At 45.6% G+C, this 71793-nt stretch overlaps 4 protein-coding genes across 5 annotated transcripts; all 4 read left to right on the top strand.

Annotated features, from left to right (window-relative positions):
- Positions 1-1135: 1135 nt before the first annotated feature.
- LOC127235671 (amiloride-sensitive amine oxidase [copper-containing]) lies at positions 1136-4684 on the top strand. The gene is made up of 4 exons (XM_051203021.1): positions 1136-2705; positions 3473-3758; positions 4056-4188; positions 4408-4684. The coding sequence occupies exons 1-4, from the start codon at positions 1136-1138 to the stop codon at positions 4672-4674; spliced, it is 2256 nt and encodes a 751-aa protein (XP_051058978.1). The 3' UTR covers positions 4675-4684.
- Positions 4685-21742: 17058 nt separating this feature from the next.
- LOC127235673 (amiloride-sensitive amine oxidase [copper-containing]) lies at positions 21743-25555 on the top strand. 2 transcript variants are annotated; one of them, XM_051203025.1, is made up of 5 exons: positions 21743-23331; positions 24106-24385; positions 24677-24809; positions 25064-25202; positions 25286-25555. In XM_051203025.1, the coding sequence occupies exons 1-4, from the start codon at positions 21762-21764 to the stop codon at positions 25190-25192; spliced, it is 2112 nt and encodes a 703-aa protein (XP_051058982.1). In that variant the 5' UTR covers positions 21743-21761; the 3' UTR covers positions 25193-25202; positions 25286-25555. The 2 variants fall into 2 exon arrangements, with proteins under 2 accessions (XP_051058982.1, XP_051058980.1); XM_051203023.1 differs by having other exon boundaries at positions 25064-25555.
- A 15121-nt stretch (positions 25556-40676) lies between these two features.
- Positions 40677-46688, top strand: LOC127235627 (ataxin-2-like protein). The gene is given in 4 exon segments (XM_051202974.1): positions 40677-40743; positions 44015-44954; positions 44956-45408; positions 45410-46688. Coding segments are annotated over 4 exon segments (2739 nt in total).
- An 8336-nt stretch (positions 46689-55024) lies between these two features.
- Aoc1 (amine oxidase copper containing 1) lies at positions 55025-56862 on the top strand. The gene is given in 11 exon segments (XM_051202973.1): positions 55025-55082; positions 55085-55180; positions 55183-55266; positions 55269-55320; positions 55322-55342; positions 55344-55445; positions 55447-55550; positions 55553-55787; positions 56309-56373; positions 56376-56468; positions 56471-56862. Coding segments are annotated over 11 exon segments (1302 nt in total).
- The last annotated feature ends 14931 nt before the right edge of the window (positions 56863-71793 follow it).

Here is a 71793-nt window from a genome sequence, read left to right as displayed (position 1 = left end):
GGGCCTGAGAAAGTGAGCAGGGCTGTCCCTGTGCTCCCCACATAGTCTGCAGTGTTTCGCAGTGTACTGTGGTCCAGGCTACATCATCAGGGGTCAGTTTAAAGAAGAAGATTAGCTAGCTTCCCAGGTATTCCTGGAAGACCACATTTGTTCCAAACTCTTTACTCAACATGTGATTTGCTTTTGTGGACAAGTCTAGAGTGGGACACGATGCTGTTTTCATTTCCATTTCACAGTGGAGGCCATGGAGAATTTAAGTAATGTGTCCTTATGATGTTATTTACCACCCAAGGGCCTACACTTTGAACATCTACACTTTATTTCAAACAGTGGCCCCTAAAATGGATTTTATTGTTTTTATTGTTGGGGAGATGAGTCAGATGATAGGAGTTGCCCTGCAAGTGCAAGAACCTGAGTTTGATCCCCATAACACACATGAAATTCCAGGAAAGATGGCACAAGCTTGTGATTCCAATGCCGGGGAGGTAGAAACACAAGATTCCTGCAGTTGCCAGAGGACAGCCTAGTGAAATCAGCAATTTCCATGTCAAAGTCAGGGAATTTGCCTTACCAAAACAAGTGGAGAATGAAAGGAAAAGACTCAAAGTTGATTTTCCCCCTACATATGCCTGAATACATAGCATACCCACACACACACACACTCACCCTTAAACAGATACAAACACACGTACCCACATGAATGATTTCATAAAATGTAGTTGTTTTGCAATGAGTATGACTCTCTGCTACACCAAGATACAAACCTTGGTGATGGTGGAGATTCAATTCTCCAGCTGTTGTGACTCATGTCCCTGTCTGGGGAAAATGTTCTTCTTTTGAAATAAACTGCCAGAATGGATCAAATATGGGAATGTGCGTAGACAGTAAAGCCCACACGACTATAAGAGGTAAACAAAAGAGAGAAGAAACCAGTGTATGCATGCACAGAGGACTGGACAGCATTAGGAGCCGTGAGTGGGGACCCAGAGACCACATCTCTGCCTACAGTTTGATTGACAGGAGAAAGCTAGTAGGTAGGGAAGTGTCAGGGCTGAGGGACAAGGTGCTGTGAGGGGCTCAGTAGATTAAGGGTAATACTCAAGTTCTCCCCTCCCTATTGCTGTGTTCCAGAACCATGAGACTAGCAAAAGTGAGCCTGGCCTTCACCTGGGGAGCTATCATGTTGGTGCTTCAGACGGCAGGCACAGAACCTGCTATGAGGCCTCCTCATGACAAAGCTAAGGTGTTTGCAGATCTGAGCACCCAGGAGATAAAGGCTGTGCACAGCTTCCTGATGAACAGGAAGGAGCTGGGGCTCCAGCCATCCAAGAATGTGACTTTGGCCAAGAACTCTGTGTTTCTCATTGAGATGCTACTGCCCAAAAAGAAGCATGTGTTGAAATTTCTGGATAAAGGAAGAAAAAGACCTATCCGGGAAGCCAGGGCCATCATTTTCTTTGGTGCCCAGGAGCATCCCAATGTCACCGAGTTTGCTGTAGGGCCCCTGCCATCGCCATACTACATTCGAGAACTGTCCCCCAGGCCAGGGCACCATCTGTCTTGGTCATCCAGACCCATCTCCACGGCAGAGTATGACCTCCTCCATCGCACCCTGAAGAGAGCCCTCGCACCTCTGCATCAGTTTTTCCTTCATACCACTGGCTTCTCATTCCTGGACTGTGATGCCCGGTGCTTGACTTTTACCGATGTGGCCCCTCGAGGTGTGGAGTCTGGTCAGCGTAGAAGCTGGATAATCATACAGCGCTTCGTGGAAGGCTACTTCCTGCACCCCATGGGTCTGGAGATCCTTGTGGATCACCGAAGCACAGATGTCCAGGACTGGAAAGTGGAGCAGGTCTGGTATAATGGCAAGTTCTACAACAGCCCAGAGGAACTGGCTCAGAAATACACAGATGGAGAAGTGGACACGGTGGTCCTTGAGGACCCACCGCCTGATGGCACAGAGCAGTCCCCACTCTTCTCTTCTTATATGCCCCGAGGGGAATTCCCCACGCCCATCACTGTGGCTGGCCCCCACGTTGTACAGCCCAGTGGCTCCCGATACAAGTTGGAGGGCAACACTGTGCTCTATGGAGGCTGGAGCTTCTCTTATCGGCTAAGATCCTCTTCTGGGCTGCAGATCTTTAATGTGCTCTTTGGAGGTGAGCGTATCGCCTATGAGATCAGTGTGCAAGAGGCCGTGGCACTGTATGGTGGACACACACCAGCAGGCATGCAAACTAAATATATTGATGTTGGCTGGGGTCTGGGCAGTGTCACCCATGAGTTGGCCCCTGGCATTGACTGTCCAGAGACTGCTACTTTCCTGGACGCCTACCACTATTATGACAGTGATGGCCCTGTCCATTATCCACGTGCTCTCTGCCTTTTTGAGATGCCCACAGGAGTCCCCCTTAGGCGCCACTTTAACTCTAACTTTAAAGGTGGCTTCAACTTCTATGCGGGTTTGAAGGGGTATGTGCTGGTTCTTCGGACAACATCAACAGTCTACAATTATGATTATATCTGGGATTTTATCTTCTACCCTAATGGTGTAATGGAAAGCAAGATGCATGCCACTGGATATGTCCATGCAACCTTCTATACCCCTGAGGGACTGCGCCATGGCACTCGCCTACAAACCCACCTGCTTGGCAACATCCACACTCACCTAGTGCATTACCGTGTTGACCTGGATGTGACAGGTAGGACTCAGTACCAGACCCTCTCAGTCACTCGGCTGCTTCTTATGGATAGATTCACTGCACAAGGGGTGGGTTGAGACTCTGAGTCACATCAGGGTTTTTATTTCTGTCTGCTTCCTAGCAATATAAAGCAGCATGTGACCCTGACAAATGGAGGCAGTGAACAGTGCCCTAGGGTGACCTGTATGTGTGGTGAGCTGAGTGGGTTGGTATACATGGAGTGAGGAAGACGTATGTATCAGGGTGGGTAACAGATTCTGAATCCTAGTACTTTGAAATGGGGCCCAGTGCCATCTGGGGCTGCTCAGTGTGTTTCATGGATAAATGGTGGCTCCACGTCTAATGTCAGATTTGAGCGCAGGGCAAGGCCACAGAGACCAGTTGAATGGCTTCCACATATTTGCCCCCCCCCCTTGACTTCTGACCGATTGTACACTGACAGTCCTGTACAAATATGGCTGCCTCTGGGCCAAGGTTTAGAGCACAGAAGCCAGACAGAAGGAATAGCTCTCCAGTGATCTGCAAGGTATCATGTGCATGCACCACGTGCCATGACTGGCCTGTGAACTGTCTCTAACTCCTCTGGCTTAATTTCCTTTGTCACTGCCATCACCTTGGTGCCCTACCACTATGCCAGTGCTTGTCCTTGGCTCTGCATCTTCTTTACTGCTGTTCTGGATGTGGTCTGGGATGCACATTTTATGAACAGTGAGGTTTCTCTTCCAGTATTTGAGTGTCACCCCCCCATTGCCTCTCATGCTCCCCAGGCACAAAGAACAGCTTCCAGACACTGAAGACAAAGCTGGAAAACATCACCAACCCCTGGAGCCCAAGTCACTACCTGGTCCAGCCCACACTCCAGCAGACTCAGTACTCCCGGGAGCGCCAGGCTGCATTCCGCTTTGGACAGACTCTGCCCAAGTACCTTCTCTTTAGCAGCCCCCAAAAGAACCGTTGGGGCCACAGGCGCAGCTACCGCCTGCAGATCCACTCTATGACTGAACAGGTGCTGCCACCAGGCTGGCAGGAAGAGCAGGCTGTCACTTGGGCCAGGTGAGGAGACCCAAGGAGGGCCAGGAGTTCTCTTCAATGATTGTGTGTGCCTGATGGTGCTTCTGTCCTCCAGACTCTGAGTCTGTGCATGCTTGTGGGTATGCGTTCTCAGGCACTTGGGGAAGGTGGGTGGGGTGGTGCTCCCAGGAATCCTGGCCCTTGCATGCTGATGGACATTCTTGAAGTCTCCCATTCTGTAAAAGCAACAATTTCCCCATCTTTGACCCTGAAGATGTCCCTGGAAGGGCGGAACGGCAGCCTTAATGGCCAGAGCCACTTGACGTGTCTTTTCTGCAGGTACCCCCTAGCTGTGACAAAGTATCGGGAGTCTGAGCGTTGCAGCAGCAGCATCTATAACCAGAATGACCCCTGGGATCCCCCCGTGGTCTTCGAGGAGTTCCTCCAGAACAATGAGAACATTGAACAGGAGGTACTGACCCCAACCCCATCCCTGCCCATCTCAGGTCTTGTGGTCCTAGAAGTGTGGTTTTTCTAGTACGTGGTAAGTTAGACCCATCCACCTCTCTAATGGGACAGAGACTCAGAAACTTATAGAGACATCTTTCAAGACACAAGCCAAACTGCCCTCCGACGGCTGGTACTCAGCCCTGCCCTGCCCTGCCCACTGAAACCTTTCTCTCTCCCACAGGATTTGGTGGCCTGGGTGACAGTAGGATTCCTGCACATCCCCCACTCAGAGGATGTCCCCAACACAGCCACACCTGGGAATTCTGTGGGCTTCTTTATCTGGCCCTTCAACTTCTTCCCAGAGGACCCATCCCTGGCATCTAGAGACACTGTGATAGTGAGGTCACAGGGCAAAGGCCCCAACTATGTCCAGCACTGGATTCCTGACAACACAGCCTGCTTGATGTCTCCTCCTTTCAGCTACAATGGGACCTACAAGCCTGTGTGAAGTGTCTTACCCCAGAGCCCCACAGGGACAGAAATAACCCTTCCATCTCTCCCCTGTGTGCTGCTTTATAGCAGCAGGGGGAGGGCTAGCCAAGGCTCTAGTCAAAATTGCACCTGCGAAAGACTTCCATGACCCCAGCAGTTTCATACTGTCTAGATACCTGGACTTGAGGACCCAACTGGGAAACCAGAAAAGGCTGAGCAGAGCAGGATTATCCCATTCTTGCTTCACAGCCTCTCCTCATAGGACCTCTGATGATGAACTAGGGTCAAAACTCCATCATCAAAGTTTACTTTAAAGAGATATGCTCAATATTCGATTTTTAATCTCTACATCTTTCAGGACATTGTGGTGATTTGAATAAAGATAGCCACCATAGGCCCATGGGGAATACACTATTAGGAAGTATGTCTGTGTCGGAGTAGGTGTGTCATTAGGAGGTGGGCTTTGAGGTCTCAGAAACTCAAGCCAACTTTCTTCCTGCTGTCTGCCTTCACTAGCACCTGTACATTGTGATGTTTCCTGTCATGACAATAATGGACTAAACCTCTGAAACTGTAAGCCAGCTCTAATTAAAGGCTTTCCTGTGAGTGGCCATGTGAGTAGCAGCAGGTGGCAACTGAAATCAGCCCACCCTGAGGCAAATTCCTGATGGGTGAATCTCAGAGAGGCAAGGCCCCAAGACCACAGACCACAGAATGCCTTTACTTCTGCTATGCCTTTACATGGTTGCTGCTGCCCTCTTTCTCTCGTGTCTGGCATGGCATGAATGGGTGTGGGGAGATCCCCCACTGCCTGTAATGTAGAGTAATCTCAAGGAAGCATACCATTCTACTGGGCATTTTTACCTGTGGATTACTATGAAGATGATTTCTTCTTTTGCTGTACTGTCTAATTGATAATAATAATGTTAGTTTAAATAGAGTTTTGATGATAAAGAATATAAACAAGGGAGTGTCACTCAGCTAGAACACATGAGTTTCTATTGAGGAGCTAAGTACTCTATGGCTTAGGTTAATGATTAAGAAAAACAATTGAGCCCCAGTAGCCCAGCTAGCTTAAATTCTTTTAACCTTAATGTTGGGAGGTGTGTTCACAGGTTTCGGAGTGCACCATAGCAGAAATAAAGCTTTGAAAATACATTAAAGTTAGACTAAGATATTGTTGTTAAATAGCTTTGAGATGAAAAACCCAAGAAGACAATTTGAAATTTTAGAAAGGCACATATTTGAATGAGGAACTCATTAGGGTCAGGGAACAGGAACAAAACAGCCCAATTATCATTACCTGATGTGCCTTTCTTGCTAGGATTGGTTGATGACCAAAGGTGATGATTAATACCTTATACCCATTTCTCCCCTCAATCTCCTGATATAAGAAATCATTGATTAGTGAATATGCACCCTAAAGACTTAAAGTGCAGTTGACTGGCTTTTTTATGTATAAAATTTTGGGTTTGTGGTTTCTTTAAGGTTCCTTATAAGATTACCTTCCAAGATAAATAATAAAATCATTGATTCTTTCTTTGTAAATACAATATTCAACCTCACAACAAAAGAGATGGCTGAGAAAAAAAAATACTTTCTGCTGCTCCTGTTCTATTAATGTGTAACAAGTTACTTAGATGTAAATGTATGTGGGTTACTGGGGTGACTTTGTTTTAAGTCATGTAAGGGAGATAAAAAAACATGTTTCTACCTGCAATTATTCACTTGAAAAATAAAATGTAAGCACATTGTAATTCCTGTGTTGCCTGAAAGATTTTGTTGGGGTATATAAGCATACCGTAGAAGAATTGAGAATAAAGAAGGAAACCATTAAGGAAGGAAACCCCCTCAGATAGAAATGTATAGTAAATACAGACTCTGTCGATTTCCCTTTGAGCCCTGTTCTGCTGGAGGCTGGTCCCCCAGGCAGTGATACTTTCCATTATAAGAGTTGCTGTGTTTTCGAGAAAATCAACAAGATAGACAAACCTTTATCCAAACTAACAAAAAATCAGAGAGAACATGCAAATTAACAAAATCAGAAACGAAAAGGGGAACATAACAACGGACACAGAGGAAATCCAGACAATTTTCAGGTCATACTTTGAAAACCTGTATTCTACAAAATTTGAAAATTCAAAGGAAATGAACAAATTTCTGGATAACTATCACTTACCAAAATTAAATCAAGAACAGACAAACAACTTAAATAGACCTATAACCCCTAATGAAATAGAAGCAGTCATCAAAAGCCTTCCAACGAAACAAAAAGCCCAAGGCCAGATGGCTTCAGTGCAGAATTCTGCCAGAAATTCAAGGAAGAACTAATACCAATACTCCTCAAATTGTTCTACACAATAGAAACAGAAGGTTCATTACCAAACTCTTTCTACGAAGACACAATCACTTTGGTACCCAAGCCTCACAAAGACACACTAAGAAAGAAAACTACAGACCAATATCCCCGATGAACATCGATGCAAAAATACTCAATAAAATACTGGCAAACTGAATCCAAGAATACATCAGAGAAATCATCTACCATGACCAAGTAGGCTTCATCCCTGGGTTGCAGGGATGGTTTAACATACAAAAATCTATCAACATGATCCACCATATAAACAAACTGAAAAAGAAAAATCATATGATCATCTCCCTAGATGCTGAAAAATCCTTCGACAAAATTCAAAACCCTTTCACGATAAAGGTCTTGGAGAGATTAGGGATAACAGGAACATACCTAAATATAATAAGAGCAATATACAGCAAACCAACAGCCAACATCAAACTGAATGGAGAGAAGCTTAAGGTGATTCCTCTAAAATCAGGAACAAGACAAGGCTGCCCTCTCTCTCCATATGTCTTCAATATTGTACTTGAAGTACTAGCTAAAGCAATAAGACAACAAAAGGAGATCAAGGGGATACAAATTGGAAAGGAAGAAGTCAAACTGTCTCTATTTGCAGGTGATATGATAGTTTACATAAGTGACCCAATAAACTCTACCAACTCCTAAAGCTGGTAAACACCTTCAACAAACTAGCAGGATACAAGATAAACTCAAAAAAAAAAAAATCAGTAGCCCTGCTTTATTCAGACAACAAAGAGACTGAGAAAGAACAAAATAAACATAAAGTATCTTGGTGTAACGCTTACCAAACAAGTAAAAGACCTATATAATAAGAATTTTGTGGCTCTAAAGAAAGAAATTAAAGAAGATACCAGAAAATGGAAAGATCTCTCATGCTCTTGGATAGGTAGGATAAACATAGTAAAAATGGCAATCTTGTCAAAAGCAATCTACAGATTCAATGCAATCCCCATTAAAATCCCATCACAATTCTTCACTGACCTTGAAAGGATAATAATCTACCTTATATGGAAAAAAAGACCCAGGATAGCCAAAACAACCCTGTACAATAAAAGAACGTCAGGAAGCATCACCATCCCTGACTTTAAGCTCTATTACAGAGCTATAGTTCTGAAAACAGCCTGTATTGGCACAAAAATAGACAGGTAGGCCAATGGAATCGAATAAAAAAAAAATCTTGATATAAACCCACACACCTATGAACACCTGATTTTCAACAAAACAGCTAAAAGAAAACAATGGGGGGAGGAAAGCATCTTCAACAAATGATGCTGGCACAATTGGATGATGGTGTGTAGAAGACTGCAGATAGACCCATGTCTGTTGCCATGCACAAAACTCAATTTGATCCAAATGGATCAAAGACCTCAACATAAATCCAGCCACACTGAACCTCTTAGAAGAGAAAATAGGAGGTACCCTTGAACAAATTGGTATAGGAGACCACTTCCTGAACATAACTCCAGTAGCACAGACACTGAGGTCAACAATTAATAAATGGGACCTCCTCAAACTGAGAAGCTTCTGTAAGGCTAAGGACACGGTGGACAAGACCAAACGGCAGCCCACAGACTGGGAAAAGATTTTCACCAATCCTACATCTGACAAAAGGCTGATCTCCAAAATATACAAAGACCCCAAGAAACTAGTCAACAAAACACCAAATAACCCTATTAAAAAATGGGGTACAGAACTGAAGAAAGAATTCTCAATAGAGGAAATCAAAAAGGCTGAAAGACACTTAAGAAAGTGCTCAACATCCTTAGCTATCAGGAAAATGCAAATCAAAACAACTCTGAGATACCATCTTACTCCTGCCAGAATGGCTAAATTTAGAAACACCAATGACAACTTATGCTGGAGCGGATGTGGAGAAAGGGAACACTCCTCCCCTGCTGGTGGGAGTACAAACTCATACAGCCATTTTGGAAATTAGAATGGTGGTTCCTCAGGAAAATGGAAATCAGTCTACCACAGGACCTGGCAATCCCCCTCTTAGGCATATACCCAAATGATCCACATCCATGCAACAAAGACATGTGTTCAACTATGTTCATAGCAGCATTATTTGTAATAGCAAGAATCTGGAAGCAACCTAGATGCCCCTCAACTGAAGAATGGATAAAGAAGATGTGGCACATCTACACAATGGAATACTACTCTGCAGAAAAAAAAAATAATGGAATCTTGAAATTCGCAGGCAAGTGGATGGCACTTGAAGAAACCATCCTGAATAGGTAACCCAGTCACAAAAAGAGGAACATGGTATGTACTCACTCATATGGATTTTAGACCTAGAGCAAAGGATCACCAGCCTATAATTCACACCACCAGAGGAACTAGGATACAAGGTATATTCCAAGAGATTCATATAAAGCTCCTCACAGAAGGGGGAAGGGACAAGTCCCCCAGAGCACATGGGAAGTGGGGGGACAGTAAATGGAGAGAGAAGTAGGAGAAAATGAGGGGGAGGAAAGGAAAACACGTGTGACTAGGAAGGTTGAGCCCAATTAGGAATAGAAGACAGGAAAGAGAGAGAGAGAGAGAGAGAGAGAGAGAGAGAGAGAGAGAGAGAGAGAGACCATAAAAGAGGGAGCCATTATTGGTTTGAAGAGAAAACTGAACCTAAAGAAAGGTCTAGAGACCTACAAGATTGCCACCAACTAACAATTTGAGCAGTCGTGGAAAGGCCCTTCCCAGATAGTGAGATCAACAACTAACTTATCCACCATCATCGAGCCCTCATCTAGTACCTGTTGGAAACAGAAGCAAACACCCATAACTAAACACTGAGTCAAACTAGAATCCAGATGCAGAGGGAGAAGACAAGACCAGGTTGAGAAACACATAGAGACAGCTGACCTGAACCAGGACCCCGCCCCCCAGACTGATAGCTGGGAATCCAGCATGGGACTGACTCAGACTCCCCCCCCCCCCCCGAACATAGGTCTCAGCTAGAAAGGCTGAGCAGTCTAAGGGACCTCAGATAGTGGAACCAGGATATATTCCTGGTGCACAAAAGGACCTTGGGGACACATACCCCATGGAGGGATGCTGCCTTAACCTAGAGACAGGAGAGAAGCCCTAGTCCCTACTTCAAATGACTTGACAGATTTACATGACCCCACCTGGATGGCATAGCCCTACATGTGGAGTAGGGGTGGGGGAATGGGAGGGGAGGGTGGTCAAGGTGCATGTAAGGGGGAAGAGGAGGTAAGAGGGAGAGAGGGAGGGAGGTGAGGAGGGAGGGAGGAAGGGAGGGAGGAAGGAAGAGGGAACTGGGATTGACATGTAAATTTAAAAAAGCATTGCTGTGGTCATGGAGTCTCTTCACAGCAATAGAACACTGACTAAGACAATGTGCATCCTGCTGCTATCGTTTCCATTTCATAGTTAATACAATGGAAGCTGAAAGAATTTAAACAACATGGCTCAGAGCACATAGGTTGTCCTTAGTCATGTGACTTCTCAGGGCTTCAACCCAGGCTGCTTAACCCAGAACCTGCATTTTTACCATCTACACTAAACTTCAAAATGTGTCCCCAAAAATTTATATTAGAAAATAGTTTTGCTGTCAGCATAGCCTCTTACTCCTCCAGGACGTAAGCACCACAATTCCTTTAGCACTGAGCCTTGGGATGCTTTGCCTCATGGTAGGTCTGCTGGTGAACGCTCTGCCAATGAGATAACACCAAGAAAATGGGAAATGATGAAAATTTATATAAGACATACCACAAAGGTTTATGGAAGAGGAAGGAACTAGGTAGATACACACATGGGGGCTGAATAGCACTGGGGGTTAATGGAAACCCAGAAAATCCAGCTCTGGCTTTGAGGAGGAAGCTCACATGTCAGAAAGAAGGTAGGAAATAGCTACTCTAAAGCTATTTCCTTAAGTTATCTTTTCTACTGTGCTTCATTCTAAAGCCATGTGATTGGCTCTCAGTGAAACTCACATGTCAACCAGGGGCATACCCTAGGAGCTGCTATGGGGAAATGTAACAAAATTGTCAACACCTTCATCCTTTGGCCCCTGGTCCAAAATCTATGCTTTACTCCCAAGATCTCTTTATAAGTGTATGTGTATGTGTATACTGACTCTATACACTATTGTTTATAACAACAAAAGCCTGGAGACAGCAGACTTTCTATCTGTGGAAAGAACAGTTCAATAAACTAAGGGACATCTGTACTGTTACTCTTGGCAATGGATATAGGGCATGAGCCTGGATGGTCCAGCAGTAGAGAAAGCCAAAGAAACAGCACAGAGTAGCATGGATAGTGTGCCAGCTTCTAAGAAGCAAGAGAAGGAAGGGCCTTCCATTGTTTAGATGGAAGTTGTAAGGCATATAGGTGCCTCCATGAAATGGGAAAAGACCAGTATCCCACGGTTTTGGGAACCCAGCCTTGAAGAGCTGGCAAGGGGACAATGGCACAGTCAGCAAAACACTTGCATAGTAAGTATGTGGTCCTGAGTTCAGATCCTGGATATCCATGTAAAATTGGGCACAGTGGCATCTGTAACGTCATTACTGTCAAGACAGATTTCTGCAGCCCACTGGTCAGTAACTCTAACTAAAGCAGTGGACCACCAGGCTCAGTAAGAGGTCATGTCACCAAATAGGTGGAGAAGAGTTGAGTAAGATACACAATTTAGACCTTTGCCCTTCACACACATGTATATACATGTTCATGATGTAGGGCATCCTACTTAACTTCTGTGTTGCTATGATAAACACCATGACCAAAAGAGAATTGAGGCAAAGGGGATACACTTCCAGGTAACAGTCCATCAGTGAAAAAAGTCAGGACATGAACTCAGGCAGGGATACGGAGCAGTGACCATAGAGGAACCGATCATTGGCTTGTTTCCAGACTCACCTTCAACTAGCGTCTTACACAACCCATAACCACCTGACCAGGTATGGCACTGCCCACAGTGGGAGAGGCCCTCTTCCATCAATTAGCAATCAAGAAAATTCCCTGGGCCAGGACTGGTGAGTGGCACACACTTTAATCCCAGCACTTAGAAAGCAGAGACAGGGGATCTCAGTGAGTTCCAAGTCAGTCTGGTCTACAGAGTGGACTCTAGGCCAGCAAAGCTACACAGTGAGGCCCTGTCTTTAAAAAAAAAAAAAAAGGAAGAGAGGGCTGGGGGAAAGGCAGAGGGACACATGGAACACATAGAGAAAGAGAGAGAGAGAGAGAGAGAGACAGAGAGAGAGAGAGAGAAAATGCAATCTAAGAGAAGCAAGCCCTCAGTTGAGGTTCCCTCTTCCCAGGCATGTCTAGTTAGTGTCAGGTTGACAAAACAGCATACATGAGTACCCTAAACACTAATGCATACACAAAAATTTACATGCCCAAACATATTCCATACACAAAGAAAGGAAGGAAGGAAGAGACATGCAGAACAAGGAAAACTACTGAATAACCCAGACGTGAGATATCCCCAGCTATGTGAAGTGGGTTGAAAGAGCTGTGTAGAGATTCCAACCCAGGGAGACGGAAAAGCAGAAAGACCAGCAACTCCATTCTGGTCCTTCAGCACCGTGACTCCCAAACTGCCCAAAGTTGTCACCCATAGAACCATGTCCCCACGGAACCATAGCCCAGACCACTGAGGAGCCAGAAGCAAGAGAGACAGCCATGGAAGATCAAGGGCAGCCACGCCCAAGGACTCATTACAATCAACCCCACCCTCTCTACCTAACAAAGAAAGGAAAGAAGGAAAGCTGTAATTTGTAGATCAACAATGTACCTGAGCTCAAAGGAAGCCAGTTAGAGACCTGGGGGCAAGCAGTTGCTGTGGTAGTCTCTCTCTCACACACACACACACACAGAGAGAGAGAGACAAAGAGATAGAGAGACAGAGGGAGACAGAGACAGAGAGACTTTTGTTGTTTTCACCACTCTGTACATAGCCTGAGGATGAAGAGCTGCCTCTCTCCTGTGTTTCCATAGCCGGCGGTGTGCTGTGTTCTGTGGGCACTCAGTGGAGGCAGGGGAGGGATGTACCAGAGCAGAGCTCACAGTAAGTTCTGATGCAACATTGACGAGGCTGACAGGAAAGGGCAAGAACCAAGATGTGGTGAGAGGGATAGGGAAAAGGCCTAGGCTGGGAAGTGGGAGGGCCCAGAGCTGGTGGCAGAAGGCCGTATAGTGTTGTCTGAAGTAACAGAGTAGGGCCCTTCGAGGAGATGGATGGTGGGGAGTGGACATGCTTCCTACCTGCAGCATGCTGCCAAGTTCTCCCCTGTCCTCTGTGACACCAGCTGCCACAGGGTCCTCACCCTGCTGCTCCCATTATGTCAGAAGAGAGGGTTCTAAACCACCCTTCCACATCTCTTTCTGGGCAAAGCAAAAATGTATCTGAGGAGAGGCGATTGCAAAGTAGTCAGATCATCCAGAAACACACGCTGCTTAGTGTAGGGTTCCAGCCCAGCTGGACAATTGAACAGCAGGGAGTAAGGAGCATGGACAGAAAGGAGGATATGGGGACACTGCCAAAGCCAGTGCCTCTCATCACACACTTGTCATGCCTAGAATGACCCTGGGGTACACTGGCATGGTAATGGGGTGTCCCTATGCCTCAGCACTTGAGGCATCTGGGACCGGCTGGTGGGTGCTGATGGTAAAAGGTGGCCTTGCACTTCTCTGAAAAATGAGGTTTAGTCATGGGCTCCCAAACATGTCATTCCGCTGGCTGAGTTCACCCAGAAGCCCCTTGTCTCACAAACTCATGTCAGGATTGCCCATCAGCATCAGAGGGAAAAGTCAAAGTCAATTTATGGAAGCCCCCAGGATGAACCATTTCCACGAAGCCAAACAAGTGAGCTATCACCAGGAAGGAGTCTGCGACAGTGAGAGAATTTCTCAGACCAGCCTTGACGTGACCACCAGGGCCAGCAGACACAGGGACACAATACTGAGGCTTCCAGCAGCCCAGCGGCTCACAGGCAATGGGGCAGGTGCAGTACACGCCTTTCACTGCCACAGCCAGGAGATGTTTGCTCTCTGCAGACTAAATACCAAAGTACCAAGAGGCCGTGAGGAAGTAAAATGGGTTAGCTCCAGGCCCAAGGCAGAAAGTGGGGAAGGGCTCAAGCTAACATTGCACTGGCACACAGCATATGAACTTGGCATAGAAAACTGAGCAGGATTTCCCATGAGGGAAGTCGGAATCTTGTGAGCTCATGGACTGTGTTCTTGACCCTTTCCAAACAGAAAACATGAAGCATCCACAGTGTCCAGGTTCTCCGGTCCAGTTCCTCCCTCATGTCCCTGATTAGCACCTATGCTTCTGTTTGCCTAATTCCTCTCCTGCCAGCCATTTTTAGGTAAATAAGTGCAAGTCCCCACTCCTGTGTCCCCTGTTGGTGAAAAGCACAGAGCCACACAGACCTCTGAGACCCTCTCTGTCTAAACAGGATGAAAAATGCTTCATATTTCTCCTGTAGGGTTCTAATCAAGGCGAACAAAGTCAATCAACCACCTTAGACAGCCAGGTCCTTCCAGTGTCCTTCCACCCATTCAGAGGCTGCTAGAAACTCGGGGGCCCCTTAGTGGGGAGTCTCCTGGTGTCAGTGACAGGCATAAGACAGGTCCTAGATAGAGAAATGCAGCTGAGGAGAGCTTCCCATGAGGATCCAGCAGCATTGAACTCAGGTTAGGATCTAGATAAACCAAGGCCAGTAACAATGACATCAGCCAACAGGTGTACAATAACTGAGATATCCACACAGCTGGGCTTAGCAGACAGCCCCATGTCCAGGGACAAGAGCGGACAGAGCAGCAGTGACCAAGGTTTTCCTGCAATGCTGCCTACCTGCACACACAGTATTACTAGTTGCTTGTGGACAAGGGAAAGAGATGTCCATTTCTTCCTTCAGAAACCTAGGGAGAAGGACACTGACCTGACTCAGTCTGGAATGGCCTAACTGGGGTACTCCAATAGCCCTCAGGTCAAAACACTGAGTCCCCAGCTTTTGAGTACTCCACTTGGGGGTCCAGAGAAGGCTGGGCAGGACCGTGTTGTTCTCTTTTGTGCTTCACAGTCTAGACTCAGTCCTGCCAATGTGCAGAGCTCAGAACCTGTGATGTGTTGTGGGCTACATGTTGTTATTGGAGTGTTCTTTAAAGAGAAGCCTGGCAAATACTTCATGTCTTCCTGGAAGACTAGCATTGTCCAGTGTACTTTATATTTACTATTGTGTTGTTTCTCTTGGGAACACTTAGGAGGTCATGGTTTTGCTGGCATTTTGGTTTCACAGTTGAGACAGTGAAGACCTTGAGTAATAAGGCCATAGTGACATTGCCATTTATTGGAACTCAAATCCAGAGACAGCCCATTGAACATACAGAGTAAATTTTTAAATGCAACCATAGAAAGAGTATTTATTTTGTTGCACAAAACATAGTTTTGCTGTCAACACAACCCTCTGCCTCACCAGGTATATGCAGTTGTGGCCTTTGAGGGCAAGCCTTGGGCAGCTGTGACTCATGGTAGGTATGGCTGAGAAACATTCCCCCAGAGATAACCTTGAAAAAAGGTCAAATATAGGAATGGTTTTAAGTAAGAGAGAATATGGGAGGTTGATAGATGAGGGAGATCATCAGAGGGTGCTCACACAGAACTAGGGCAGTGTGGGAGACATGAATGAAGACATAGGACCCACGCTCTGTCTCCAACCGAAGTAAGCTGACACTTAGAAACAAGGCACTCTGAGATGCTAGAGCTTGGAGAGAGAAACGCTTAGGTGCTTTCCTCTACTGCTTTCCAGAGAGGCTGGGCTGGTGCAGAAGAACTGGGTACTGGACTGGGTGGCATCATCTCAGTACTATACATGACCATGGCAGAGGACCCCCCCAGGACCTGAATCAGGTCCTGACTGGCATGGCCTACATGTTGTGGGACTGACTGCATTTAAGCTGAATGCCATGCACACCTTTCCAGACCCACCTTTAACATAGAGTGTGGCTTCCTCTATAATACATGGAAGGAGGCAACCAGGCTCCTGAATTACTTTTCCCTCAACACTTCTAGTTTCTTACTTCTGTGGCTACCTGAGCCTGATCTTCACCATCATGGCTGCCCTTGGCCTGGAATATAACCAGCTTTGCATCTTGTTTATCTTATTACATAAAGGCTTTTTGCATTTCACAGATCTGGAGATCTCAGTGGGTCTGGTAGCACAAGTGTCTAACTCTGGAGACTGAAGCAGCTCTGACACAATGCAGGGGAACATGAAGCAATGGAGATACAAGGATGAACAAACAGATGATGATGCTCTAGGACCCACTGCCAAAGAGTAGAAAGTGGCCATAATTCTCCTCTTGCATGCCCTGTGGGATGTTCCTATGACCATCCTGTGGCTGTCCACTCCCACTTTCCATGTGTCATCCTAGGGGACAACACAATGTTCTACAGAGGCTGGAACGTCTGCTGGCTGTTCCCTTCCAGCCTGCATCTACTGGATGTGCACTTCAAGGATGAGCAAGCTTCCTATGAGGTTAGTGTACAAGAGCTTTGTGGCAGTGTGTGGAGGGGACACACCTATAGACATGCAAATCACACCCATGGTCGGGGTCATTAGCAAGTTAACCTGGGGTATCCACTGTCCAGAGATAGCTACTCCCATGGTCAGAGGCACCTGCAGACCAGCCAGCAGGCGACCTTGGCAGTGACTAGCACTATGGAACTGAGTGGCAAAGCAACATCTACAACCAGAATAATCCTGAGCTTACCCATGGTCTTTGATGCTTTCCTTCAGAACAACTAAGACATTGGTAATGAAATACTATCCTAGTCATCTCTACCCACTTTCAGCATTCTCAGTAGTCTATACCTAGACTGGTCCTTGGTCCCCATTGTGACTTGTTGATAAGAGGAGAGTAAATTCAGAGGTCGTGACAGATGGGCCTACCTCTTTCCTATGGAGGATGAGGACATTCCAGACAGCCAATAGTTAATCCCAGCCTAACCATCCAAGCCTGTGTCTCTTCTATAGTATTTGGTAGACTGGGTGACAGTGGGAACATGGCCCCAATGGCGCCACACCCGGAAGTTCTGTGGGTTTCTTCAAGATCTTGTCCATTTCCTCCAAAGACAAGCTGTTGTGGATTATTTAACCGTGTAAAGCTGTGTTGCATTTGTTCATGCTGCTTTTGTTTAATTATAAAAAAATGTGTTGCTGTTTCACCTTGGCTGCCTAAGGCACCCGATTGTTCTAATAAAAAGGCAAAGGGTCGATAGCTAGGCAGAGAAAGGATAAGCAGAGCTGGCAGGCAGAGAGAATAAACAGAAAAGAAGAAAAGGAGGGTGAGGGAGAGAGGGATGCCCTAGGCCAGCCAGGCACAGAGAAGCAGTGAAAGGAAAATATACAAAATGGAAAAAAGCCCCAATACAACATGTAGATACAGAGATATAGGCTGATTTAAGTTAAAGAAAAAAAACTACCAGAAATGAGCCTAAGCTAGGCCAGGCATTAAAAACTAATAATTCGGGCTGAGTGGTGGTGGGTGGGAGGCAGGGGCAAGGCAGATCTCTGTGAGTTCAAGGCCAGTCTGGTCTACAGAGTGATTACAAGCTCCAAAGATACACAGATAAACCCTGTCTCAAGAGAAAAACAAAAAACTAGTAAGTGTCTGTGTCATGATTTGGGAGCTGATTGATGACCTAAAAGAAAAGGCCTGTTACAACCAGCAATCCCCTGTCCTATATACAGTAACTATAATCGACAGACACTGGATCCCTGAAGACAGAGCCTGTGTTATGCCTCCTTCTTTCCACTACAATGTGTTCACCCCCAGCTCCTTCCTAGTAGCCCAGAGCTACAAACAAGGACAGGCAACAGCTCTTCAGTTTCCGCCATTGTTTGCAGCTTCCTAGAGCTGGGGTGGGCAATAGGGAGACTAAGATCTTGTTTTACCAGAATGGAACACGAAACACATGCATGCCTCAAAAGGAAAAAAAATGAAAAAACAAAACAAAACAAAAAAAAAACCAACAAGGCAGCAGACTTTTCCTGAAGGAGCCACACCTAAAAGCTGTGGCCTGTGGCTGGGATGATACTTGCTTCACAGGCATGAGAACTTGAGTTCAGATCCTCAGCACTCAGATAAGATCAATCACAGCGGAACATGTCTGTAACACCAACACTGGAGTCAGAGGAAAGAGACATCCAGAACTCTGCAACTCCCTGACCACCCAACCTAGTAGAAGAGCTCTGTGAGTCCCAGGTTTAGTGAGACCTTGACTCAAAACAATAAAAGAAAAACAGAGTGCCTACCTCGACACACATGTGAGCACCCACACATGCATATGCACACACACAAGAAACCATAACTACATACACAGACACACACACACACGTACGCACGCGCACACACACATGTGCACACGCACACACACACGAGCATGCACACGCACACACACAAATCAAAAGAAAAGTTAAAAAGAGCTTCAGAGATGAAGAGAGGTTATGCGCAATTTGTGGAAACTGTCTAGAGCAACATGAACTGTTCAGGTAGAGCACCCTCAGTCTCTCACCGCCTGCGCCTTGGCCAGTCCCGGGTCTCTGTTAATCTCTGCATTTGCAGAAGAGTCTCTGAAGATCCTTGAGAGACACATTATTTGTGTATATAACAATAAGACATTAGGAGTCAGTTTAATACTATGTCCTTTAGCAAAATAACGGTATTAGGTCTAGGTCCTTCCCTAGGGCCAATGGCTCATCTAGCCACAGATTATTGGCCCAAAAATGGTGCCAGGTCAGAGTCCTGTGGAGAAAGACTCCATCTCCTCCCCTCAGGGCTAAGAAATCATTGCAGAGCAGGGGGTAGAAACACTGTACCAGGCAGAGGTAGTAGATGAAGGAAACAATGTCCTCCAGACACAACAAGGCAGCTGTACATAGGAGTTCACAGTGGTTATTATAGTATACAAAAGCCCCATGAAACCTCAAGCCAGACCAAATCCCAGCATTGGGGTAGGGGTGGCATGAAGTTCCATCCATAGCTGAGGAGCTGTTGGTAATTGATAACATCTGGGAAAGAAGAGAGTCAATTTCTTATAAAGAATGTCACCACTGGTAGGTCAGCCACACTTCAGTGGATGGTCACACACCCATGAGTATATGGGCAGCACAGATTGTACTTTGTGGGGCAGACAGACAGAAGACAGAAAGTTGGGTGGGTAGGGAAGAAGATGGGAAAGGGGTGAATGTGGTCAAAACTCATTGTAGAAATTCTCAACAAACTAATAAAAAGAATATCACTGGTGCACAAAAGGACCTTGAGGACACATCCCCCATGGAGGGATACTGCCTTAACCGAGAGACAAGAGAGAAGTCCTAGTCCCTACTCCAAATGACCTGACAGATCTACCCACCTGGATGGCATTGCCCTACATATGGAATTGGGGTGGGGATGGGAGGGGAGGGTGGTGAGGGTGCATGTGAGAGGGCAGAGAGGGTAAAAGGGAGGGAGGGAGGGATAGGGAACTGGGATCGACATGTAAATAATAAATTTTAAAAATTAAATTTAAAAAAAGAAAAGAAAAAGATAAAAGGGAAACTAATAAGGTGTGCATGTGGAATTCCCTACTCCGGGCCTGAAGACAGAGAAAAACAGAAAAGCAAGCAGATGGGAAACCCGTACTATGGGGTCCAAAACTATGGACTCTTAGACCACACAAAGCTGTCACTCTTGGCAGCTCTTAGAGCCAGGGTGCCCAACAAGGAACGAGGGGCAGAAGAAACAGTCATGAAATCTAAGAGGCAGCCAAGCCCAGTAGTTCAACAAAACAGATCCAATCCTCTTCCTCCACAAGGAAAGAAAGCTGTGATTGGTTTGGGACAAATCACAAAGACGTTTAGGCATAATCAACAAAATAATAGGGGACCAGATATAAAGCACATAGAGGCATCAGGATGTGCAGTGCCTGCTGTAGGATTCCAGCCCTGTTCTAGAAAGATGGTCAAAGTTCAGTAGTTACCAGAGGTTGAAGAGAAGAGAGGAGATGCAGAGAAGGTTTAGGGTTTGGGGGACTGTGAGAATGCTCCCTGACACTGAGGTGGCTGATGTCTGCCATTACATATTTGTCACAATGCTGTAACTGTATACCAAGTGTGAACTCTGGCACACATATTGCTTTTGAGGTGGCAATGGGGGTATCCCTGTAGCTCAGCAGTTGTCACCTGTGGGTAGTGCAACTGGAAAATCAATGGACACTTGAGTACACTCCACAATCAAATGGAGCCTTCTGGTGATAGTGGTAGGTGCAAAGTAGATCATTTGCAAAGAAATGCCACCAGGAAGGTGCCTGTCAGCATTAAAGTCAAGTTAGGATCTGGAGAAATCAGAGCTTGTGACAGTAACAACTTCTCTAGCATGTGTGCAAGAGCAGAGGTCTCCCTGCAACTCTCTATATACAAAAGGGCCTACCAGACAGATCTGCTCCCAGGTACAGGACAGGACAGAGTAACAGTCACCCTGTTCTTCCAATGTCACAAGCAAACCCACCCTCCATGAGTACACAGTACTTTGTTGCAGTTTAGACAGAGAATTAGGAGGTGAAAATCCAACTGTGCCTTACACCAAATGGAAAGGAAGAGGGGCAAGGAAGAGGGGCATCCTGACTCACTATCTGAGATGGGCTCCCAAAAATTAATGATAAAGAGACACTGACTTGAGTGCTACACAGGGATGCCAGAGGAGGCTGGGCAGGACAGGTCACTTCCACATCCTCCCACGCCCAGGCTTGGTCTTGCCAGTCTATAATGCCCAGAAACTCGATGCATGGGCTCCAGACTATGTTATTTGGGTTCACGTTAAGATTTTGTAATTATTATTCATTGTCTATGAGTGTGTTTGCCTACATGTATGTTTGTGCACCACAAGCATGCTTGGTAGTTATGGAGGCCAGAAGAGTGTGGAACCCCTAGAACTGGAGTTACAGACTGTTGTGAGTTGCCATGTAGGTTCTGGGAATCAAACATGGGTTTTCCAAACAAGCACCCAGTGTTCTGAACCACAGAGCCAGCTCTAGTCTCCACTGGGGTTTACCTTAAAGAGAAACAAAACCAATAATTCCTGTGTTCCTGGAATACTGAGATTGTCCTAAACATTTTATATCAGTCAGCATCAGGGACATACATGCTGCTGTTGTCATTTCTATTTCACAGTGAAACAATGGGGACCCAGAGAGTTTAAGCAACATGCTCAAGGTCTTGAGCCCAGGACTTGAACCCAGACAGCTTGAGCCCAGAGCCTGAATTTGAACATCTACACTAAATTTCAAAATCTTTCTCTCTAGAAGGTAACTTATCGCATTAGAAAGGCAAATTTGCTGCCAGTATAGCCTTCTGCCCCGGGAGGAAATGAGTTCTTTGTAGCCCATGAGGACATAAGTCCTGTGCTGCTCTGACTCACCATCCTCCCAGCTGATGAGTGAGAACACCAAAAGTGGAAAACAAAGGAGTTTATCTAGATAAGAAAGACTATAAGACACTGTTCAGAGGAGGGAGGAAATAGGAAGTTGCACGCACCTGGACCTGGACAGCACTGAGATCTGTGAGTGGAGACACAGAGACTTCAGTGAAGTTCGGCTGGGGAGGTGAAAAGTCGGTCAGTAGGCAAAGGACAAGACTGAAGGACGAGGCACCGTGAGGAGCAAGCTTAGAGAGGGGGATACGTAAGTCCTCCATCCTGTGCTGTCTTCCAGAGCCATGGGGATCGCACAAAGGACCCTGACACTGGGCTGGGTGGCTGCCATCTTGCTGCTACAGATGGCCATGGCAGAGCACCCCATGTGGAACTTAAATGGCAAGACGCAGGTATTCTTAGACCTGACTCCTTTTGAGATGAAGGCCGTGCACAGCTTCCTGATGAACAGGAAGGAGCTTCAATTGCAGCCATCCAAGACACCCACTTTGGCCAAGAACTCCCTGTACCTCATGGAGATGCTGCTACCCAATAAAAAGGATGTACTGAATTTTCTGGACAAAGGAAAAAGGAGTCCTGTGCGGGAAGCCCGTGTTGTCATCTTCTTTGGTGCCCAGGAGTACCCTAATGTCACTGAGTTTGCTATTGGGCCCCTGCCATTGCCCATCTACATGAGAGAAATACTTCCCAGGCCTGACCAACATCCATCCTGGGCATCCAGACCTATCTCCAAAGCAGAGTACAGCCTTATTCTCTCTACCCTGAAGAAGGCCACTGAGCCCCTGAATCAGTTCTTCCTTGACACTACTGACTACTCACTAAAGGACTGTGTTGAGAGTTGTCTGACTTTCACGTATGTGGCCCCCCATGGCACAAAGCCTGGCCAGCGCCGTAGCTGGTTTATCTTGCAGCGTTATATGGCAGACCACTTCCTGCAGCCCACAGGCCTAGAGATCCTTCTGGATCACGGGAACATTGATGTCCAGCTCTGGAAAGTGGAGCAGGTCTGGTATAATGGCAAGCTTTATGACAGTCCACAGGAACTGGCTCAGAAATACGAGGGTGGAGAAGTGGACACAGTGGTCCTTATGGAGTCACTGCCCAGGAATCCGGAGCAGCCCCCACTCTTCTCTTTCTCCAGTACCCCAGAGGAATTCCCCACCACCATCAGCATGGCTAGCCCCAGAGTGGCTGAGTCCCACCTCCCTCCATATAACATAGAGGGCAACACAGTGTACTACAGAGACTGGATCTTCTCCTTCCGTCTCCGACCCTCTTCTGGTTTACAGATACTGAATGTGCACTTCCGGGGTATGCGTATTGCATATGAAGTCAGCGTACAAGAGGCTGTGGCACAGTTTGGAGGACATATAACTGCAGGCATTCGGACCAAGTACATGGATGTGGGCTGGGCCCCAAACAATGTCATTCACCGGTTAGTCCATGGCATTGATTGTCCAGACGCAGCCACCTTCCTGGAAGTCATACACCACTATGACACTGACATACCAGTCTCCTATCCACAAGCTCTCTGTCTCTTTGAGATGCCAGCAGGAATACCAATTAAACGCCACTTTAACTCCAACTTTAAAGTCGACTTCAACTCCAGTGCAGAGATGAAGGGGTACATGCTAGTGTTACGGACAACCTCAACAGTCCACCACTATAATTATATTTGGGACTTCATTTTCTACCCTAATGGGGCAATGGAAACAAAGATGCAAGCCACTGGCTTGGTCCATGCTACCTTCTTCCAGCCCAAAGAGATGAGCTACATCTCTCAATCACACACCCACCTATTCAGCAACCTCCACACTCACCTTGTACATTACCGTATTGACCTGGATGTGGCAGGTAGGACTTGGAACCACACCAACTCAGACATTCAACTACTACCCATATATAACTTTACTCCATAGGTTGGGGCTAAGACTCCTTGGCATAATATCAGGAGATCGTTTCAGCAACATTCCATGTGAAGAGAAATACACACTCCTGAAAATGGTAGCAGTAAATGGTACCCTAGGGTTGCCCTGATTTTAAAGTGTGTATCTGTTCTTATTGGGGCTAAGTAGAATGGTGCATAGGGTTGGGGAGGGGGAGGTTCCATGTAGGTTTAACAACGCCTCTGCCTAGCGCTTTGAGATGGGTTGTAATACTGTTTGGGAGTGCTCAGTTTGTTTCTTACAAATGTCATCATAAAAGAATGGCAGAGAAGTGATGTTTGACATCACATCCCATAACTGAACAGGGCCACCAGACCACATAGGAGGCTTCCATATGTTCATTCCCACTGGGCCCTCTGATCAGGGATATGCAGACAGTCCTCAAGCCTCAGAAACATAGGCCTCCTGTTCTACATGGTCAAAATCACAGCAAACAGGCTCAGTTGAGCTCTCCAGAGAATGGCGGGTAGCAATGAAACTGCCACCTTTGCCAGAAACTAGCTCCCCAAGTTTCCGGTTTGCTTGGTCTTGTAGCCCATTCTGCTAAGCAAGTGTCTGCCCCTAGCATGGCTTCTTCCTGGCAGTTATCTGTGGGTATTGCCTAGGTGGAGGCCCTGGAGGAGAGGGAGACAGTGTCTGTTTCGAGAACTGATTCTCACTGTTTCTCCCCTTCTGCCACCAGGCAGCAGGAACAGCTTCCAGACACTGAAGCCCATTCAGGGAAACATCACCAAGGACCTGAGACATCATGTAATGAGAAACACCCTAAAGCAAACGAATTACTCCCAGGAGCACCAGGCAGCCTTCCACTTCGGAAAACCACTCCCCACTTACCTGGTCTTTAGCAACCTCCATAGGGCCCATTTTGACCACAGGAATAGCTACCGCCTGCAGATCTACTCCAAAATCCAACAGCTGGAACTACCAGGCTGGCAGAAGTATCGAGGTCTCTCTTGGGCCAGGTGAGACAATCTAGTGAGTTTGGGGAGCATGGTCAGGGGCTCCCCTCAGTGGTTGTATGTCCTGGAATGTTTATGGCTGTCTTTACATCTGGATGTGTACCCTTGTGCATTTGAGAAGGGAGCAGAAGTACCCTGGCCCTGAGATGGTGATAGGCAATTCTGCAAACCTCTGGGGTAGAAACAGTCAATATGGAGAATGACTAAATTCTCCATCCTTGACACTGGGGATCTCCCTGAGAAGAGACCAGATGCAACCCCAGTGCCCAGAGCTCGCTTCTTCTTGGCCTATAGGTACCCCCTGGCTGTGACCAAATACCGGGACTCTGAGAGGTGCAGCAGCAGCATCTACAGCCAGAATAATCCCTGGAACCCCCCAATAGTCTTCAAGAGCTTCATTCAGAATAATACGAACATTGAAGACAAGGTAACACCCCAGGACCCCCTGCCCACATCAGGCCTGTCACCAACCACTGCCAAACCTGTCACTTGTCCCAGGGGCTGTGCTTACTGGGGGTACACAAGTTCAGGGGTCACGGCATATGGTCTGCTTTTTAAAATGATATTGAAGACATCTCAGGAAGTGGGTAGGCACACTTGAACACATCACAAGCTGGAAAAACTTCCTGTGACCTGTACTCAGCACTGCCCTGTCCATTGAGTCCTCTGTCTCTCCAATAGGATCTGGTGGCCTGGGTCACAGTGGGCTTCCACAACATGCCCCATTTTGAGGATAGTGCCAACATGACCACACTTGGGAACTCTGCAGGCTTCGTGCTCCGGCCCTTTAGTTTCTTCCGTGGCTTCTAGAGACACCCAGGTATAAAATCTACACAATTGCATCAGGCACTGGCTCCCTGAGGATAGAGCCAGTTTGACACCTCCTCCCTTCAACCTCAACAGGACCTACAACCCTGTGTGTAGAATCCCGCCCCAACTCCTGCTTACCAGCCCCAGATCTGCACAAGGGTAGACAATAAACTTTTCAGCTTCCACCCTTGAATGCTGCTTCTTAGTGGCAGGGGAAGGGCATGGGCCACACCCAGATGGGTGACCATAGTTACATTTCAGCTGTCTACTGCCCCCAGAAGGACCTTAATGACAAGGGCAGAGGATACTTGAACTCTTTACCAGGTAATTTTTCAACATCTGGGATGGCTGCGGGGTAATGTTCTACCTCAATGACAGCCATTCAGAGTGAGGAAGGGGGATACTATGGAGATACCTCAAAATATTATCAACATTTTCATCCTGTGGCCATTGTTCTGCACCTAACATTTACCCTCACCCAACAATCTGCATGGAGCTGTCACTCATGATAACTATTAGAATCAGGCCCCCAACAAGGATCCCAGAGCAGAAGACACATTGTTAAAGCTAAAGAGCAACCAAGCTCAAAGGTTCAATAAAACTGATCCCATTTTTCTCCTCCTCCACAAGAAAGGGCTGTGACCAACTGGCTCACAGGAGTTCACAAAGTACATTAGAAATCAGAGGCCAGATCACATGTCTCTATCTATCTATCTATCTATCTTTGCGTGTGTGCGTGCGTGCGTGGGTGTGTGTGTGTGTGTGTGTGCTGATCCTACGAAGCTGAGGGTAACTTGAGAGCTGAAAGCCTCCATTCATCTTACTCTCTGTCTTTCTCTAGCTGTCTGGTCTTACTCTATGTGCAGTGGGGGGGGGCTTGCTTGTTCCTCCTGAGTGGAACCAGGGGCATCCAGAGCAGAGGTCAAGGTGTGCTCTGACTGGACAGCAATGACGCTGGTAGGGAGTGCAAGGCGCCATGATAGCACAGGAGCCAGGGAGTGCAAAGGCTGAGTTCCTTTGTGAAGTAGGGTTCTGGCCAGCTTTGCCCGGAGGCACAGAAGATGAACTTGGAACAGAGAGCTGAGACAGAAATCTTTTAACTGTCCAGAAGAACCTACAATGAAAGCTGGGCTTCTTGTGAGCAAACATGTTGTGCTCATGGAATGTGTGACACACACAAACACAAAACCATGAAGTGTCCACAATGTTCATATTCTGCAGCGCAGCTCCCCTCATGTCCCCTTTGCCTAATTCCTGCCCTGCAAGCCCTTTTTAGGTGACTACCCTGCGCCCACTGAAGGTCTCATCCTGTAATAGGCCCAGTGACAGACACCCCCCCCGCCCCCCGCAGCTGTTGTTCACTGTGTTTCTATCTCCAGATTTCTTCCAAGGGCTTCCAATCTGGGGAACCAAAGACAACTAATTACCAGTGTCAGCCAGGTCCTCTCAGAGTCCTTCCATTTAGTCACAGACCCAAGCCATAAGCCAGGACTCTAGACCCCACCCCTATCTACAGAGTGAGAAATGCAGAGACCCAGAGAGACCGTAGAGCAGTATTCCCATATCAGAAAGAACCTTCTGGAAACTCCTTTGTAGAGAAATGTCATGGGTAAGAGATTCCTACTAGAGCCCACCATCATGGAAGTCAAGTCAGCATCTAGAAAAACCCAGGACTGGTGACAGTGACAGCACCCTCTATGTGTGCAAGAACCAAAGTCTCCCAGAAGTCTACACACAGTGGAACAGCCTCACCCCAAAGCATAAAGAAGGGCAGGATGGCAGCCATAAAGGCTTTCTTGCATCAAAGACACTTCCCTGCTTATTTTGCCAGGGATTTCATGGCCAGTTAGGCACTGAATACCTTACTCTGCCCTCCCCCAAATAGTGAAAGAGAAGGCATTCTCCCACACTCTCTGAAACAGTTTGCAAGGGTGCTCTAACAACTTCAATGGTCAAGAGACCCCCAACTTAATACCCCAGTTGGAGGCCAGAGAATCCTGGGAACGGATTCTTGTTTCACAGCCTAGACTCAAAACAACTAATCTGAAGTGTTCACAACCTCCGATGCATTGGGACCAGACTATCATCAGTGTACACTTATTCTGTGTTCATATAGGCTGACGTCCAATGAATTTTATATTTATTATCAGGTTGTTTCTGTCACCAACACTTAGGAGGACATGGTGTGGTTCATATTTTCATTTCACAGTTCAGAAAATGGAGAGTTTTTTTTAACAAAATGGAGGTTTTTTTAAGTTTATTTTTTTATTAATTTATTTTTACATTCCAATCCCCATTCCCCCTCCTCTCCTCCTTCTACCCCCACTTCCCTCCCCCACCTCCAATCAGCTTCTCAAAGAGGGTAAGGCCTCCTCTAGGAAGTCTATTAAGTCTGTCCCATCAAGTCCTTGAGGCAGGACCAAGGCACCTCTCCACCCCCACACACACCCTTGTGTCTAAACTGAGCAAGGTATCTCTCCGTATAGAATGGGCTCCACTGAGCCAGTGACCTCATATATTGTCCCAGTCACACCATTGTCACCTATATTAAGGGAGTCTAGTTGGATCTTATGCAGGTTCCCCATTTGTCAGACCAGAGGCAGTGATCTCACTAGCTCAGGTCAGCTGATTCTGTGTTTCCCCAGCATGGTCTTGATTCCTTTTTCGACTTTAAGCAACATGACCAAGGCGGCATCACTTTTCATTAACGATGTAATTTGCTGGAACTTGAACCCAGGCAGAACTCAGCATGTTGAACATATAGGCTCTGTTTTAAAAAAGCAAACCCACACAGTGTGTTTTGTTGTGTCAAAAAGGAAGTGTTGCTGTTAGTAGAGCCCTTAGTCCCACCACAACATAAATAAATATACCCTTGAGGACCCAGCCTTGGGCTGTGAGTCATGATGACTCATGGTGACCCTAGCTGAAGAATGTTCTCCCACAGAGATAAAGCCCTAGTAAGACAAAACACGGCAATGTTTGAAGGTAAGAGAGGCTGTAGATTTATAATGAGGGAATTCATTGGGGTATGCTACACAGGGATGTGAACAGAGTTGGGAACCACGAGTGAGGACCCAGGCTCTCAAGCTCCAGGATGTCTAGCCTAAGCTGAGGTGAAGGAAAGTTTTATCAGGAGGAAAAGCATGGTGCTTACAGACAAGAGAGTCCAGGTGACATCTTGGAGAGAGAAACAGCTAAGTCCCCTCCTGTCCTCTGATGAGTTATATAGCCATGGAGCTACAACAGCAGTCAACTATTACTTTGCTTCTTCAGACAACCTCAGCAAAGCCTACTGTGTGTGCCCTGAGCCCAGTGCTATGGTGTCCCTGAACCTGGATGCCCAGGGGCTGAAGGTGGGACACAGCTTCCTGAAGAACATGGTGGAGCTGGAGTTGCAGCCACTTAAGATGCTCTTCTGGACCAGAGCTCTCTGTCTCTGGTTGAAATGCTGCTGGATTTTTTGATAAAATAACAAGAAAGCCTGTGCAGGAAGCTCATGCCATCATGTTTTTTGGATCAAAGGAGCACCTCCAGTGTGCCCAAGTTTGCTGTAGGGCCTCACCCTACATGAGAACTCCATCCCCTGTGTCAGGCAGGCATCAATCCTGAGCATCCAGCTTCATCTCCAAGGAAGAATATAGTCTCTCCTGTGGCAACCTGAAGGAGGCACCAAGCCCTTCAACTCTTTTTCCTTGGCATTACCGGCTCCTCTCTCCTGGACCAGAGCTACCTAGTGATTCACTTCCTCCAGTGTGGCCCCGTGCAGTATGGAGTCTGAGCATTGCTATAGATGGTTCATCACAGAGCATTATGGAAGTCAGCTTCCTACACCCCGTGTGGCTGGAAATCCTCTTAGATCAAGAGATCACAGAAGTCCAGGACTGGAGAGTGGAAAAGGTCTAATATAATGGCAAATTCTACAACAGCCCAGAGGAACTGATTCAGAGATGGGGAAGTGGGCACAGTGGTCCTCAAGGACCCTCTGTCTGATGGCACAGAGCAGTCCCACTCTTTTCCTCATACAAACCCCGTGGGGAATTTGCTTTGTCCGTCAACATAGCTGGCTTCAAGTGGTCCAGTTCAATGGTCCCTGCTACAGAACACTTGCTCTGGGGAGGCCGGAGCTTCTCCTTCCAGCTTTGCACTCCCCTTGAGTTTCAGATTTTTAATGCATACTTTGGGGTGAACTTGTCACCTACAAAATTAGCAGGCTAGGAGCTGTGGCACTGTATAGTAGACACACACCTGCAGGCACACAGACCAGCAACCTAGATGAATGCTGAGCACTGTATAGTAGACACACAAGCAACCTAGATGAATGCTGAGGCCTGGGCAGTGTCACTTACCAGTAAGACCTGACATCAACTGTTCAGACACAGACACCTTCCTGGATGCACCCACTACTATAACACTGATGACACCCATCCATTGCCCACAAGCCCTGTACCTCTTTAAGATGCCCAAAGAGAGGTTCACTGGGCATTATTTTAACTTGGTTTTAGAGGCAGCTTCAACTCCTACATAGAGATAAAGGAACACAGGCTGGTTTCTTTGGATGCTGGTTCTTTGGATGACCTCTAGTCTACATCCAAAATTTCATCTGGGATTTCATCTTCTCCCTGAATGGCCTGATGGAGGCCAGGATGCCAGGTCACATCATGACCCTTTTTATACTCCCAGGGGCTATATATGGCACCCACTCACACGCCCACTATTTGGGAACTCCAAAACTCACCTATTTTATTATCCCCTAGACCTGATCTTGGCAGGTCTTATTTGACACCAGCCCTTCCCTGTCACTCAGCTGTCTTCCACCAGAGACAAGATTCCCTGGCATAAAATCAAGAGTATTCATTCAACACTCTCCTGGGCTAAAAGAAACGTGTATCTATGAAAGTTGGAAGCAATAAATGATACTCTAGAGTATACTTAAATGTGAGGTGTGCATCTGCCCTTGTTGGGGCAGAGCATTGGGGAGGAGGTGAAAAATGCCACTATATAGCACTTTAAGATGGACATAGTGCCATCTGGGGGTGCTCAGTGTGAGTCTCAGATAAATGATGTCAACAGAGATGAATGGCATGGCTCTGGTGCTTGACATCAGATCCCAGAACAGAACAAAGCCACAAGGACCAGATCCATGGATTCTATCCACTCAGCCCTACCTGGCCCCCCAGCTAAGAGGAAACCAGCAAATTCTCTTTTTATCAGATTCACAGGCAGACCTCTCTTGAAGACTAAAACCCCAGCAGATGCGCTAGATCACATTGAAATCCCCAGAGTTGCAAGACTGACCCATTAGCTGTCCTCTAGCTCCTCTGGATTTGGGTTTTCTAAGTCTCCCTGCCCACACGGCTAGCTCAGCCTGTGCCCCAGCACTTCTTCCTGGGGTTTGGCTATAGACATGTTCTAGGTTGATGTCTTCATTTGTCTTCTATTGCTATGATAAACACAACTCAGAAGCAACTGGGGGGAGGTTTATAACAACTTACAGTTGTACCTCATCATCAAGGGAAGTGAGGTCAGGAACCTGGAGGCAGAGACTGAAGCAGAGGCCAAGGAAGAAAGTGCTGCTTACTGGCTTGTTCCCCATGGTTTTCTCAGCCTGCTTTCTTATACAATCCAGGACCACCCGCCCAGGAGTGTCAGCTCTCACAGTAAGCTGGGCCCTCCCACATCAACTATTAATCTTGAAAATGTCCCCACAAACCTGCCTACAGGCCAATGTGATGGAGGCATTATGTCTGTTGGCATTCTCCTTCCCACATGATTCTAGCTTGTGTCATTGAGAAAAAGACAGCCAGCAGAGTTGGGTATCTAAGGGCAGAAGGAGGCAATGTCTGTCCTAATTGACTGCATCATGAAATTTGGGAGGGAAGTTCGGGCTCACTCCTGCCCCTGGGATGGTAAAGGAAAATCTGGTACACTGACAGCAAACAATCAACCCCTCCATCCTTTGAGGATGTTCTCTTGAGGAGGTCAAAGATAATCCTAATGATCAGGGCTGCCTAACTTCTTCTCAAAATCAGGTACCCATTGGCAGTGACATAGCCCCAGTGATACATAGAGCCTCAACAATCAGAGTGAACCCTGAGTTACCCCCACATCCTTCAAAGATGAGATTCACACTTCCAATGGACTTTGAGGACTTTGAGGACTTTGAGGACATGGTACTAGCTCATCTGTGGTCTTACTACTAGCCTCTAAGTGGACTTTTTCTTGGGTCCAGGGGTATAGCTTGCTAGATAGTGGTCAAATTCAGAGGATATGGCAGAGGGGCCTACCCCTCTGTTTTTAAGAGACAGACAGACAGACAGACAGACAGACAGAGTATGTGTGGTACTTGTGCAGGTACCCATGGAGACCAGAAGGTGTCAGATTCCCTGGAACTGGGATTACAGGAGATTGTGCACCACTAGACATAACCAAATTTGCTCATAACCAAATTTTGATCTTCTGAAAGAACAGCAAGCACTTTTGACCTTGGAGCCATCTCTCCAGTTTCAATGACCTAATTTTTTAAAATGGAAGTGGCAGAAGTTTGCAGTCACATCCGAAAATGTTGCAAACCAGTCTCTTCGGGTGCATGGCCTCAATGCCACCATGACCACTGAAGCTGGGTTTCACACACAGGATCTGGTATCATGGATGACAGTGGCTTTCCTGCATCTCTCCCTCTCAGCCACACCTAGGAACTCTCATGGCTCATTGCTGTACTTATACCTCGAACTTCTCCCAAGATATCCAAATAACCCCACATGAAACAGCTACAATTGCCTGCCACTGGATCCCTGAAGATAGCATCTGCCTGGACCACCTCCTGTCAGCTCAGTGGGATTTACTATCCTGTGTAAAACGTCCAGCCCCAGCTCCTGCTTCAAGGCATCTGAGACCTGTGAGGATAGATGCTAAACACATGAGCTTCTGCCTCTATATGCTGCTTAGAGATCTGCTAGGCATAGCACCACAGACATAGATGGGTAGCCATGGGCTTCACTCATGCTATTCTAGGGTACCTCCACGAAGACCTCCATGACTAAGACAAATGAAGTCCACTGAGATACTAGATTTCTTTATCAGATAGGTTTTTCAAAACCAGTGACTTTCAATTCCCTCTCATGAGAGTTGCAGGGGAATTCTCCCACCAATGATGGACAGACATAAGGAAAATGTCATGAACAAGTCTATCAAGTCTATCATTGTCCTTTGGCCACTGACCCAGCATCTTGAGGGTACCCACAAGGTCTCTTCATTAATGCAGGAAAGCACATGTGGACTAACTCTGTAAGCTTCTTGTACTTTTATTGGTATGTCTTTCTTTAGGTTGGGAAAGTTTTCTTCTATGATTTTGTTGAATATATTTTTCTGCACATTTGAGTTGGGTTTCTTCACCTTCTTCTATACCTATTATTAGGTTTAGCCTTTTCACGGTGTCCCATAATTCCTGGATATTTTGTGTTAGGGATTTGTTGGACTTAAGAGTTTCTTTGGTCAATGAAATCTATTTCTCCTAGGTTATCTTCAGAGCCTGAGATCCTCTCTTCCATCTCTTGTATTCTCTTGGTTATGCTTGTATCTGTAGTTCCTGATTGTTTACCCAGCTTTTCTATTTCCAGCATTCCCTCAGTTTGTGATTTCTTTATTGTCTCTATTTCAGTTTTCAGATCATGAACTGTTTGAATTGTTTCCTTTATCTGTTTGATTGTTTTTTCTTGGCTTTCCTTGCTTTCTTTAAGAGATTTGTTGATTTGGGGGGTTGTTTTTCTTCCATTTCTTTAAAGGATTTTTAATTTCCTCATTTAGAGTCTCTATCATCTTCATGAAGTTGTTTTTAGGGTTGTTCTCTTGTGCTTCATCTGTGTTGTTCTTGCTGGTATGGAGTCCCTAGACTCTGGGGATGTCATAATGATCTTTCTGTTGTTGACTGTGTTCTTATACTGTCATCTACCCATCCCTTCTTCCAGTGTGTACTTGTGGTCTCTCCCTCTCCTGATGGGTACAGGACCAAGGTTCTCTTCTGGTGCGTGCAAGCAGGTCTAATACTCTGATGGCTCTCCTTGTCTAGTGGGTGGAGGGACTAGGGTGCTGGCAGACTCTGGATGTGCTGGTTTGCTGGGACAGGTTACCCTGTGCACAGTCTCCAGTCCTCAGGAGGCTCCAAGCAAGGCACGGGAAGGCAGGCTCCTTCCATGAGTGGAGGCAGGACCAGGATGCTGGCAGACTCTGGACAGGCTCTGCCATGCTTATGCAGGCCTCAGCCTCAGGAGGCTCCAAGCAGGGCCCCGGAAGGCAAGCTGGAAACAGGCCCAAGCTTATCTCCTACTGTGGTTGGAGATGGCCCTAGGATGCTGGCAGACTCTGGGAAGGCCAGGCCATGGGGATGGATCCCCCCTACACACAGTCCCCAGCCCTCAGGAGGCTCTGAGCATGGCACTGGAAGGCGGGCTCCTTCCCACTGCTTAGTTTTCTATAAAGATAAACCTCCTAAAAAAGTGAAGTTATGAACCATCAACATTACGCCATGGATGAGAGAAGGGCTCATAAGGCCCACTTTCCTGAGGAGCCATAGGCAGTTAGTGATTGCTTGATGGGGGTGAGTCATAGTCTTCAGTGGTAAGTTGTTCTTGTCTAATAAGTAACCCCCAACCCTTGCACGGGTAAGGGAAGCTATGAGAGAGAGAGAGAGAGAGAGAGAGAGAGAGAGAGAGAGAGAGAGAGAGAGAGAGAGAAGACAATTGGGAAGAAGATGCTTGGCCAAAGAAGGAAAAATAATTTAGTAGATATGATCAAAGTACATTTATATATAAGTATAAAATTATAATAGTCAATACATTTAAAAATTGTGGGGTTAGAAACACACAATATTTGGCCCATCTACGAGTAGATGCTCATAGAGTCCAACCCTCTTAGAGGATTTAAATGCAATTAAAGTAGATGGGCTACATCCTAGTGGTTTTATGGAGGCCAAGATGTGTGCCGCTTTCTTCTACACCCCTGAGAGGCTGCACACAATCCTACATGGCAACATACACACACACCTAATGCGTTATGGTGTTGACCTGGATGTGGCAGGAAGCACTAGAGACCTTCATTCAACTATTTCCCATCAGTAATTTTATTCCACAGAAGATGGAGCTGGTACTGACCAGCATAAAATCAGAAAATTTCATTCAGCTTACTTCCCTACCAAAACAAGCATCGTGCACACCTACAACATGGCAGCAGTGAACAGACCCTAGGACTTTCCTGAATATGATGTGTCTTCCCTTCTTGGAACTGAATGGAATGGAGGTGCAAGTAGCTAGAAGAAGAGTAATGCTGCAGCACAGTTCTTTGAGGTGGATACAGTGCCATCTCGGGGTGCTCAGTTTGCTTCTTGGATAAATGATGTCACCACAGAGGAATGGCATGGCTGTGATGCTCGAAAGCAAATCTCATAATGGAGCAAGGCCACCAGGACCAGATGGCAATCATACAACCATTAAGCTTACCCATCAGGCCAGAGTATATTGACAGACCTCAAGCCTGCGGACATCTGAGCTGCCCTTTCTCCAAGGTTAAAACCACAACAAGCAGCTGTACTGAAGCTCTGCACACTCCAGCCTGGATCACACGGAAACTGCTGCAGTTGCCATAACTGCAATGGGTTATCCTCTGGCTCTGCTGGTGCATTTGTTTACTCTGTCTCCCTGATCACCCTGCTAAACAAGCATGGCCCTGGCATTGCTTCCTCGGATCTATCTATAGACGTGATCTATGTTGTTTATCTCATGTCAGAGGGAAGAAGTGTCTGTTCCAAAGCTTGGTTCTCATTCTCCTTCTATCTTCATGCCTATAGGCACTGAGAACAGCTTTGAGGAACTACAGAGAAGGTAGGAAGCATCAGCAAGCCTGAGAGTAAAAGATGCCATGGGGTCCAGCCGACATCCAAGCAGGAAGAATGTTCTCAGGGGCATCAGGCTTCCTTCTGCTTTGAACAGACCTTGCCGTGTTACCTGCTCTTCACTATCATGGCAAGAGCAGACTGTAACCTGGGCCAGGTGAGTAGCACCAGAGAACCTGAGGAGGGGAGGCTGGAGGCTCTCCTCAGTGACTTCCTGTGTCCTTCCATGCATCACTTTCCACACAGGAAGATGAGGATGAGCTCGAGGGGCTCCAGGTCCTTGGATGGAGATAAGCAGTTGAGCACACTGCTAGGGGATAGTCACAGTTCATGGCAGCAGCAACTTCCACATTCTTAGCACTTAGCACTCTGGTTTCTTCTCTGTCTGCAGGTTCTCCTTGGCAGTGACCTAGTTTTGTAAGTCTGAGCAGACCAGCACCAACCAATAGAACCAGAACTGCCCAGGGCCCCCCCCCCGTGGTCTTTGGGAGCTTCCTTGAGAACACAGATGTTAAAGACGAGGTACTGACCCAATCCCCTTGTCTACCTTTAGCTTTATTACTAGCTCTTTCTGGACCTGTTCCCAGCCTGGTGGGTGAGGGGAAACTTCAAAGGTCAAGAAAGATGGGCTTATCTCCTTTACATTCCTCAGGGGACATCTTAGCAAATTCATCAGAACACCTGAAAATGCCCCAAGCCAGAGCAGTCTCAGGGGGTCAGCACACAGGACTGTCCTGTGCACTGAGGCCCATGTCTCTCCTACAGGATTCGGTGGCCCAAATTGGTTTCTTGTACAAGCTGCATTCTGAGAAAGTTCATGACTTGGCCACACTGGGAACTCTATGGTCCTTGAACTTCTACAGCTTCCAAAGAGATCCATTGTACAATAGCCACAATTATGTCAGTCAATGGATCCCTGAAGACATGCTCTGTCTGATGCCTCTTCCTTTAGGTAACAATAGTTCCTACAATCCTGTGTGAAGAGTCTGACCTAGCTCCTGTCTTAGAACCCCAAAACCCCACAAGGGCAAAACCCTTCAGCTTCCATCCAAGTCTGCAGCTTCTTAGAGGCAAAGAAAGGTGTGGGTCACAGGCTCAGATGGGTTTCCATGGGCTTCACTCATGTTTGTCTACTATACCCAAAAACGGCCTCCATGAGCAGGACAAAGGAAGCCCTCTGGAACACTGAATTTCTATATCTGATTTCTTAAATACATGAGGCTTTCAGCTTCCTCTCGAGGACACTGCTGGAGAATTGTCTCACTTGAATGATGGGCCTGACTAAGGAAGCTGTGATGGGGAAACCTAACAAATCACCAACACCTTCACACTTTGAGCACTAATCCAGTATCTAATGTTCACTCCCCAGAGCTCCATAGAAACACAGGAAAGAATACATTGTTGCATTATTATCTGTAACAGCAAAAGTCTGCCAACTGGCTTTCCATTTGTATGGAGGAACTGCTCTATAAATTAGAGCACATTTGCACTGTGGTACCCAGTGAAGAAGAAAGCCTGGCTTAGTTCAGTCTATGGGACTCCATGAGGTATATAAAGTAGAAGAAAAGATGACAGAGAATAGCATGTATAGTAAATTAACTTTTATGAAAGGGTGAGATTGGAATAAAAAGCCATATTTCCAGGAACAGAAGGTAGAGGACATCCAGACATCCTCAAGACATTCTTGAAACATAACTCTGAATACTCAAGCACTGAGATCAAGACAATGGCTCAGCCAGTAAGTGTTTGCCATGCAAGCATGGTGCCCTGAGTTCAAATACCCATCCAATACTTATGAACAGTTACGTGCTGTGGTGAATATTTGTAACTACTGAACTTGGAGAGGGAGTAACAGGTAGATCCCTAGAGCTCAATGGCCAGACAACTTGTCAGACTCAAAGAGACCCAGGTACTATGAGAGAGCTTGTCTCAAAAATAATGTGGGGAACAAGGAAGGAACACACTCAATATCCACCTCTGACTAACACACACACACACACACACACACACACACACACACACACACAGAATTGCTGTATACTGACACCTGCATATTATACTCACACACACAAACAAATACCCATGCATCCTCTGCACATGCTATGGAGGGAAATAAAGCAAAATAATAATAAAGAGTTCCTGAGATAAGGAGATATCACCCCAGTTGTGTAGAAATTGTTTCAAGAAATCTGAAGAAGCAGATATGGATGTGGGCTTTTCCACCCCAGGGCCTATGGCCAGAAGAAAACAGAAACAAAACTCAACATTTCCTTCCAATACTGACTCCCAGGTTAGACTGAGCTGTCGCTTGTGACAAGTCTTACTGCCAGAGCTAAAGGTATACTTAGTTTTATGACACCAAGACATGAACCCAGACACACCTACCCAGAAGCTGAATTTTGAAAGTCTATACAAATTTTAAAACGTGTCCCCTGCAAAGGTAATCTGTTGCATTAGAAGGTAGTTCTGTTGACGGTTCAGCCTTCTGCCACACGAGGACATAAGTACATTTTAGCTCTGGAAGGCCTGCCTTTGGGCTGCCATGTCTTATGGTGCCTCTGGCTAAAAGATGTTTCCCAGTTGGGATACCAACTAAAGGGCCTTCCCTTGACCCACCAACCCACTTCTCAACTCCAAAATCCCATAGACTCAGAGTCAGAACCCCAGTGAGGGAACTCCCAGAGCCAGGTCCCCCACCCTCCCACCTGTCAGCCACACCACCTACCACTCACCTTGAGGACCCTGTGGAATCTGGCCTGGAACACCAACCAGAGTGGCCTCAGGACTGAAAAACAAGCACCATTCAATTGCTCCACAGCCTGATAAATTGGGGTAACACTCAGCAAAGTCAAGACTGGATATCCATACCAAGAAACACCACCACTGATTTACTCTAAATGCCTAGATCTCAAATACAAGACAAGTATTTCTGCTCCAGAAGTTAGCACCTTCACTATGGTATCCCTGAGAAAGGCAACTTAACTGATACACAAAACAATGATTTCAAAACAGTGATTGTAATATGTCCAAGGAACTCAAAGAGGATATAAATTAATGTTCAAATGAAGAACACAAAAACATAAACAGTTGAATAAAATAATGAAGACAGTTCAAAATACAAAAACAAATCTTAATAAAGAGATAGAATATCTAAGGAAAAGCCAAAAACTTGAAAAACTCAGGAAGTTAAACAAAGAGCTCTGAGGAAAACTTCAACAATAGATTGATTGGACCAAGGGAATTTCAGATCTTAAAGATGGGGTAGAAGAAATAGACCATTCAAAAAAAATGCTAAGTTAAAAAAAAAATGAGGAATAAAACATTCGGGAAACCTGGGACACTGTGAAAAGACCAAATATACAAATAATGGGCATAGAAGAAGGAGAGGAAACTCAGTTCAAAAGCACAGAAAATATTTTCAACAAAATTATAGAAGAAATTTTCTCAGATCTAAGGAAAGAGATGTTAAATCAAGGTACACGAGACATACAGAACACCAAGTAAACAGGACAAGAAAAGAAACCTCCCATTAACACATAATAATCAAAGCACTGAATATACAAATCAAAGAATGGATATTGAAAGCTGCAAGAGAGAACAAACAAGTTACATATAAAGGCAGATCCATAACAATAACACCTGGCACTTTAGTAAAGACTTTGAAAGCTAGAAGGGCCTAGACTGTGTCATACAACTTAAAATAGAACTTAGATATCTAAAGAAGGCAGGCACAGGGTTAAGTGATTGACATCTTGATGTTACAGGTGGCCATGGCAGTGGCCCAGAAGATCTCTTAATGACAATGCCTGAGTGTTGTGGAACAGAATATTTTTTTAACTAAGGAAGGATTGCTACATTTGTTCATGTTGCAGAATAGCTGTTTAACTATGTAAAGATGTATTACCCGTTTACCTTGTCTGCCTAAGGTGCCTGATTGGTCTAATAAAAAGCTGAATGGCCAATAGCTAGTCAGGGGAGGAGCAGGAGGGGCTGGCACTGGCAGGCAGAGAGAAAGGGGGAGCCAGCCAGCCAGCTGGGGGTCAGGAGTGACAAGCCAGGCACCGAGGAAGCAGGAAAGCAGGGTGGACAGTATGTAGATGAGGTGAACAAGCCTCCAGGCAGCACATAGGTTAATAGAAACGGGTTAATCTATGTTTAAAAAAAAAAAGAGCTAGCTAGAAACAAGCCAAGCTAAAGCCAGGCATTCATAATTAGTGGGCCTCTGTGTCATGATTTGGGGGCTGGTGTCCAAGAAAACCTACACTTAAATGTCCTGGGTCCTGGGTATTTGTGAGCTAAAGGATGTACAAGCGTACTGCAAACATGAAGGAACTGCAGCTGCCATCATTCATAACACCAACTTTGCCCACAAGCTCCACGTTCCTCACTGAGATGTTGCTGCCCTACAGAAAGGACGTGCTAAATGTTCAGGATAAAGGGAAAAAACCACATTTGACACAAGGAATTTAATCCTCATCTTTGGTGGCCAGGACCACTCAAATGTTAATTTGTTATCAGGCATCTGCCATAACCCTTATACATAAAAGCACTGAACTCTTGCCAGGATAATACTGGTCCTGGGCTTCCAAATTCTTCCAAAGCAGAGTATGGCCTTGTCTACGGCATGCTGGAGGAGGCCATCAAGGCTCTGGATGAATTTTAGCTTAAAACCACCTGATTCTCACCCTAGGACTGTGTCATCCAATGTCTGCCTTCAAGCATGTGGTCCCTATGGCAGAGCCAGGAAAGTACATGGCTGGTTTATCTTGCAGAACTATATGGAAGGCAACTTACTGCCCCCTACTGGACTGAAGAACTTGGGAAGTATGGAAGCGTGGATGTTCAGCACTCAAGAGTGGAGCTGACCTTGTGTAAATGCAATTTCTATAGCAACACAGTACTGGCTTGGAGACAGGAATACCTGTGTCCTCTCCTCTCCCGTGTTCCAGGGCTGTGGCAGTGATGTGTAGAGCTTGGAACTGGACTGGATGAGTGCAGTCTTGGTGCTACACATGGCCACAGCTGAGCTTCCCAGGAGGAGCCTGAATTTCAAACCACAGTATCCTGAGGCATGAGCACTCATGAGTGGAGATTGGTACACACCTCCCTGGTGAATGGGGAAGAGCTGCAGCCATCTGTAATAGCAACTTCACAGTTACTTCCTCACTGAGATGATATTGCCCATGAAGAAAGATGTGTTGAATTTTCTCCATAAAAGAAAAACATCTCCTGGGATGGCAGTCCAGGAGCGCTCCAGTGTCACCAAGTTTTCTGTACCGTGGCCCACCTACATTAGAGCACTTTCCCCTGAGCCAGAGGGATAGCCATGAGTGCTGATCCATCTCTTAAAATATGGCCTCTTCTAGAAAACCTAAGGCCAATAAGCCTTTGTTGGTTTTTTTTCTTGATGTTCCCAGCTTCTTCCTACAAAATAATCTCAGCCAGTGTGTGTCATTCACCAGTGTGGCCCTCCCATGGTGTAGAACGCACCAGAGCCATGGGAGGTTTATCATTCAGCAATATCTGGAAGATGTCATCATACACCCCATGGGTCCTGAGATCCTTATGGATCATGGGAGTGCATATATTCAGAACTGAAGAATGGAGGGGCTCTGGTATAACAGCAAGTTCTACAACAGCCCAGAGGACTTGGCTCAGAAATATGCAGGTAGAAAAGTGACAGAGCAGCCTCCACTCTTGTCCCCTTGGGGACGTCCTCATGCCCGCAGACATGGCTGACCCCAACACAGGGCAGTCCCACTTTCCTTACTATAGCCTAGAGGGCAGCAGTGTACTATGTGGAGGCTGAAGTGTCTCCTTCCAGCTGAGGTCCTCTTCTGGGCTACAGATCTTTAACATGAGTTTTGGGGTGAACATAACACCTATGAGGTCAGCCTGTGGTGTTTATGGAAGACACCCACAACTGTGTGTATTCAGACCCAGTGCATGAACATAGGCTGAGGCCTGAGCATGTCACTAGGAGTTACTACCTGGCATTAACTGAACCACAAACACATTCCTAGATGCTATACACAAGATCCTGGATTTCTCTATCAGGTGGGTTTTTCAATGTCTGCGGCTTTCAGCTCTCTCTTATACAAAGGAATTGTCCCACCCCAATAATGAGCATGCAGAAGGAGGCTGCTATGTTCCCAACAAAATCACCAGTGCCTTCACCTGGTCATTTCCAGCATCCAAGATTTACCCCCAAAGATCTCTCTTTAAACACACAGGGGCATTTGTGGCGCTGTCTATAACAATAAGTCTGGTAACAACAGACTTTCCATCTGTATGAGTAACAGGCCAGTACATTAGGGCACAGCTGCACCCCAGTGACAGATGATGGGGGAAACTATGAATGATGACAGTCTGTATCCTGGAGGGGACACTCTGCAGGGTAAACTGAGTGGAAGAAGAAAATGGCAGAGAATAACATGTATCATATGCTAACTTTGGGGAAGGAATGAGAGGATACTAAAGATCCAGGTCATAGGGATGAAAATTGGAACACATTGAGGTGCCCTCAAAAAGCTGGAAGACAAGGAAACTGATTTTTCTCCTGACAGAAACACAGCCTTGAACACCTCTAGAGATGGAGGTGTGCTTGTCACCAGCGTGAGGACATGAGTTCAGATCCCCAACATGAGTAAAACTGAGCACAGTATGCCATGATTTTAAGCTGACTTTGGAGTTGGTAGACAAAAACAGGTAGATCCACTGAGCTTTCTCGCAGGCCAGTCTCAAAGAGTCAGTGAACTCCAAGTTCAGTGAGAAATACTGACCCAAAAAATACAATGAGGAGTGAATGAGGCACATGATCAGAAAGCTAGAAAAAGGTGGAAGAAAAGTGAGAAATGGCTTTCAGTCCTCAAGCTGTCCTTAGCATAGCAGGGTTAGCAACAGTCTGCCTGCCTGCCTGCCTGCCTGCCTGCCTGTCTCTAACTCTCTCTCTCTCTCTCTCTCTCTCTCTCTCTCTCTCTCTCTCTCTCTCTCTGTGTGTGTGTGTGTGTGTGTGTGTGTGTGTGAGAGAGAGAGAGAGAGAGAGAGACATACACACACACACACACACACACACACAATTGCACACTTACAGCTTCCTTAGATACAGTGAGGTAGGACAATTCAAGAACAGCCTCCATGAAAGGGACCTAAACACCTCACTGAAAAACTCGATACAAAATGCAGTATCTCATTCATTTGGTTTCCTTTTCCCTAGACAGATGGGGAAGGAGGGAGGAAAGGAGGGAAGAAGGGAGGAAAGGAGGGAAGGAGGGAGGGAGAGAGGGAGAGCGGGAGAAGAGAAGAGATTGGGGGGCTCTGTTAGGGTTTATCTTGCTGCAACAAAATATCATGAACAAAAGCAACTTGGGGAGGAAAGAGTTTATTTGGATTTAGCTTCCACATCATAGTTCATCATCAAAGCAAGTCAGGACAGGAATTCCAGTAGGGTTATTTGGTGTTTTGGTGATCACATGAGCCCCACTTCCTTTCAAAACAGTGTGCTGATTGTCCCAATGTCATGCAGACCTAGACTTCATTTGTAGACTTGTTTTAAGAGGACTTTCAAGTCTGTACCAGAGCTGAACAGGAAGTGCAGAGCACTAACTGTTCTTTTCCTGGCCGTACAGCTCCCCAGCCAGCAACATCCCCCCACTGGCCTGTGTGCCACAAAGTCTGAGCCACAGGGGCACCCCTTTATCACCTAAACCAATGCTGGGTGCCAGGGTTCCTGTTTGCTGTGCAGCCACAGGATCAGTGACAAGGGTATGTGACAGGCACCCGTAAGTGGTGTATCAGAGAGTGCTCCCCTCCCCTCCTCCCCCCCCCCCCCGTCCCCAATCCTCCAAACTTTCCATCTTCCTCCCTCCTGCACTTGTATCTGGGCCCGGCTTGCTTATTACTTTTTTAAAAAAGCAGACTTCCAAAGGTGGGGAGAGGACTCAGATGTTAACAGCATTTTTTGCTCTTACAAAGGTTTGGTTTCCAGCACCCACATGGAGGCTTACAGCTCTTTATAACTCCAGTTACAAGGTATCAAATGCTGTCTTCAGATTTCCATGACAATCTTAACATGCCATGTGTATACATGCACTCAAGCATATACATATATATGGTAAAATAAAGTAAATCTTTTTCATTGTTTTTCAAAATTAAATACTAAAACCAGGGCTGAGTCCCTGTCCTGCTCAGTCTGTATTATATAAAAAAGGTCCTTGTCTCACCCACTCCTGTCAGACTAGACCTTTAAGCCATAATGGATGTGAGGCACAGCCCTTGCCAGCCAACTCCAAAAGGGCAAGGGTGTCCAACAGAGGGAAGTGCCAGGCTGGGACATTTCCTCAGAGTCAAATAAGCATGAGACTTTACAAGTAAGAGACCAGGACAGTGATAAGACTTCTCAAAACGCCCCATGACTGCGATCACCAGGGCCAGCAGACATGAGGACAGACTGCCGAGGCTCCCAGAAGCTCAGCAGCTCACAGACAATGGGGCACACATTTTTCACTGCCACAGCCAGGAGAAGTTTGCTATCGGAAGGCTGAATACCTAAGTGCAGAGGGACAGTGAGTGGAACATGAACACAGTCAGGTCCAGGACCAAGACAAAATCTCTTGGTAGATGAAGGTTCTAGATCCATGTGGGAACACCCTGAGTCCCTGCTTGCCTGATCTTTGACCCCCATTCCTGGGCCTCTGCCAAAGAAGAGACCTCCTACAGAGCTGGGATAACCTAGAGCTACAGACATCGACCTCCTGACCCACCTAAGCCCACTGGGGGAGTAGTGTAGAGAGAGTGATATCCCACCTGCACCCACTGGAAGAGGAGATGGGAAGATGGCAATACAAGAAAACACCTAACAAGTAAGAAGGGAACGGGGTGGGTGGGGGCGCGGAAGCAGCAGCTACTGGGAAGACTGCAGGCTGGGAAGCTCCTGTGAGCGCCCTTCTCGGGACAGAGCACCGGAAAGGGACCCCCACAGTCACCTGTGTTTGAAGGTGTCTATAATAATTCCAGGATGCTGCATTTCCTAACTGCTGTGGTGGGTTCTACTTGTGATGTAAAGGTGAAAAATGGCACCACTTACGAGGGCATTTTTAAGACTCTGAGCTCAAAGTTTGAACTGGCAGTAGACGCAGTGCACCGGAAAGCATCTGAGCCAGCAGGTGGGCCTCGGCGGGAAGACATTGTGGACACCATGGTGTTTAAACCAAGCGATGTTCTTCTTGTCCACTTCCGAAATGTTGACTTCAATTATGCTACTAAAGACAAGTTCACTGACTCAGCCATTGCCATGAACTCTAAGGTGAATGGAGAACACAAAGAGAAGGTGCTTCAATGCTGGGAGGGCGGTGACAGCAACAGTGATGACTACGACCTGGAATCCGATATGTCCAATGGATGGGATCCCAACGAGATGTTCAAATTTAATGAAGAGAACTATGGGGTGAAGACCACTTATGACAGCAGTCTATCTTCTTACACGGTTCCCTTGGAAAAGGACAACTCAGAAGAATTTCGGCAGCAGGAGTTACGTGCAGCTCAGTTGGCTCGAGAGATTGAGTCAAGTCCCCAGTACCGCCTACGGATTGCCATGGAAAATGATGATGGTCGAACAGAGGAGGAAAAGCACAGTGCAGTTCAGCGGCAGGGGTCTGGGCAGGAGAGCCCCAGCTTGGTGTCCAGGGAGGGGAAATATATCCCTCTGCCTCAACGAGTTCGAGAAGGTCCCCAGGGAGGAGTTCGATGCAGTGGTTCTCGAGGAGGGCGGCCTGGCCTTAGCTCTTTGCCCCCTCGTGGCCCTCACCATCTTGACCACAGCACCCCTGGCCCTGGGTCTGAGGCACGTGGTATAAATGGAGGCCCTTCCCGCATGTCTCCCAAGGCCTTTGAGAGGTGCCAAGACTTTATCTTCTCCCAACAATAGGCCTTCTGGAGAATCGTCCGTTCCTCCAACACCTGCAGCTCTCCCTTTTCTTCCAGTGGGCCGGATGTACCCTCCACGGTCTCCCAAGTCTGCTGCTCCCGCCCCAGTCTCCGCTTCCTGTCCTGAGCCTCCCATTGGTTCAGCAGTAGTGTCCTCTGCCTCCATCCCTGTGACATCATCAGTTGTGGATCCTGGAGCAGGCTCTATTTCCCCAGCATCACCCAAAATCTCCCTGGCCCCCACAGATGTAAAAGAACTTCCGACCAAGGAGCCCGGTAGGACTTTGGAGGCCCAAGAACTGGCCCGAATAGCTGGGAAAGTTCCTGGCCTTCAGAATGAACAAAAACGATTTCAGTTGGAAGAATTGAGAAAGTTTGGAGCCAAATTTAAGCTTCAACCTAGTAGCTCCCCTAGATCCATTTCCTTCCCGGATCTTAAAAGAAGAGGCCAAAGGAAAGGAGAAGGAAGTGGATGGCCTATTGACTTCAGATCCCATGGGATCCCCAGTTTCTTCAAAGACAGAATCCATATTGGATAAGGAAGACAAACCACCCCTGGCAGCAGTAGGGGTTACTGAGGGGCCAGAGCAGCTCCCACCATCTTGCCCCAGCCAAACTGGCAGTCCCCCAGTGGGCCTCATCAAGGGAGATGACAAAGAGGAGGGCCCTGTTACTGAACAAGTAAAGAAGTCTACTTTGAACCCCAATGCCAAGGAGTTCAATCCAACAAAGCCTCTGCAGTCTGTGAACAAATCTACCAGTACTCCAACTTCACCAGGGCCCCATACTCACTCAACACCTTCCATACCGGTGCTGACAGCAGGCCAGAGTGGGCTCTACAGTCCCCAGTACATCTCATATATACCTCAGATCCACATGGGACCAGCTGTGCAGGCGCCTCAGATGTATCCATATCCTGTTTCCAATTCGGTGCCTGGGCAGCAGGGCAAGTACCGGGGTGCAAAAGGCTCACTTCCCCTGCAGCGCTCAGACCAACACCAGCCAGCCTCCGCCCCTCCGATGATGCAGGCTGCTGCTGCTGCTGCTGGCCCACCCCTGGTGGCTGCTACACCTTATTCTTCCTACATCCCCTACAACCCACAGCAGTTCCCAGGCCAGCCTGCCATGATGCAGCCCATGGCGCACTACCCTTCACAGCCGGTGTTTGCCCCTATGCTTCAAAGTAACCCACGAATGTTGACATCGGGAAGCCACCCCCAGGCCATTGTGTCATCCTCCACTCCTCAGTACCCCTCTGCAGAGCAGCCTACCCCTCAAGCCCTCTATGCCACTGTTCACCAGTCCTATTCACACCATGCTACACAGCTCCATGGCCACCAGCCGCAGCCAGCCACCACACCTACTGGGAGCCAACCACAGTCCCAGCATGCGGCCCCTAGTCCTGTTCAGCACCAGGCAGGGCAGGCCCCACACCTGGGCAGTGGACAGCCACAGCAGAATCTGTACCATCCAGGGGCCCTAACAGGCACGCCGCCTTCTCTACCACCGGGACCTTCTGCCCAGTCCCCTCAGAGCAGCTTTCCCCAGCCAGCTGCTGTGTATGCCATCCATCCCCACCAGCAGCTGCCCCACGGCTTCACCAACATGGCCCATGTTCCGTCCTCGCTCAGTTGTGAACCAGCAGCCCCCCTCCCCACTGCCTCCCCAGCTCTCAGTGACCCCGACTGAGTTCAATCTCATCCCTCCCAGCAGCTCCCCTCCCACCCCCCGGGGAACTGAAGATTGTCCTGGCGCGACCTGAGACCTCCATGAGTGGAGGGAAGAGTGATCTATGTCTCAGCTGCTCGGACCAGTCCTAGCCCCGCCCCTAACCCCTTTCCCTTGGGGAGCTGGGGAATTCCTGCCAAGCACCTTGAATGGGAGGGGGTCCTTGAAGTGGGCAGGGCTGGGGTCCAGCGGGGGTGGGGGTGGTTCCTGCTCTGCCCCTGCCAGGTCCCACTCAGTCTTGTCCTCCCATCCTCTCATCTATCTCCCCCCCCCCCCCCCCGCTGGAGACGGAAGATCTTTTATTTTCTATTATTTATAACCTCAGACTTGGGCCCCCTGTTCTTCCCCATTAATTTGAGTGTCCTGTGTGAGACCGACAGACAGATGCCTCAAGGGCTTTTACTTTTTATTACATAAAAAAATTTAAAAAAAAAACAATAAAAAAAAATAAAATTTTAAACTTAAAAAAAAAAAAAAGAAAAAAGAAAACACCTAACAATAGAAAGACAAGCATGACACCACCAGAATCTAGGGACTCTATACCAACTAGTCCTAAACACACCAAAATAGATGAAGCAGAAGAGAATGACTTAAAAAATTACTTCATGAAAATGATAGAGGCCCACAAAGATGATATGAGAAAATTCCTTAAAGAAATGGAAGGAAAAAAACCAAACAAAAAATGGAAGAAATGAACAAATCTCTTAAAGAAAGTAAGTGGAGCCAAGAAAAAACAATCAAACAGATGAAGGAAACAACTCAAACAGTTCAAGACATGAAAACACAAACTGAGGAAGTGCTGGAAATAGAAAAACTAGGTAAATGATCAGGAACTACGAATGCAAGCATAACCACAGAATACAAGAGATGGAAGACAGAATCTCAAGCGCTGAAGATAAACTAAAGGAAATAGATTCATCAACAAAAGAAAATCTTAAATACAACATATCCTTAATACAAAAGACCCAGGAAATGTGGGTCACCATGAAAAGGCCAAACCTAAGAATAATAGACATAGAAGGCGTCAAAGAAACTCAGCTCAAAGGTGCAGAAAACATGTTCAACAAAATCATTGAAGAAAACTTTACCAATCTGAAGAAGGACATGCCCATGAAAGTACAAGAAGCATACAGAACACCAAATAGACTGGACCAAAGAAAAAAGACCCCTCAACACATAACAATCAAAACACCTAACATACAGAATAAAGAAAGAATATTAAGAGCAGCAAAAGGAAAAAGGTCAGCTAACATATACAGGCAGACCTATCAAAATTACACCTGACTTCTCCATGGAAACTCTCAAGGCCAGAAGGTCCAGGATAGATGTTCTACAAGTACTAAGAGTCCATGGATACCAGCCGAGGCTACTATACCCAGCAAAACTCTCAATCACTATAGACGGAGAAAACAAGATAGTTAATGACAAAGCCAGATTTTCACAATACGTATCTACAAATCCAGCCCTACAGAAAGTTCTGGAAGGAAAACTCCAACCTAAGGAAGTTAAGTATACTCACAAAGACATAAGAAATAGATAATCCCACTTCACCAGAAACCCAAAGGATAAAGCAGGGCAAATATATTCACAATACCAACAACAACAAATCTAAAACAAACAAGAATTAATAATCACTGGTCCTTACTTTCTCTCAACATTAATGGTCTTAACTCACCTATAAAAAGACACAGGCTAACAGAATGGATACGAAGACAAAATCCGTCCTTCTGTTGAATACAAGAAAGACATGTAAGCTTCAAAGACAGACATTACCTCAGGGTAAAGGGTTGGGAAAAGATTTTACAATCAAATGGACCCAAGAAGCAAGCAGGTGTAGCTATCCTATATCTAACATGTTGTACTTCAAACCAAGATCAATCAAAAGAGATGAAGAAGGTCATTTCATATTCATCACAGGACAAATCCATCAGCACAAGGTCTCAATTCTGAACATCTATGCCCCAAATACAAAGGCACCCACATTCATAAAAGAAACACTACTAAAACTCAAAGCTCACATAAAACCTCATGCACTCATAGTGGGAGACTTCAACACCCCACTCTCACCACTAGACAGGACCAACAGACAGAAATTTAACAAAGAAACAACTAACAGAAGTTATGTTTCAATTGGGTTTAACAGACATCTACAGAACATTCCGTCCAAACACAAAAGAATATAACACCACGTGGAACCTTCTCTAAAATCGACCACATACTAGGCAACATAAGAAACCTCAACAGATACAAAAAAATCGGAATAGTCCCCTGTATCTTATCAGACCACCATGCTTTAAAGTTGGATTCAAAAACTCAAGTTGCAGACTACAAACTCATGGAAACTGAACAATGTGCAAATGCACCACACCTGGGTCAAAGAAGAAATAAAGAAAGAAATTAAAGACTTCCTAGAATTCAGCGAGAATAAGGACATACCCAAACTTATGGGACACCTTGAAAGCAGTGCTACAAGGGAAGTTCATTGCACTAAGTGCCCATATGAAGAAAACGGAGTATAGCCACATTAGCGAATTAACAGGACTGAAAGCCCTAGAACAAAAAGAAGCAAATTCACCCTGGAGGAGTAGATGGCAGGAAATAATCAATTTGAGGGCTGAAATCAATAAAGAGGAAACCAGGAAAACAATACAAAAAAATCAATGCAACTAAGAGTTTTTTTTTTTTTTAGAAAATCAGCAAGATAGACAGACCTTTATCCAAACTAACGAAAAAGCAGAGAGAGAACATGCAAATTAACAAAATCAGAAATGAAAAGGGGGACATAAAAACAGACATTGAGGAAATCCAAACAATTTTCAGTTCATACTTTGAAAACCTGTACTCCACAAAATTCAAAAATTCAAAGGAAATGAACAAATTTCTGGATAACTATCACTTACCAAAATTAAATCCAGAACAGATAAATAGACCTTATAACCCCTAATGAAATAGAAGCAGTCATCAAAAGCCTTCCAACCAAAAAAACCCCAGGACCAGATGGCTTCAGTGCAGAATTCTACCAGAAATTCAAAGAAGAGCTAATACTAATACTCCCCAAATTGTTCCCCACAATAGAAGCAAAAGGTTCATTACCAAACTCTTTCTACGAGGCCACAATTATGTTGGTACCCAAGCCACACAAAGACACAACTAAGAAAGAAAACTACAGACCAATATCCCTGATGAACATCGATGCAAAAATACTGAAATAAAAAAAATATATACTGGCAAATTGAATCCAAGAATACATCAGAGAAATCATCCACCATGACTAGGTAGGCTTCATCCCAGGGATGCAGGGATGGTTCAACATAGAAAAATCTATCAATGTGATCCACCATATAAACAAACTGAAAAAAAAAACACATGATCATCTCATTAGATGCTGAAAAAGCCTTTAACAAAATTCAACACCCTTTCATGATAAAGGTCTTGGAGAGATCAGGGATAACAAGAACATACCTAAACATAATAAAAACAATATACAATAAACCAACAGCCAACATCAAACTGAATGGAGAGAAGCTTAAGATGATTCCTCTAAAATCAGGAACAATACAAGGCTGCCCTCTCTCTCCATATCTCTTCGATATTGTACTTTAAGTTCTAACTAAAGCAGTAAGACAACAAAAGGAGATCAAGGGGATAAAAATTGGAAAGGAAGGAATCAAACTGTCACTATTTACAGATGGTATCATAATTTACATAAGTGACCAAAAAACCCTACCTGGGAACTCTTACAACTGATAAACACTTTCAGCAAATTAGCAGGATACAAGGATAATTCAAAAAAAATCAGTAGCCCTACTATACACAGATGACAAAGGGGCTGAGAAAGAAATCAGAGAAACATCCCCTTTTACAATAGCCAAAAACAACATAAAGTATCTTGGGGTAACACTTATCAAACAAGTGAAAGACCTATATAGCAAGAACTTTGTGTCTTTAAAGAAAGACAATAAAGAAGATACCAGAAAATGGAAAGATCTCCCATTCTCTTGGATAGGTAGGATAAACATAGTAAAAATGGCAATCTTGCCAAAAGCAATCTACAGATTTAATGAAATCCCCCATCAAAATCCCAGCACAATACTTCACTGACCTTGAAAGGATAATAATCACCTTTATGTGGAAAAACAAAAGACCCAGGATAGCCAAAACAACTCTTCAGGAGCTTCAGGAGCCATCGCCATCCCCGATTTCAAGCTCTACTATAGAGTTACAGTCCTGAAAACAGCTTGGTATTGGCACAAAAATAGACAGGTAGACCAATGGAATCGAATCAAAAATCCTGATATCTTGATTTTTGACAAAACAGTTAAAAGTATACAATGGGAAGAGGAAAGCATCTTCAACAAATGGTGCTGGCACAACTAGATGATGGTGTGTAGAAGACTGCAGATAGACCCATGTCTATCTCCATGCACAAAACTCAAGTCCAGATGGATCAAAGACCTCAACATAAATCCAGCCACACTGAACCTCTTGGAAGAGAAAGTGGGAGGTACCCTTGAACAAATTGGTACAGGAGACCGCTTCCTGAACATAACTCCAGTAGCACAGACACTGAGGTCAACAATTAATAAATGGGACCTCCTCAAACTGAGAAGCTTCTGTAAGGCAAAGGACACAGTTGACAAGACCAAACGGCAGCCCACAGAATGGAAAAAGATTTTCACCAGTCCTACATCTGACAAAGGGCTGATCTCCAAAATATACAAAGAACCCAAGAAACTAGTCAACAAAACAACAAATAACCCTATTAAAAAATGGGGTACAGAACTGAAGAGAGAATTCTCAATAAAAGAATCCAAAATAGCTGAAAGACACATAAGAAAGTGCTCAACATCCTTAGCCATCAAGGAAATGCAAATCAAAACAACTCTGAGATACCATCTTACTCCTGCTAGAATGGCTAAAATTAGAAACACCAATTACAACTTATGTTGGAAAGGATGTGGAGAAAGGGTAACACTCCTTCACTGCTGGTGGAAGTGCAAACTAGTACAGCCATTTTGGAGATCAGTATGGCGGTTCCTCAGGAAAATGGGAAATTAGTCTACCACAGGACCCAGAAATCCCCCTCTTAGGCATATACCCAAATGATTAACAGCCATGCAACAAAGACATCTGTTCAACTATGTTTGTAGCAGCATTATTTGTAATAGCAAGAACCTGGAAGCAACCTAGATGCCCCTCAACTGAAGAATGGATAAAGAAGATGTGGCACATCTACACAATGGAATATTACTCTGTGGAAAAAACAATGGAATCCCAGTCACAAAAAGAGAAACATGGTATGTAACCACTCATATATGGATTTTAGACCTAGAACAAAGGATCACCAGCCTATAATTCATACCGTCAGAGGAACTAGGATACAAGAAGGGATCAAAGAGATTCATACGAGTTCCCTAACAGAAGGAGAAAGGAACAAGATCTCCTGAGCATATTGGGAGTTGGGAGGTGAGTGGGGAGGGAGCTAGGAGAAAGAGAAGGAGAGGAGAGGAAAGCACGTAAGACTAGAAAGATTGATGGGCTGGAGAGATGGCTCAGCCGTTAAAGGCTAGGCTCACAACCAAGACTAGAAAGATTGAGTTGGGGAGGAATAGACGAGACAAAGAGAAAGAGAGACAGAGAGAGAGAAAGAGAGACCATAAAAGAGGGAGCCATTATAGGTTTGAAGGGAAAACTGACTCTAGAGAAATGTCCAGAGACCTACAAAACTGACCCCAACTAACAATTTGAGCAACAAAGGAAAGGCTACCATAAATGCCCTTCCCTGATAATGAGATTGATGACTAACTTATCCTTCATCATAGAGCCCTCATCTAGTAGCTGATGGAAACAGAAGCAGACACCCACAACTAAACACTGAGCCAAACTAGAATCCAGATGCAGAGAGGGAGGACAAGACCAAGCTACAGAAACCCACAGAGACAACTGACCTTAACAAGGAGGAGTTAATGAGCCCCCAGACTGATAGCTGGGACACCAGCATTGGACTGACTCAGACCCCCTGAACATGGGTCTCGGTTAGAAGGCCTGGGCAGTCTAAGGGACCTCTGACAGTGGAACCAGGATGTATCCCTGGTGCACAAAAGGACTTTGGGAGCACATTCCCCATGGAGGGATACTCCCTTAACCTAGAGGCAAGAGGGAGGGCCTAGTCCATACTCCAAATGACTTGAAAGATTTTGTTGACCCCCTCCTGGAAGGCATCACCCTCCCTGTGGAGTGGGGGCAAATGGGATGGGAGGGTGGAGGGGGCATGGGAGGGAGAGAGAGCAATGTAGGGAGGGAGAGGGAACTGGGATCAATATGTAAAATAAGAAAAAAATAAATAAAACATAAAAAAGAAGGTTCTAGCCAACTTTGACCAGATCACCAGAATATGAACTAGTTATAAAGAGCTAAGAAAAAAAAATTCCTTTACAGAAGAAGCCAACAGGAAAGTTGGGCCTTTTTTGAGCACACAAGTTGTGTTCCCCGTACTTGTGAGTGGGGCATGTGACATAGGAACATACATTTTCAAACAGAAGATCTGAAATGTCAGTGATGCTCAGGTTCTGTGCACAGAGCCCCCTCATGTCCCTGATGAGTGCCTACGCTTCCCTTTGCCTAAATACTACTGTTCTATATTGAAATGCACCCTTGAAATGGGCTCAGTCACACAGATCCTTGAACCCCTCACTATGCCTATGTTACCAACTTTCTCTCCCAAAGGCTTAGAAGTTGTATTGGTAGATATGCCAGGTGGGAATGGGCATAGTAAGATTACATTTTCTCTGCATTTTGATCAGTTGTGGATGTCTGTAACAGTTACCATCTGTTTCAAAAAGAAGCTTCTTTGATAAGGGGTGAGAGCTACATTTATCCATGGGTATAAGGGTAAGTATTTAAAATACAGTTAGAAATTATGTTGTTTTAGGAAAATGGCAGTAGTAAGTTCTCTATGACCCCAAATCCATGTGTAGCTGTCTGGGTATACAATACCAAGCATGAATTCCCTTCTTTTGAGGGAATCTTAAGTATAATTAGATAGATATTGGTTACCCTAAGATAAAAATGCCACTATTACACCATGGGGATATCTTGTCAGGCTGATCACTACTGGTGATTCATAGGCTCTATAGTTGTGTAGGACTTTAGATTGCTTTTCTCCCTTGGCAGATGAAATTGCACCCTTTGATACTGGGAGAGCTAGTCCTTAGAGATGAGGCTTCTGGGCCCAAACCAGCTCGATTCTTCCAAGTCCTATGTCCAAAGTATGAGGTATTTGTCAACAGGTTCTGGCCTTCAGATTGTAGGAAGCAACCAAGAGCAAGGTAGTCCCTATATTATTTGGGGAATCTCTTGGACCACACCAACAACTTGAAGGATGGTACCCCATGTGTCTTAGTTTGGTTTCTATCACCAAAATCAACTTAGGGAGGAAAGGGTTTATTTCACATTATAACTTACAGTTCCTCATGAGGGAAAGTCAGGTTAGGAACCTAGAGACAGAAGCTAAGCCAGAGGCCATGGAAAAAATGGTGCTTACCGGTTTGCTCAAACTGCTCTCTTACACAACCATGACCATCTACAGGTTGCACCATCCCCATAAGCTAAGCCCTCTGACATTAATCATTAATTTTAAAAAATGCTCTATAGACTTGCCTATAGGCAATTTTAGGGAGGCATTTTTTTAATTGAGGTTCCTCTTCCCATATAGCTCTAGCCTGGGTCAAGTTGACAAAAGAAAAACCAGCTAGCACACTGTGCCTGCCACTAGAATTATATAATATGTAACATAATATATAAAATATAGTTTTCAGTATCCATATAAAATAATGTTTCCCCTTTCAAACATTCGTATGTCTTCTTCTACCCTCTGTATCATTTTTCCTCTTATACTTCAAACATAAACCTAAATTTCAACATTCATCCACATAAAAGGTAAGTAATTTGTTGCATTAGAAAGGAATTTTGCTGTCACTAAAGTCCTCACTCCCACCCAGAGTTTGTAACCCTTGCTGGGCTAGCCTTGGATTACTATATGACTCATGGTGTCCTTAGCTCATGAATGTTTTCCAATTGTTTGAAAACTAAAAAGGTAGAAACAATGGGAGATATCCAGATAAGAAATTTTCAGATGGTGGAGGAAATAGGTGGATGCACACAGGGGTCTGGACTGCAAGTGAGGCCCTGGGTTTCCAGCTCTCACTTCAGCTGGGTAAGGAAGGGACAGTGTGCTCTGGGTGCTGCCTTGGAGAAATACCCAAGTTGTCTTCTCTCGTCTGCTCAGTTCCAGAGTCATGGGAATGGCACAAAGGAGCCTGGCACTGGGCTGCATGTCCATCATCTTGGTTCTACAGATGGAAAGGCCCTGGTGTTTGCAGACCTGAGCACTCAGGAGATAGAAGCTGTGCATGGTTCCCTAGTGAGCAGGCCAGAGCTGGAGCTGCAGCCATCGGCATGCAGGCTTTAGACAAGAACTCTGTGTTCCACATTGGCATGCTGCTGCCCAAGAAGAAGGATGTCCTGGAATTTCTGGATAAGAAACAACATATTCTGTGTAAGAAGCCCATGTCGTCAGATTTACTGGTGCCCAGTAATGCCATTGAGTTTGCTGTGGCCCTGGCCACAGTCCTTCTACATAAGAGAATTGTCCCCCAGGTCAGTGAAACATGAATCTTGGACACCCAGACCCATGTCCAAAGCATAGTCGTCTTCCCTGCCACTGAATCAAGTGGGTCATGGTGACCTTGCATTCACTCATCCTTGACACCACCAGCTTCTCCTTAGAGAACTGCAGCAGTCAGTGCCTAACCTCCACCCATGTGGCCCCCACAGTGTGGAGTCTAGACATCAGACCACCTGGTTTCTCTTTCAGTGTATTGAAAAATACCACCTACTGCAGCCCACAGTATTGGAAATCCTTGTGGATCATGGGAGCACAGATGTCCAGAACTGGAGTGTAGAGCAGGTCCTGTGTAATGACAAGCTCTACAACAGCCCAGAGAAACTGGCTCAGAAATATGTGGATAGGGAAGTGGACATGGTGGTCCTCTGTAACAAGTAAGTTTTTTCCCCAGCCGCTGGTCTGGTCCCGCCCCGGCGCCAGCCCCAATTAACATACTGAGACTCTGTATTTGATATAATGCTGTTGGCCAGGTACTAGTTTCTTATCGGCTAGCTCTGTCTTAATTATTAACCCATTTCTATGTATTTCCATGTGGTCGTATCTTACCAGGGAGAGGTGGCTGGCAGATCTGTTCTCTCCAGACTCTCCATCTTGACTCCTCCTTACTACTTCCTCTTTCCTCCTTGTCTCCTAGTCCCACCTATCTTGCTTTCCTATTGGCCAACAGTGCTTTATTTATTCACCTGTATGAGAAACATATTTAAAGAATGACATCTCCCATCAGTCCTCAAGGACCTATTGTCCAAGAGCACAGAGAAGTCATGAATCTTTTTTTGCAGGGGGGGGGGGAGACAAGGTTTCTCTGTATTGTTTTAGAGCCTGTCCTGGAACTCGCTCTATAGACCAGGCTGGCCTTAAACTCACAAAGATCCACCTGCCTCTGCCTCAGCATGAGTGCTGAGAAGTCATGAATCTTTAACAAGCTTGGTGGAGAAGTCCCAAGACACCTCAACAAGTCTGGCCCCATGTGGAACAAGTCAATGATCCCTGATATAGTCTAGGAGACAACACTAACACTGCCATCTACCAAGGCTGGAGCTACCTTAGGAATGTGCATATTGCCATGAGGTCAGTGTTCAAGAGGCTATGGCTGTGTATAGTGAAGACACACATGCAGGATAGCTGACCAAGACCACAGACATGAGCAGGGGCCTGGGCAATGCCATCCATGAATTAGCTCCTCTGTCATTGACTATCCAAAGACAACCACCTCCTATAGAGTTCTTCCACTACTATGACACTAGTAGTCTTGTCCATTATCCATGGTTCTTCTTTGTCTTTGAGAAGGCCATAAGGGTACCTGATAAGCCCATCAACTTTATAGGCAAATTCAACTCATATAGACACATAATTGTAAAGCAAACAACTCCAGCAGTCTATAATTTTTATTATATCTGGAACTTCATTTTGTGTACAAGTGGCATGATAAAAATACACACCTCCAGCTAAGTTCACACCACACCATACACCAGCATATACAACCAGAACCACCCCAGGACACACACACACACACACACACACACACACACACACACACACACACACACACACGGTCTTTGAGGATTTCCTTCAGAACAATGAGAGTGTTGAAGACCAGGTACAAGACCAGTACCTCACTCCCCTCCTCTGGCCCTGTCATTACCCTCCGACTTAACCTGTCCCTAGTCTTAGGAGTGTGGCCTATGTGTGGAGGGCAAGTTATGGAGCTGAGGTTATCTAGAGGAATTTGTAGACACATCTAACAATGTCCAGGCCATAGTGTCCTTGGTAGGACCATAGTCAGTGCTTCCTTGCTCACTAAAGCCTCTGTCTCTCCCCTAAGATTTGGCGGCCAGGAAACAGTGGGATTCTTACACAAGGCTCTTTCTGAGGTTGTCCCCAGCATGGCCCCAGCTGGAAATTCCATAAACATCTTGCTCTAACCTTTCCACTTCTTTTATATCACTGTAACTTTTTTTTTTCAAGGACACCCAGGTACAACTGCCACAGGGAGACCAAACACTGGATCCTTGGGCACGAGGTCTACCTGATGCCTCCCCCTTTTAACCTTCATAGGACCTACAACCCTTTGTCAAGTGTCCAGCCCCATGCACCGTCTAATAGCCTCAGAGCCCCCCAGGGCAGACAGTAAACCCTTCAGCTTCTACCATGTGGGCCACTTTCTAGAGCTGTGGAAGACATGGCCACATACTAAGATGGGTGGCTACGGAATGGATTCATGTCTCTAGTGTACCCCCAAAAGACCTCCATGTCTAGGGCAAAGGAAGACAAGTGAGATACTGAATTTTTGTGTTAGATGAATTTTTTACTGTCTGAGGTGTTGGGTCCCTCTCATGGAGGCTGCAGGTGAATTTTCCCACCTTACTGATGTTGTACTTAAGGAAGCTGCATGTGTGCAACTGTGTGTGTGTGTGTGTGTGTGTGTGTGTGTGTTGCCAGCCCAGTCACATAATAGATAGCTTGACTGAAAGCCGCCCTTCCCTTTATCCTGCCTTTCCCTAGCTGACCGATGGTACTGTGCATGCAGTTGGGACTCAGTGATTCTTGCTGAGTAGGAGCAGAGGCAGCCAGAGCACAGCTCAGGGGCCCACAGAATAGGGCACTGAGCAGGCTGCAGGAAAGCCGGGAGAACAAAGGAGCAAGAAGGTCACTCCAGGGCACTCCAAGGAGACAAGGGGCGGCACTGCCAGGAGGCGGGTTACAGGGAGTGGACATGTCTGATCTGAAGCAGAGAGAGTCACTGACTGCTAAGTTCTCCCTCACTCTATGGCTCCCTTGTCTTGTGTCCCTTCCCTTGCCACCCACTTACGTCAGAGGAGAGGGTTCTGAACTGCTTCTTCCTCCTCCTCTTCCTCCTGGGCAAAGCAAAATGACCTTTGGAGATAAGAGGTTTCAAAGAGGGCAGTCAGCCGTGAAGGACATGGAGGCGCAGAGAAACCACTCCCTTCTGTAGGAATCATGCTGGCAATGGCTGGCAGTGGCTGGCAGGAGGCAGGGGCAGTGAGAGCTTCAGTGTGAACACCCTCAGCCCTGTGGTGGCAGGCGCCTGTCATTACACATTTGTCAGGATTCACTGGGTACATGGCAAGATGAACCTTGGCATACATTATGGGTTTGAGGTGACAATGGAGTGTCTCTGTGGCTCAGCCGTTGTCATGCATGGACCAATCTGGTGGATGCTGGTAGTGGGAAGGCTTGGGGAAAGGGTCAGAGACATGGGGTAGCTCTCTATTCCTCCTTCTCAAATAGCTATGATGCTAACCCTCCTCTAAAAACTGAAGTGTATGGCCCCATCACCATGCCTGCATGGGAGGGAGGAGGAATCATAGGGTCCATTCTTCCCTGGGGAGCTTTAAACGGTTCATGGTTGCTGGAGTCATATTCCTTGGCAATGGAACCACTGATAAGTTGCCCCTGTCAAGTAAATAAGCAGCAAGTGTACTTGTGCAAGCAGCCTCATTAACTCAGTGAGCTACAAGAAAAAAGGCACAAAAGTAAGAAAAGGGTCTGTTGGGAACAGGAAGCCATTTAGCTGGAGGTGGTGCCACAGGGTAGGACAATGGCGGGATAGTTAAAGTAGATTTTATAGAGATGTGAAGTGTAAAAGAATAAACAAATTTTTAAAAACAAGAAATCTGAGTTGAGTATGGTACTGCATGCTTTTAATCCCAACATTTGAGAGGCAAAGGCATATTTCTGTGGGTTTACAGCTAGCTAAATCAATATAACAAGTTCCAAACTAGCCAGGGCTGTAAAGGAAGCCCTGTCTCAAACCAAAACATGAAGTCCAGGTCTTCCCAAGATTTGGCCTGCCGGTACCCTGCCATGAGTGGGGGGGGGGCCTCATCACTCCTCCCTGACAATAAGAGAAAGAAAGATTTCCTTCAGTGGCATATCTCCCAGAAAGTTGCCCATAATCATATATGCATACGTTTTCCCATGCTATTGTAAGCAACACTAATAAAACTCACTGGGTCACTAAAACAAAAAGATATGAAAGCAGAAGGGGCCAATTGGAAAGTGGAAAGAGCTGTGCAGGAGTTAGAAAGGAACAAAAATTTAAATATTATATTTATTATTCACTAAATATATAAATTTGTTTGTTATATATTAATTTGTACATAAATTATTATATCTATTTGTATAATATAACTGCTAAAAATATACAGTTATGTATATAATGTGTTTAAATCAAATCTACTCCCCTCCAAGTCTTTGCCCCTACTTTTCCTCTTCATGTGCCCTTTATTTTTAATTCCTACTGGGTCCACTTAGTTCTGCTTGAATGTGCATTGAGTGTGGGATCACCTACTGGAGCATGTGTAGCTCTCAGGGCCCACATTCCTGAAGAAAACTGACCCTCCCTCCCCCCAGCATCCATCAATCACCAATAGTTCTCAGGCAGTGGTGGGCTTCATGAGCCCTCCCCATCCATGCTGGGATTTGGGTGTGAGTTCATGCATTTGATGGTCCCATCATGTCCAGCAAATACTGTTTCCCTGAAGAATCTAATCCCTTAGATCTTATAATCTTTCTGCTCCCCCTTCTAAAATTGTCTGGAGCCTTGTAGGGAGGAGATGTAATACAGACATTCATTGAGAACTGAGCATTCCAGGGTCTCTTGATCTCTACATGTTGACAGGTGTGGGTCTGTGTTAATCACCGTCTGCTTCAAAAAGAAGTTTCTCTGATGAGGCATGAGAACTACTACGTATGGGTTTTTCACTAGGGCCTATGACCTAGCCAGCCATGGGTATTTGACCTAGGTAACATTAGCAGGCACAGGATCCATTCTGAACAATATAGCAAATTTGAGGTTATGTGAGACAATTACTCAAAAAAGAAAGGAGGGGGTAAAGGAGGGGAAACATAGAAGAAAAAGAAAGGAAGGGAGGGAGGGAGGGAGGAAGGAAGGAAGGAAGGAAGGAAGGAAGGAAGGAAGGAAGGAAGGAAGGAAGGGAGAGGGGGGAGGAGAAGGAGAAGAGAGGAGAGGACAGGACAGGACAGGAAAGAAGAAAGCTCCTGGAGAAACACACCTGAGATTGTTCTCTGACCTCTTCAGATACACATACAAGTACAAGTACACCAGTAAACACACACACACACACACACACACACACACACACGTGCATGAACACATTTATACAGAGAGAGAGAGAGAGAGAGAGAGAGGACATAAAGGGATGAAATACAGTTTTAAATAAACGAATCTTATCCAAAAATAGATAGTAGAACCACAGTGCATTTCAAGTCCTCCCCTGGTTCCAAGTTCACCCAGAGTCTCTTGTCTCTGTCAGACTGAGCCGTGAAAGCATAAGGTAATGTGGGTTCCCTGGACTTTAACCACAAGCACCAGAGCAACAGAGGAAAGTGTTCAGGGTGGGTTGTTTCCATGAAGTCAAACAAGCATAGTATCCCATAGGTAGGAGGCTAGGAGAGGGCAAAGGAACCCCAGACCAACCTTGACAATGATCACCAGGGCCAGCAGACGCAGGGACAGAGTGCCAGGCTCCCAGCAGACACAGGAACACAATTCTGAGGCTCCCAGTGGCCCGGCAGCTCACAGGCGATGGGGCAGGTACAGCACACACCTTTCACTGCCACAGCCAGGAAATCTCGTTCTCTGCACCCTAAATACTAAAATCCTGAGGGTCAGAGAATGGGACATGGACAGAGTCAGACCCAAGGTCAACACAGAAAGTTCCTTGATAGGGTAGGACTTTAGCTAATTTTTAAAAGAGACTGGGTAAAACTTGGCATAGAGAGTTAAGTGAGAAAGTTTGTCTGGAAGGAAGAATCTTTCAGAAGGTTTGGGCCTCTCGTGTACACACAGCATGTGTTTCTAACCCTTAGGAAAAGCATATGCACAACAAGGAAACACATTTTCAAACAGAAAACATGAAGCATCCACAACACTTAGGTTCTGCGGGCCAGTTCCTCCTCCCAGGTTGGTACATGTTCTTTCCCTTGCCTATGTCTTCTTACTTTACCACTCATCTTAGGTGAAATTCACCCAGATTCCAGCCCCTATCCCCGCGACAGTGGAAGACACCCAGCAACATGGGCATAAGGGCCTCTCTGTATTTTTCTCAGTGTGATCTGATCAGGACAAAACAAAGGGAACGAGTTACCTGCAACAGCAAAGTCCTCTCGGAGCCCTTCCACCCACTCACAGGCCCAAGCCATAAGCCAAGACTGAGTCTCACCTACTGGAGTAAGGAGTGCAGCCAGAGACCCTTGAGTCACACCCTTGAGTGACCCCACTGTCACAAAGAGGCTTCCAGCTTGAGACGGGTTCAATTTAGTGTCTGTGTAGAGAAAAGCCACAGCTGGAGTGCTCCAGAGGGCACAGCTGCAGCAAGACTGGATCAAGGTCTGCAGAAAACAGAACCAGTGAGTGTGGCATTTGCCTCCTTCTGTGGAAGAGCCAAGGTCTCCCACAAACTGTGAGCACCAGGGTCTGGTGTGCAGTTCCACATCCAGCACACGGGAGGACAACGCCAGCACACACTGACAGTACCAGAAGTAGCCTTGCCTCGACACATGCCCAGGGTGTCGGGTACCTTGAGGATAGAGGTGAAGTCCCTGACCACATCTTTCCTTAGAAGAAAAGGAGGAAGGGCTTCACTCTGGCTCATAACCTAGTATGATATGACAGAGGTGCTCCTGTTGTCTTGAGGGTCAAGGAACTCTACGTTGAGTCCCCATTGGGAAGGAAAAAAAAGCTGGGCAAGGCAGGACTTTCCTCATCCTTGATCCACACCCAAGACTCAGTCCAGCCAGTCTACTGTGTGCTTAGAACCTCCAGGGTGCTGGGGTCCAGACTATGATCAAGGTTCACTTTAAAGAAAAATCCAGCCAACATGCTGTGTGTTCCAGAAGGCCAGCATTGTCCCACCCATTTACACTTACTGTCAGCTTCTCTCCCTCCATAGCCTTAGTGTTGTGGCACCCATGCTGTTGTTTCCAGTCAAAGACACTGAAAGCCCAGAGAGTTTAAACACATGGCCAAAGCTACCCAAGTTGTCCTTCGATCCCAGGATTTGATCTCAGGCAACTTGAGCCCAGAGGCTGTTCTTTGAACATCCACACTGAATCTCAAAATGCATACCTCTAAAAGGTCATTTACAGCATCAAGGTGTAGCTTTGCTGCCACATAGTCCTCTGCTCCACCAAGGACAAGAGCACTTTGAAGCCTGTCGGACCAAACCTAGGGCAGCTGCAACTTGTGGTGCTCTGGGTGAGTAGTGTCCCCCACTGAAATAACTCTGAAACAAAGGATGGAAACATGGGCAGCAGCTACATATAAACACTATGAGAACATTCCAGATGAGGGAGGGATAGTTAAAGCGCACACACAGGCCTGGAAAGCACGGGAATCTGAGTGGAGACCCAGAGACTGTCTCTGCAAGGGTGAGCAGAGAAGCCTGTTTGAGAAGATGCTAACGAGGCATTGCTGGGTCATGGCACTCTGAGGTACTCCTAGGAGGGAGAATTACCAAGTTGTCTCTTCAACTCTGCTATGTTCTAGAGTCATGGGTCTGGCCAGAAGGAGCTTGGCACTAGGTTGGGTGTCTGACATCTGGTGCAACAGGTGGCCATGGCAGAGTGCGTCAGATGTACACCATAGAAAAAGACCCAGGTGTTCTGGAACCTGAAAGTTCAACTTCCTGATGAACAAGGAGGAGCTGGAGCTGAAGCCATCCAAGATACTGACTTTGGTGAAGACCTCTGTATTCCCCATCAAGATGCTGCCCAAGAGGAATATGTTAGATTTTCCGGATAAAGGAACAAGATGGTCAGTGTGAAAAGCCTGTGTTGTCATCTTCACTGGTGCCTAGGAGCTCCCTAATGGTACCAAGTTTGCTGTGAGAACCCTGCCACAGCCCATCTACATTTGAGAACTGGCTGCCAGCCTGGGCCTTCAGCTGTCCTAGATATCCAAACCCATACAAAGTAGAGTATGCACTCCTCTACTGCAACCCTAAAGGAGGCCACCAAGGCCTTGTTAGAGTTTTTCTAGACACCACTGACTTCTCACTACAGGACTGTAATAATGGCCCCTCATGCTGTGTAGCCTAGTGGGCACCTTACTATAGTGGTATATTATTTATGGTTTATTAAAGCTTGGCTGAGGATTCAGAAAGCAAAGTCAGCCTCAAGCTAGCGAGATCAGGCTGTGATGGCACACATCTTTAAGCCCAGGACTCAGAAGACAAAGGCAGATGGATCTCTCTGAGTTCAAGGACACCCAACACTACATGAGATCGAATCAGTCTAAAAGAGTAACAACAGAGCTCATGTCTTTAATCCCAGCACTAGAGAGGTATAAAAGATAGGCGCAGGATCTTCAGGAGGCTCAGTCTCCGGATTCTCTCCAGCCATGCTGCTGAGGAGAGGCAGCAGTCTGAGGCTTAGTAGAGAGCTCCTTTCAGCCTGAGGTAGAGGGAAGAGCTAGTGGCTGGCTGCTTTGTTTTTCTGATCTTCAGCTTGAAGTTTGAACCCAATATCAGTCTATGGGTCTTTTACACCACACATGGTATATCTTGCAACACTTTGTGAAAGGGACTGGATTGCCTAGTGGATCATGGGAGCACAGATGTCCAGGACTGGAGAGTGGAGCAGGCCTATGACAGTCCAGAGGAACTGGCTCAGAAATATGAGGGTGGAGAAGTGGGCACCGTGGTCCTTGAGGACCCACTGTCCCAACCTCAATTTCCCATGTCTATCAACAAGGTTGGCCCTCCAAGTGGTCCAACCCAATGTTCCCGATTACAACCTAAAGCACAACGCTATGCTCTATAGACACCAGAGCTTCTCCATCCATCTGAAACCCTCTTCCAGGCTGCAGATGTTGATGTGCTCTTTAGAGGTGAGGGTATCACCTACGAGATCAGCATGCAAACAGCTATGGCACTGTGTGGAGGACACACACATGCAGGCATGCAGACCAAGTACATGCATGTGAGCTGGGCCTGAACATTGTCACTTGCCAGTTAGTCCCTGCATTAGTTGGCCAGACACAGCCACTGTTCTGGAAGTCCTACCCTACTATAACATTGACTATCCCATCTATTTTTAATGAACTCTTTGCGGGTCCATCACCAAATTCCCAAATAAATACATGGAGAATTATTCTTATTTATGAATGCTCTGCCCTAGCTTGGCTTATTTCTAGCCAGCCTTCCTAATTTAAGTATCCTGTTTCTCTTTAACTACATTCTGCCTCTAGGCTTTTCTCTTTCTCTATTCCGTATATCTTTCCTTCTTAGTCCATGGCTGACTATGTGGCTGGGTGGCTGGGACAACCCTCGTGTCCTCCACTCCTCCTTTTCTCACTCCTTCCTTCCCTAGATTTTTCCTTCTATATATTCTTTCTGCCCACAGCCTATTTCTCTCTCCTGACTAGCTATTGGCTGTTCAGCTGTTTATTAGCTCAATCAGGTGCTTTAAGCAGGCAAAATGACATAGTTTTACAGATTTGAGCAAATGCAACATAAAAGAATGCAACACATCTTTGCATCACTAAACAAATATTGCACAGCACAAACAAATGTAACACATCTTAAATTAATATTCCACAGCAGGCTTCAACACCTATGCCAGGCTGAAGGTACTCACAGTGGTGCTGGGGTCAACCTCAACAGTCTACAATTCCAGTTATATCTGGAACTATACATTCTACCCTAATGGAGTGGCAGAGGCCCAGATGCACACCACCTCCTACAATCCCGAGGGGCTGGGCCACAGCACCCACTTACTTAGAAATGTCTACTCCTACCTAGAGCTTTACTGAGTTGACCTGGATATGACAAGTGTGACTTGAGACCAGCCCTCTCAATCACCCAGCTGCTTCCCACTAATAACTCCACCCATAGGAGACAAAACTACAACTCTGACATAAAATAAGAAGTATTTAGTCAGTCTCTTCCATGTGAAATAAAACATCACACACATCTGAAAAACAGTTGCTCTCCTGAACGTGAGGTGTGTGCCTACTCTTGTTGGGGGTGAGTGTAGTGCATAGGATGAAACATGGAGGTAAAAACTATTCACTGCCTAGCACTTTGAGATGGTCTATTGTAGTGAGATATCAGCATCCGGCAAGAATCTATAGCACCATCTGGGGGGCTCAGAGTGTTTTTTGGGTAAAATATGGCACCACTGAGTAATGCCAGGGCTGATAGCTTGACATCAAATCTCAAAAGAACATGGCCACTGGGACTAGTTGAGCGGCTTCCTCAGGATCAGCTTCACTTGGCACTCTGTATTACCAACAGTTGTCAGGACTTCAGAAACACAAGCTGTCTCTGCTCCACGGTTAAAATCCCAGCAAACAGACTATGTTGGAAATCCCTGAACCATGGTAAGAGGCTTCTGTTCCAATTCTTGCCCCCCACCCTATCCCTCCAGGCACCAAGAACAGCTCCCAGACCCTGCAACTTGAAGACATCACCAAACTTTGGTACTTGAAGCATACCTGGTTCCCACCCACCATGCTCTCTGGGGCGGGCAGGATGCCTTCTGTTTCAAACAGAAATGTACCAATTTCTATTTTTTAGAAACCCTTAAAGAACATTTGGGGCTATGGGTGTAGCTACACATCCACTTCATAGCTGATCAGTTGTTGCCCCAACCTGGGCCAGGTGAGGAAATCCAGGGAGGCTGGGAACAGAGGCTGGAGCTTTGTTCAATAATTTTTGTCAACTTTGCTTCTGTTCTTAAGGCTGTGTGTGTGTGTGTGTGTGTGTGTGTGTGTGTGTGTGTGTGTATGCGAGTGTATATATATGTGAGTGTGTGTGAGTGTATGTATGTGTATATGTATGTGTGTGAGTGTGTGTGTATGTATGTGAGTGAGTGTGTATATGTATGTGAGTGTGTGTGAATGTATGTATGTGTATATGTATGTGAGTGTATGTGTGTGTGAGTATGTGTGTGTATGTGAGTGTATATGTATGTGAGTGTGTGTGTGTATGTGAGTGTGTATATGTATGTGAGTGTGTGTGAGTGTATGTATGTGTATATGTGAGTGAGTGTGTATATGTGTGTGAGTGTGTGTGAGTGTATGTATGTGTATATGTATGTGAGTGAGTGTGTATATGTATGTGAGTGTGTGTGAATGTATGTGAGTGTGTGAGTGTATGTATGTGTATATGTATGTGTGTGAGTGTGTGTATGTATGTGAGTGAGTGTGTATATGTATGTGAGTGTGTGTGAATGTATGTATGTGTATATGTATGTGAGTGTGTATATGTGTGTGAGTGTGTGTGAGTGTATGTATGTGTGTATGTATGTGAGTGAGTGTGTATATGTGTGTGAGTGTGTGTGAATGTATGTGAGTGTGTGAGTGTATGTATGTGTATATGTATGTGAGTGAGTGTGAGTGTATGTATGTGTATTTGTATGTGTGTGTGAGTGTATGTGTATATGTATGTGAGTGTGTATATGTATGTGTATGTGTATGTGTATGTGAATGTATGTATGTGTATATGTGAGTGAGTGTGTATATGTGTGTGAGTGTGTGTGAGTGTATGTATGTGTATATGTATGTGAGTGAGTGTGTATATGTGTGTGAGTGTGTGTGAGTGTATGTATGTGTGTATGTATGTGAGTGAGTGTGTATATGTATGTGAGTGTGTGTGAATGTATGTATGTGTATATGTATGTGAGTGTATGTGTATATGTATGTGAGTGTGTATATGTATTTGTATGTGTGTGTGAGTGTATGTGTGTGAGTGTATATATGTGTGTGAATGTGAGTATATCTGTGTGCATTCAGGATAGGGTGGGAGTGGAGGTATTCACACAGAGCTCCTGGCCCTCAAATGGCATCAAGGAGTCTTACAAGAATATAAAAATTTCCTGTGGGCACAGCAAATTCCTAACCCTGAGGTTAGAATGTTTCTGGGAGGGCTCACTTGCAGTCTCTTGCAGTCACTCTTACTTCAGGTACCCCTAGCAATTTGAGCACTCAGCAGCTTCTACACCAGAACAACCCCTGGCTTCCCCTGTGGTCCTCAAGGACTTTATCCAAAACAACGAACCATTAATGATGAGGTGCATGCCCTGTACTCCTGCCCACTTCTGTTCTCCTCACTAGCCCAAGCCTGGACAGGTCCCAGAGTGTGATTAACTGAATGGAGGGCAAGTTCAAAGATCATGACACATGGATCTACCTCATTTAAATGGCTGAGGCCATTTCAGGAAGTTTATGGGCACATCTAAAAATGTCCCACCATCCTGAATGAGGTAACCCAGACCCAGAAAGACATATGTATTCACTCATACGTGGATATTAGACATAAAGCAAAGGATAACCAGCCTGCAGTCACACACCCCAGAGAAGCCAGGTAACAAGGAGGACCCTAAGAGAGACATACATGGATCCCCCCTAGGAAGAAGAAACAGACAAGATCTCCTGAGTAAACCAGAAGCGTGGGAGGGAGAGGGGTAGAGTGGAAGGGGAGAGAAAGAGGCAGAGGGGAGGGAGAGGGGAACATGAGGGAAAAGGATAGTCAAGTTGGGGGAAGGACAGAGAGGGAGAGCAAGGAAAGAGATATCTTGATAAAGGAAGCCACTGTGGGGTTAGTGAGAAACCCAACACTAGGGAAATCCCCAGGAATTCACAAGGATGACCCCAGCTAAGATTCTAAACCATAGTGGAGAGGGGGCCTGAACTGGCCTTCTGCAATCAGATTGATGACTACCTTGATTGTCATCATAGAACCTTCATCCAGCAACTGATGGAAGCAGTTCAGAGATCCACAGCTAAGCACAAGGCTGAGCTCCTGGAGTCCAGTCGAAGAGAGGGAGGAGGGGTAATATTAGCAAAGCGGGTGAAGACCATGATGGGGAAACCCACAGAAACAGCTGATCCCAGCTAGTGGGACCTCACTGACTGTGGTCTTAACTCAATCCAGACCCTATTTCCAAAGACCACACTCACAGGAACTGGCGGTTAGGACTTAAATATGTTTTGGAGGTTCACAATTCAACCCACAACACAAATCCTCCCTGCATCTCTAACTTTCATAGGACAGGTGGGGGTGAGCATACAGATAGCCCCAGGCCTGAGCAGGGTCTATACTCCAATCCCCATACTGGCAAGTTATCAGACATTCCCTTAGCTTTACTCTCCTTTCCTTCTAATGCATCTTTCTGGATAGCACAGGGCAGAAACTAAAGCTCTGACTTCCAAGATTCCTTTATAACCAAAAGTAATTCCAATTTTAAATCTATCAAGATGAATAAGACATTTAGAAATAATTTAACAAGAAAAGAACACAATGTATATTCTGATAATTCCACAACATTGGTGGGGGCGATCAAAAGATTCCTAAATCAAAGGAAAGACACCGTGTTCATGAGTCAGAGACACAACATTGTAGAGACGACAAGATATGCAATACTGATTAACAGATTCTGTGCCAGGCATGGTGGTACATGCCTTTAATCCCAGCACTTGCACTTGGGCAGCTGAGGCAGGTGGATATCTGTGAGTTCAAGACCAGCCTGCTCTACATAATGAGTCCCAAAACATCCAGGATTGTGTAGTAAGACCCTTCTCAAAAACAAAAGCAAGTAATTGAAAATAAATATAATTTCTATCAAAAAACATGGTGATACATGCCTAAAATCCTAGTACTCAGGAGGCTGAGGCAGAAAGATCGTGAATTCAAGGCCAACCTGAAGTATATAGCGAGTTCTGGTAATAGAATAAAACAAAAGTGAAAACCTTTGTTGGACTGTTGGTAGAAATTTACAAGGTGAAATTCACATGAAAACTAAAGGGATCCAGAGAAACCAAAGGAATTCTGACAAAGAGTGAAGCTGAAGGACTGGTACCTCCTGATTCCAAAATCTGCCACAGAAGCAAGACAAAGTGACAAAGAGCAGACATGCAGGTCAATGAAGCCAGTGACAAAGAGCAGACATGCAGGCCAATGAAGCCAGAAGTAAGGCCTCATGTTTACCGGCAATTGATATCTACAGTGGTACCAAAATAACTCAGTCAAGAACAGACAGCATTGCAACAAAAGGCAATGTGACAACCAGACATTCACATGTCAAAGAATGGAACTGGAGCCCTGCTTCATATTGTATATAAAAATAACCTCACAATGGATCAAAGACCTAAATGTAACAGCTAAACAAAGAATAAAGTGAGAGTTTATGTCCGTATAGCCTGGGACTCGACAATGGTTTCTGAGATAGAATATCCAAACAGACAAGGGGGAAACATACATAGAATTTCAGTAAAATTTTAAAACCTTTCTGGTTCAAGGGACATTTTCAAGAAAATGTTCCCAGCCTGGAGCTACAGGCCTATAATCCCAGCTATAGAGAGGCAAAGGCAGACAGACCACAAGTTCAAGGCCAGCCTAAGCCACAGGGAGCTCAAGAGCAGCCTGTGTGATGTAGTGAGACCCTGGGTCAAAATAAAAGTGTGAAAGGAATTCAGCTTATTGGAAAAGAACACACTGAGCATGTGTGATGCTCTGCGTTCAATCCCCACTTCAGAAACAGAGACAGAGAGGACTGCAGGAAAAAAATACATTTAATCACACATCTGATGAAAGTTGTATCTAGAATATAAAAAGAAAACTCTTACAACCCACCAATACAAAGACCAATAGCCCAGTTTAAGATTAAAATATTTTCTGAATAAATATTTCTTCAAGAAAGGTTTAAAAGTAGCCAACGTGAGAAGTTGTTAAGTATCAGTAATCACAAAGGAAATATAAGTCACAAAGAGATGTTACCTTATGCCCACCATAATGACTGATTAAAGTGTTATAAGAATGATTGGAAATTATAAATCATGTACATTACTGTGGGCTGGAGCAATGCTTCAATGGTTAAATGCACTAACTGCTCTTCTAGCGGATCTGGATTCAGTTCCAGCACCTACATGGCAGTTCACAACTGTCTGTAATGCATTCCTGAGTATCTGACACCCTCATCTGGCCTCCACAGGCACTGCATACACATACATGTAGGTAAAGCATCCACACACATAAAATAAACAAATTTTTAAAAATTAGTGACTTTTTTAATGTTAAGGCCTATTTGGTGAACATTCGTGGTTCTTCAGAGGTCGAAAACAGCTATCACATAATACAGGGATTCCACATCTGACCATCAATGTAAAACATATAAACGTGTCTACACATCAACTCTTACATGTATGTTCATAGCAGCAATATCTACAAGAGTCAAAAATGCTAGAGATTAGGAGATGAAGAATGACTGAATGCAGGCAATGAATGCAAGTTATAAAAGATGTAAAGTTAATTGTCTTTCTACTTCTAACTCTGTCATGAATTTTTCATTTTGGGGTAATGGGCCAAATGGGTAATGAATCAAAATATGCTCAATAGTGAAAGTGTAAAATCCAATGTGAAACTCCACAATTTCTGTTCCAAATGCCTACTCTAACTGTATAAAAGTTCGTTGAGTTGGATGGTCTTTGGGTTCAATTAATTTCATGTGTGGTGTCTTTTTATTTACATTTTTCATACTAAAGTTTAAAATATGTTAAATGAAAACAACCAAGTTTTGAGAACTGATGAATGAACAAGATAGAATATTATTCTGCAAAAAAAAAAAAAAAAGGAATGGTACATAAGCTACTACATGAAGAACCTTGAAAACATTACACTAAATGACAGAAGACAAATACAGGGGCCCACATAATATGTTTCTCTTCATAGTAAATGTTTATAATACTCAGAGTATAGATGTGTAGTGGGGGGGAGCTACAAGGATTGGTAATGGGACCTTCTTTAGGGGGTTGTAGTGGTTTGAATAGGAATGGCCCCCACAAGCTCATATGCTTGAATGCTTTGTTAATTAGGGAGTGATGTGACTTAACAGGGATTAGGAGGTGTGGTCCTGTTGGAAGAAGTGTATCACTATGGCTGGGCTTAGGTCCAGGCTTTCACTCTGCCTGCTGCCTGTAGAACTCTCAGCTACTCTGAAGTACCATGCCTGCCTGTGTGCCACTGTGCTATCTGCCATGGCAATAATGGACTAACCCTCTGAATGTAAGTCATCCCCAATAAATGCTTTCTTTTAAAAGGGTTCCTGTAGTCATAGTGTTTCTTCACAGCAACAAACATTTGACTAAGATAGGTTGATGAAAATGCTCAAAATTGACTGTGATCATAGGCACACAACTCTGAATATGCTAAAAGTCATTGGATACACACTTTAAGAAAATAAATGTTATAGCACATGAACTATATCCCACTAAAGCTATTATTCTTTGAAAGTAATAATACTCTAAGATATTTACTGTTCAGCAACAAAGACAAGTCACAAGACAGTAAACATCATACTAGGTATAGAGATAGAAAGGATGATATTTGTGTGAGTTTT

This window comes from Phodopus roborovskii, unplaced genomic scaffold (genome assembly GCF_943737965.1).
Source record: "Phodopus roborovskii unplaced genomic scaffold, PHOROB, whole genome shotgun sequence".
In the NCBI taxonomy this organism is placed as follows: Eukaryota; Metazoa; Chordata; class Mammalia; order Rodentia; family Cricetidae; genus Phodopus; species Phodopus roborovskii.
Note: the sequence above shows the minus strand (reverse complement) of the source record. Positions and strands in the feature narration are given on the sequence as shown.

Bases quoted from the DNA above. Each gene is read 5' to 3' on its own strand.
- LOC127235673 (XM_051203025.1), top strand. From the start codon at position 21,762: ATGGGGATCGCACAAAGGACCCTGACACTGGGCTGGGTGGCTGCCATC. The intron at 24,386-24,676 runs GTGAGACAATCT...CTTGGCCTATAG, and splicing joins CGAGGTCTCTCTTGGGCCAG to GTACCCCCTGGCTGTGACCA. The intron at 24,810-25,063 runs GTAACACCCCAG...TCTCTCCAATAG, and splicing joins ATACGAACATTGAAGACAAG to GATCTGGTGGCCTGGGTCAC.
- LOC127235671 (XM_051203021.1), top strand. From the start codon at position 1,136: ATGAGACTAGCAAAAGTGAGCCTGGCCTTCACCTGGGGAGCTATCATG. The intron at 3,759-4,055 runs GTGAGGAGACCC...TCTTTTCTGCAG, and splicing joins CAGGCTGTCACTTGGGCCAG to GTACCCCCTAGCTGTGACAA. The intron at 4,189-4,407 runs GTACTGACCCCA...TCTCTCCCACAG, and splicing joins ATGAGAACATTGAACAGGAG to GATTTGGTGGCCTGGGTGAC.